The sequence below is a fragment of the Dromiciops gliroides genome, chromosome 3 (assembly GCF_019393635.1).
Source record: "Dromiciops gliroides isolate mDroGli1 chromosome 3, mDroGli1.pri, whole genome shotgun sequence".
NCBI lineage: Eukaryota > Metazoa > Chordata > Mammalia > Microbiotheria > Microbiotheriidae > Dromiciops > Dromiciops gliroides.
Window position 1 is genome coordinate 637,092,285 of NC_057863.1, and position 72,089 is coordinate 637,164,373.

Here is a 72,089-nt window from a genome sequence, read left to right on the forward strand (position 1 = left end):
TGAATGTGAATGGGATGAACTTTGCCATCAAATGGAAGTGGATAGCAGAGTGGATAAAAAACTAGAATCCTACAATATATTGTTTACAAGAAGCACATTTGAAGCAGAGAGATACACATAGAGTAAAAGTAAAAGGCTGGAGTAGAAAACTTTTGCTTCAGCTGAAGTTTAAAAAAAAAGCAGGGGTAGCAATTGACAAAGCAAAAGTAAAAATAGATCTAATTAAAAGAGATAAGGGGGCAGCTAGGTGGTGTAGTGAATAGAGGACCAGCCCTGGATTCAGGAGTACCTGAGTTCAAATCTGGCCTCAGACACTTGACACTTACTAGCTGTATGACCCTGGGCAAGTCATTTAACCCTCATTGCCCTACCAAAAAGAAAAAAAGAAAAAAAACAAACAAACAAACAAAAAGAGATAAGGAAGGGAATTACATTTTGCTAAAAAAGTACCATAGACAATGAAATAATATCAATACTAAACATATGCAACATGTGGTATAGTATCCAAATTCGTAGAAGAAAAGTTAAGTGAATTACAGGAAGAAAAAAACATCAGAACTATGCTGGTGGGGGACCTCAACCTCCCCATCTCAGGACTAGGTAAATCTTACCACAAAATAAATAAATAAGAAAGAAATTAAGGAGGTTAATAGAATTTTAGAAATACTGCATCTGAAAGATTAGAGAAAATTCTTCGGAGAAAACTGAAGGGGGATAGAAATAAATATACCTTTTTCTTTTTTTCTTTCTTTTGAAATATACCTTTTCCTCAACAGTACATGGCACCTACACAGAAACTGACCATGTATTAGGACATTAAAATCTCACAGCCAAGTGCAGAAAGGCAGAAATAGTAAATGCATACTTTTCAGATCATAATGCAGGAAAAATTATGTACAATAAAGGGCCATGGAAAGATAAACTAAAAATGAAGTGGAAACTAAATAAGCTCATCCTAAAGAATGAGTGGGTCAAACAACAAATCATAGAAAAAATCAATAACTTCAACAATGAGAAAGACAATGATGAGACAATATACCAAAACTTATGGGATGCAGTAAAAGCAGCTCTTAGGGGAATTTTTTTTTATTTCTAAATGCCTACATGAATAAAATAGAGATAGAGGAGATCAATGAATTGGGCATACAACTAAAAAAGCTAGAAAAAGAACAAATTTAAAATCCCCAATTAAAGAGAAAAATTAGAAATTCTGAAAATCAAAGATGAGATTAATAAAATTGAAAGTAGGAAAATTGTAGAATTAATAAATAAAACTAAGAGCTGGATTTATGAAAAACTCAGCAAAATAGATAAACATTTGGTTAGTTTGATTTAAAAAAAGAAGAAAGCCGAATTACTAGTATCTCCCAAAGAAAAAGATATACAAGGCCAGATGGATTTATAAGTGAATTCTACCAAACATTTAAAGAACGATTAATTCAAATACTATATAAATTATGTGGAAAATAGGCAAAGGAGTCCTACCAAATTCCTTTTATGATACAAATATAGAGCTAATACCTAAACCAGAAAGAGCCAAATCAGAGAAAGAAAATTATAAACCAATTTCCCTAATGAATACTGATGCAAAAATTCTAAATAAAATATTGGCAAAGAGATTACAGGAATTTATCACCTGTATAATACACTATAACCATGTGGGATTCATATCAGGAATGCAGGGCTGGTTCAATATTAGGAAAACTGTCATCATAATCTACCACATTAATAACAAACCTAACAGAAATCATATGATTATTTCAATAGATTCAGAGAAAGCTTTTTACAAAATACAGCATGTATTCCCATTAAAAACATTGGAAAGCATAGGAATAGAGATTTCCTTAAAATGATAAACAGTATATACCTAAAACCATAAACAATCATTATAATTAATGGGGATAAGTTAGAAGCATTCCCAATAAGATAATAGGCAAAACAAGGATGTCCCTTGTCACTATTACTCAATATTGTACAATAAATGTTAGATTTAACAATGAGAAGGAAAAAAATGAAGAAATTGAAGAGGCAAAGAGGAAATCCAACTATGACTCTTTGCAGATGATATGATGGCATACTTAGAGAATCCTAAAGAACTATGTGAAATAATAAACAACTTTAGCAAAGCTGCAGGATATAAAATAAACCCACATAAATATCAGCATTTCTATTTATGACCAACAAAGCATAGCAGCAAGAGATATAAAGAAAAGTTCCATTTAAAATAACAGTAGACTTTATAAAATATTTGAGAGTCTTCCTACCAAGGCAAACCCAGGAACTATATGAACACAATTAGAAAACACTTTTCACACAAATAAAATCAGATCTAAATAATTGGAAAAATATCAATTTCTCATGCAAAGACCATGCTAATGTAACACAAATGACAATTCTACCCAAAGTAATTTATTTGTTCACTGTCATACCAATCAAACCACCAAAAAATTATTTCATAGAGCTAGAAAAATAATTATAAAATTCATCTAGAAGAACAAAAGGTCAAGATTCTCAAGGGAATTAATGAAAAAATGCAAAGGAGGGTGGCCTAGCTATATCAGATCTATATTATAAAAACCATATTATAAAGCAGCAATCAGGAGCAGCTAGGTGGCGCAGTAGATAGAGCACCGGCCCTGGATTCAGGAGGACCTGAGTTCAAATCCAGCATCAGACACTTGACACTGTAATGATTGGAATGACGCCACCTGCTGAAGACTTACTGTAGGAAAGCTCTACCATGAGGAGAAGGCCTCTGAGGACAAGGCCATGCAGCTTTTCTTTGGTGTCAGGAAGTGACATTTGCTTGTGGGAGGAAGAGGAGCGAGGCTGGTGCTCTCACTCTCTTTCATTAGGACTCTGGTTGAGAGTGGAGCTAGGAATGCTCTCTCCCTTTAAAAGATGAATCTAGGCCTCTCTCTCTCTTTACCAAATTCTTATTCTCTTTAATAAATGATTAAAAGTCTAACTCTTACTAAAGCTCATAATTTATTGGCAACCACTCATTAGATATTTTAGACAAACTAGCTAGAATTTTAGCCCCTTACAACACTTACTAGCTGTGTGTCCCTGGGCAAGTCACTTAACCCTCATTGCCCTGCCAAAAAAAAAAAAGCAGCAATCATAAAAACTATTTGGAACTGGCTAAGCAAAAGAAAGAGTGGTGGATCAATGGACTAGGTTAGGCACTCAAGACACAGTAGTAAATAACTATAGCAATCTATTATTTGATAAACCCAAAGACTAGTTTCTGGGATAAGAACTCAGTATTTGACAAAAACTTCTTGGAAAACTGGAAAAAGTATGGCAGGAACTAGCCATAGACCAATATCTTATAACATATATCAAAGTAAAGTTAAAATGGGTACCTGAGGGGGCAGCTAGATGGCGCAGTGGTTAAAGCGCTGGCCCTGGATTCAGGAGTACCTGAGTTCAAATCCAGCCTCAGACACTTAACACTTACTAGCTGTGTGGCCCTGGGCAAGTCACTTAACCCCCATTGCCCCGCAAAAAAAAAAAAAAAATGGGTACCTGATTTAAACATAAAGGGTGATGCCATAGGAAAATTTGAGGAGGAAAGAATAATTTACCTGTCAGATCTATGGAGAGGGGAAGAATTTATGACCAAAGAAGAAATAGAGAACAATGTAAAATGCAAAATGGATCATTTTGACTATTTTACATTTAAATGGTTTTGCACAAAAAAACTCCAATGCAACCAAGATTATAAGGAAATCAGAAAGCTGGGGCAGGGGTGGGGAGCTTTGAAAATGGGTTCATGACTTACACATGAAGAATGATACCATAAGCAAATTAAGGGAGTATGGAATCGTTTATTTGTCAGATTTATGGGCAGGAGAAGAATTTAGGACCAAAGAAGATATAGAGAATAAAATTAAATGTAAAATCATTTTGATTATATAAAATTAAAAAGCTTTTGCCCAAACAAAACTAATGTAACCAAGATTACAAGGGAAGTAGAAAACTGGGAAAGAATTTTTGAAACAAATATCTCTGATAAAGGCACCTAATTGATAAATGGTCAAAGGATATGAACAGGTAGTTTTCAGACAAGGAAATCAAAGCTATCTATAATTATATAAAAAATGTTCTAAATCACTCTTGTTCAAAGAAATGCAAATTAAAACAAGTCTGAGGTATTACCTCACACCTATCAGAATGACAAATATAACAAAACTGGGAAATATTGGATGTTGGAGGGAATATGGGAAAGCTGGGACTCTAATCCACTGTTGGTGGAGTTGTGAAAAAATCCAACCATTCTGGAGAGCAATTTGGAACTATGCCCAAAGGGCTACAGAACTGTGTATACCCTTTGATCCAGCAATACCACTGCTAAGTTTATACCCCAAAGATATTCCCAAAAAAGAGAAAAAGACCTATTTGTACAAGAACATTCATAATAGCTCTTTTTGTGGTGGCTAAGAATTAGAAATCAAAGGAATGCCCATCATTTGGGGAATGGTTAAAAAAGCTGTGGTATATGATGGTGATGGAATATTATTTTGCTATAAGAAATGACAAGTAGGATGACTCTAGAAAGGCCTGGAAAGACATGTATGAACTGATGTATTGTGAAGTGAGTAGAACCAAGAGAACACAGAGACAGCAATATTGTTTGATGAGGAACTATGAATGACTTGACTATTCACAACAATACAGTGATCCAAGACAATCCCAAAGGACTATTGATGAAAGATACTATCTACCTCCAAAGAAAGAACTGATGCTGATGGAACAGACTGAAGCATGCTATTTTTCACTTTCTGTCATTTTTTTCTTTTAATCAAATTTTCTTATACAAAATGACAAATATGGTACTGTTTTACAGAATCATACATATTTAACCCATATCTGATTGGTTGCCGCCAGTGGGGTTGGGGGAGAGGGAAAGAAAGATAAAAATTGGAACCCAAAATTATAAATAAAAATGTTTATTATTTGGGGGTGGGGCAATGAGGGTTAAGTGACTTGTTCAGGGTCACACAGCTAGGAAGTGTTAAGTAACTGGGGCCAGATTTGAACTCAGTTCTTCCTGAATCCAGGGCTGGTGCTTTATCCACTGCATCACCTGGCTGCCCCCTATTATTTTTTTTAAAGAAATTATAATCGTATGTAAAATATAATTTCTAGGGCAGCTAGGTGGCACAGTGGATAGAGCACCGGCCCTGGAGTCAGGAGTACCTAAGTTCAAATCCGGCCTCAGACACTTAACACTTACTAGCTGTGTGACCCTGGGCAAGTCACTTAACCCCAATTGCCACACTAAAAAAAAAAAAATATATATATATATATATATATATGTATATATATATGTGTATATATATGTATATATGTGTGTATATATATATAGTATATATATAATCCAATGTAAACATGCAGTTAAAATTTGTGAAAATAAAATTTTAATCTATTTATTTAAAAAAAGAAAAAATATAATAAATGTAATGTTATTTTCCCAAAAAAACCTGAGGGGTGGGTGGGAATTACAGCCTGGGTTTCTGATAAAGACCCCATTTCTCAAATATATGAAGAATTGAGTCAAATTATAAGAATACAAGTCATTCCCCATTTGATATATGGTCAAAGGATATGAATAGGAAGTTTTTAGATGAAGAAATTAAAGCTTTCTATAACTTTATGTGGGAAAAAATGTTCTCAATCACCATTAATAAGAGAAAAGCAAATTAAAACTATTCTGATGTACCAGAATGGCTAATATGACAAAAAAGGAAAATGATAAATGTTGGAGAAGATGTGGGAAAATTGGAACACTAATGCATTGTTGGTGGAATTGTGAGCTGATCCAGCCATTCTGTAGATCAATTTGGAACTATGCCCATAAGGCTATAAAGCTGTTCATACCCTTTGACCCAGTAATACCATTGCTAGTTCTGTATCCCAAAGAGATCATAAAACTGTGATGAGTAAAACTAAATGTGGTCTCCTATTTCTGTCCCAAGTGTAGGGAAAATTAGCTGGGGTTTCTAATACAGTTGTAACTTATACATTGGAAGCTTTAGTATCAGTTTTAGGGCATCAAGCATTTATTAAAGTATATTATATATTAGTAAAGAGAACACACATGGCTCTGAAAGATAGGAAAGCCTAGCTAGGATGGAGAGAAGAGAGAGAGAAAGAGAAAGGTACCTTCACTTATGAGTCTTAGGCCAAAAAAAGCAAGATCCTATCCCTGTCAGGGCAGAAGCTACCTGTAGATCCAGAAGAGAGGCAGTCCCTATACACAGCTCCAAGTTAATTGGCCAGCATCACCCAAATCCATTGGTTTACTGGATTTGAGGGTGGTCCATGAGTAGAACGTGCTGAAGTCAGAGTTCAGATCCTCTGGTGGAAACAAGGCTTTCAACATAGGTGTGGTTTTGAATGAGGTAACTTCCTGACTCTGGGCTGGCTTTAAGAAAGGTCAGCCAGGATCTTTCAGTGTGTGTGTGTGTGTGGGGGGGGGGGGTAGGACAGCCTGGAAGTCCCAAAACCCCTATTATTAATAATTTTCTCACAAATGGAAAAGGATGCACATGTACAAATATATTTATAGCAGATCTTTTTGTGGTGGCAAAAAACTGGAAATTGAGGAGATACCCATCAATTGGAGAATGACCGAACAAGTTGTGATATATGAATGTAATGGAATATTACTGTGGTATAAGAAATGATGAGCAGGTGGATTTCAGAAAAGCCTGGAAAGACTTACATGAACTGATGCTGAATATAGTGAACAGAACCAGTAGAACATCATACATAGTAACAGCAACATTGTATGATGGTCAGCTGCGATAGACTTGACACTTCTGAGAAATACAAACAGGTCTTGGAAAAATGTTGATTCTCCCTATTATCAAGACAGATAATATGAAAATTGATGTCTCTTTAACCCAGATTTGAGTAAACTAAGTCACTGTGTTTTTATAATTAGTTGCTATTGCTCTACATACTAGTTTTGGGTAAGTATTTTATTAAGTTATTCAATATTATACCAGTAAAGTATTGACCACATGCCTAACTTCTTATGGTCTCAGGTCACATTGTAGAGAAAGCAGGGGAAGAGTTTCAGCATGCTAGTTAGCAAAAGCAGGAGACAAGCCCCAAATGACTAATGCTGTCTTCTAGAGAAGCAGCATGTAGTTTCAAGTAGACCCAAGAGAAGCCCAGAAGAAGCCCCAGAATACCCAGCATACCCAGAAGATCTAGAAGATCTTTCATGGCATCTTCCAAGGGCTTTTTTATCCTCTTTTGATAGAGGTGGGTCAGTATGCATTGATCAAAGCTAATTACTTAGCATCATTCAATTCCATTGCTTGACATGAATTGAAGGTCGTCTACATTAAAATGAACTCTAGGGATAATATCAGGGGAAAAGAATGCAAAAGTCCAGGAGCCAAGATGGCAGAGAGAAGCCAGGAAGTTACCTGAGCTCTCGCAAATTTCCCTCAGAAACAAAGTTAAATTAAGACTCTAGGGGTGGCTAGGTAGTGCAGTGGATAGAGCACCAGCCCTGGAGTCAGGAGTAACTGAGTTCAAATCTGGCCTCAGACACAACACTTACTAGCTGTGTGACCCTGGGCAAGTCACTTAACCCCAATTGCCTCACTAAAAAATAAATAAATAAATAAATAAATAAATAAATAAATAAATAAATAAATAAATAAATAAATAAATAAATAAATAAATGAATGAATGAATGAATGAATGAATGAATGAATGAATGAATGAATGAATGAATAAGTAAGTAAGTAAGTAAGTAAATCAATCAATCAATCAATCAATCATAGCTAAATTAAGACTCTAAAAAGGTTCTGGAGCTGCAGAACCTACAAAAAGGCATAATGACACAATATTCAGGCTTAAGATAGCCTAAAAGGTCTTCAGGAAAGGTCTGTCTCACCTGGGTGAAAGGGGAGAGTAGCTCAGAGCAGAAGGTAAGCCAGCAGAAGACTCTTTTCCACAGCACAGAAGAGCAGCTGAGGATCCTCAGTCCTAGCTCAGCAAGCTAGTTGCACAGCAGGCCAGTTGTGAGGCCCCTAGCTTCAACACAAAAGGCGATCTGCTAGCTAGGGTATATGTTATCCAACAAGCACAACGAGGCTGAGCCACTCCAGTGCAATGAGAAAGCTGCAAGCTGCTGAGACCTCAGCACAGAAAGCCAGTTACTGAGACTCTGGACACCCCCCCAAAAAAAAAAAAACTTGAGACAGTGCACACTGTACCACAGGAGCAAAGCTCAATTTGAAAAGGCATGAAGTAGGATAAAATATGAGGGCCATGGTTAAAAAAAAAAAAGAGCCTAGACAGCATATTTCATGATGTTGTCAAGGAAAACTGCCCCAATGTCTTAGAACCAGAGAAAAAAATAGTCATTGAAAGAATCCACTGATCAGTGAATTGGTGATGGGTGAAAGAGAACCCAAAAGGAAAACTCCAACGAATATCATATCCAAATTCAAAAATCATCAAATAAAGAAGAAAATACTGCAAGCAACCTAAAAGAAACAATTTAAATGTCAAAGAACAATAACCAGGATCATACAGGATTTGGCAGCTTCAACATTAGCAGATTTCTGAGGGTTTGGAATATAATATTCTGGAGGGCAGAACTTAGATTACAACCAAAACTGTACTACCATATAAAATTAATCATAATCTTTTAGGGGAAATGATGGGTATTCAATGGAATAGGGAACTCAAAAACCTTCCTATTTTAAGGCCCAGAACTGAACAGAAAGTTCAATCTACAAATACAAGACTCAAAAGAAGCATAAAAAGGTAAAACACGGGAAAAAAACAAAATATGTCATTCAATAAGGTTAAAATGTTTATACCCTGTGAGATTTAAAATTGGATACTAGAGCATTAATCTCCCCTCTTTAACCTTTCCCTTAATTTATCTCCCAGATCAGTAAGGTAAAGAAGCCTCTGGTCTCTAGTTAGAGCTTTTATTGTTTGGTAGTTACAAGGTGATGTTGATTAGAGGGATAGGAAAGTAGAAATATAAAACAAATAGTCTTAAGTCTAAGCTTAGTCTATATTCCATATAAAACTCACCAAAAGCCCAAGGCCACCTTTGGGGGGAGAGAGCCGAGTCAAGCACGTGCTGCTAACGGCGAGCCAGGCCGTGTCCAACTCCAGTCAGCATCTGTCTGTGTATCCCGCCAGTCCTCGGATCAGGAGAGCAGGAAAGAGATCTCACTTCCGTTCTCTCCTTGCCTTTTAAGCTCGCACCCTGGAAGTAGAGTGCTTAGCAGCCGGGCTGGCGTGTGTAGCCCATGCATGGCTGTCAGTCTCCTCCCCGAAAGGGTAGTCCTTCAAAAACTGGCGTACTTTTTATCACATTCACTAACCAATGGTTAAAAACTTTTTACCACATTCCCCCCCTTTGATTCCTCAAAAAACAAAGTGTTTCTTTGACGGAACAGTAAAAAATAACAGAATATAATAACTATTGCTAACTAATAATATGTGAACAACAATATAGAAAAGGAAGAGAGGAAAGCTTTGTCCAGAGGGGTGATTTTTTTTCCTCAGTTTCCTCCAATATGTTCGGTGGCATGGACATATATTCCATCCACCTATTTTAAACCTGGCATACTTCATGGGCAGTACATATTGCTCGTGTGGGAATGCTCATATCCCATAATTTCTCTGTTCTTTCATGTTAACTCCCATAATTATCTCAGGTGTCATGATAAATACAGTGTTGAATTTGGCCTTGACTTCTGTTACCAATTATATTAGATTTTAAAATTTCTCATAATGGCATGAGGATAATTAGGCAGATGATGCAAAAAGTGATGAAACAAAGATAAAAATTATTTTTAAAAATCAATATCGCAGCAATTGTCTTCTCAATTACCCTCCATAAGGGGGGACGATAGTAATATTATAATTTTAAAGAATGTTTCAATTTTTGTTTTATTATATGTTTCATGTGTAACAACTAAGATTCTGAATTCCCTTAGACATGTTTTTGAGAACTTTCATTGTTTGTTTTGATTATTGATAAAGCTATTTTAAAGTTGTGTTAAGCTCAATTTTGTAGGAAATTTTCCTGGCTGATTACCAGCATCCACACCTCAACCCCTGAAAAGACTTCCATTCCACGACTACACCTAGAGGACATCTAAGAAAAGACTTTCAGAGACTTTAAATGAACAGTTTTGATTTGTTGTTTTTGTTGTTTTTTTTTTCTTTTTCTCTTTCTGTTATTATACATACCATCTGTAACATGTGCTCTCTGCAGAGGCCCTCCCTTTGCAAGACCAATGTCAAAGCGTCGGTTCATGAGGACAAAAAATCACCCCTCTGGACAAAACTTTCCTCTCTCCCTTTTCTATATTGTTATTAACATATTGTTAGTTAGCATAGGTTATTATATTCTGTTATTTTTAACTGTTTCATCAAGGAAAAGTCCCATTTCTTGAGGAAAAAAAGTGGGGACTGTAACGATTGGAATGACACCACCTGCTGGAGACTTACTGTAGAAGAGTTCCGCCCATAAAGCGAAGGTCTTTGAGGGCAAAACCAGGAGTCTTTTCTTTGGCATCAGGAAGTGACATTGGCTAGTGAGAGGAAGAAGGAAGGGACTAGCGCTCTTTCTCGGGCTCTTTCCTGAGGACTCCGGCGGAGAAGGGAGCTAGAAATGCGCTCTCCCTTTAATAGATAGGAATCTAGGCCTTTTTCTTCTCTCTTTATCAAATTCTTATTCTCCTTAATAAATTCTTAAAAGTCTAACTCTTGCTAAGGCTTGTTATTTATTGGCGACCACTCATTAGATTTTAGACAGTTTAGGGGCAGCTAGGTGGCGCAGTGGATAAGCACCGGCCCTGGAGTCAGGAGGACCTGAGCTCAAATCCGGCCTCAGACACTTAACACTTACTAGCTGTGTGACCCTGGGCAAGTCACTTAACCCCAATTGCCTCACTAAAAAAAAAAAAAAAAAAAGATTTTAGACAGTTTAGCTAGAATTTTAGCCCTTAACAACCCCTACATAGGAAGGAGATATTTGTAACTTTTGAAAACTATATCTCTATTAAGGAAGATAGGAGGAGTACACATAGAAACAGGGTGTGGACATAAGTTGATTTTGATGAAACAATGAGGAGGCAGATTTCAGAGAAACCTAGAAGGACTTACATGAACTGATGCTGACCGAGAGGAGCAGAACCAGGAGAACATGGTACACAGTAACAGCAACATTGTGTGATGAACAATGGGGATAGACTTGGTTCTTCTCAGCAGTGCAATGATCCAAAACAATTTCAAAGAACTCAGGATAGAAAATGTTCTCCACATCCAGAAAAAAGAACTTTGCCTTATGAATGCAGATTGAAACATATTGTTTCTATTTTGAGGATGTTTTTTTTCCTTCTTTTTTGAGGTTTTTCCCTTTTTCTCTGATTCTTCTTTCACAATGAAGAAATATGTTTAATGTGATTGCACATATATAACCTATATCAGATTGCTTTATGTCTTGGGGAGGAGGGTCCTCACCTTTCTCTGTTGGCTCATCTTGCCTTTCTTTTACTAGACTTTTAGCTCCTTAAAGTGGGGCACTGTTTCCAGGCTGCAGTATCCCAAGCTTAAGAAGTCCCAGGTGGTATGATTTAAGGAGAATCAGGTTCCTCCCTCGCCCGGCCTGTTTCCTGGTCCTATATGACCCCAGACCAACTTGCTAATCAACCAACTTTGTGTGTTGTGGTTGTTAGCTCCGAGGAGCCTGTGACCCTCCCCAACCTGGGCCACTGCTACTCAAGCCTACCTCCTGTTTCTCAGCAGGGGTGTAAAATCCAAGTTCTGCCTCAGCACCAGCATAGACCCCTGTAGTCTCTCCCCTGCCCAGGGCTCAGCCCACTCACCAGACTGTGAGCTTAGTTCCAGATGACACTGGTGCTTCAGCTGATTCAGAGGCTCTAGGGGTCTCCTTCTCTGGTGAGGACTTCCTGAGACTGGATCTGTGTCAGGGTGATTGTGGGGTTGGGTTTGACTCCTGTATCAGCACAGCAGCTCCCTCTTTCTGACCTTCCAAGCCATTTTTGGTTAGAAGATGATTTCAGCACATTCTTCTGTGAGTTTTGCTGCTCTGGGCATTTTCCTATGGCCTTATTTGGATGTTTTTTGGAGCGATTGTGTCATGAGTTCCAATCTTAATACAACTTTAAATGACTTTGCCAACAACCAGGTAAGATAATGAAAGTTAGCTCAGAACCTTATGTCTAATGAAATTTGGAACCTTTTAAATTAAAGATTTTTATAATTATAAGTTCTCCAATTGTTACATATGAAACTCAGATACAAACAAAAAAATTAGAACTCATTTTTTTATACTTAGCATTATTCAATCCCTTATCTAGAGGATGAGATTTCACTAAATTTCAGACCCCTATTTACAAGATGTACTCTAATACAAAAACAAAAACATATAAAAGCTGCCAGATTAACTTTAGTTGTAATAAATAAGGATGATATGCAAAAATATATTAAGTAATTAATTTTACAACAGTGCATAATATTTTAAATTTCTAGCCATGTCTAAATTAATAAGCCCTAACTAAAGTAGATGTCTCTTTAAGGCAAGATAGACCATAAGCTATGCTGATATTCCTTTTACACAGAACTGAGACACTTGGGATATTAACTAAGAAACAGATTTATATCCCAGCTGTTCCCATGACAACTCTACCACCTACAATTTATTCATGTTAAACCCTATAGAATTGCTGGCACCTTGGCTCATTGGCTCAGTATTATTCCTCAGTGATCTTACCTCTAGTCAGGCTCAGAACACTATCAGTTAGCAGTCCCATAACATCTTAAATAGTAAGTTCCAAAAACCAAAGCCTCATATGGCTTCAACTATTGAGGATAACAATGATAACAAAGAATGTGAATTAGCTTCTTGACTCAGGATATAGTTGCAACATACAATAATTCCAAATATAATTTCATAAATATACAATTATAAATATACATAAATGTGTACAATTACAAATTAGACATAGATGAAATGACAATTGTGAATGATTACCAACATGATTCATATTTTTCATTTATAATGATGTTTTTGATTTCTCAATGATACATTTGTATATGGCAAAAAGATTGATGTAATTTAACATGTTCAATCTTAATGCATGTTTTCTCTTCTCTATCATTAGGATCAAGTAAATTAGGGAAGCAAAAGTAATGAAAGTTACCATAAATGTCATGTATTATTATGATTGATCTATCTGCCATCATTGAAATTTAGGAGAGAAAGGAAGGAAGTTGTGTTTAAAATGAACTTTTTTTTTTGTTATACTCAGAAATATGAAGAAATGCATTAAGACATTCAGTATTTTGGGGCAGCTAGGTGGCGCAGTGGATAAAGCACTGGCCCTGGATTCAGGAGGACCTGATTTCAAATCCATCCTCAGACACTTGATACTTACTAGCTGTGTGACCCTGAGCAAGTCACTTAATCCTAATTGCCCCCCCAAAAAAATTTTAATAAATAAATGCATGAATGAAGGAATGAAGGAATAAATAAATGAATGAAGGAATAAAAGAAATTCAATATTTTTAACTGTCACAACAAATATAGTGGATAAGAAAAACTAAGTAAAATAGACATCTCATTTTTAAGCAGTTAAAAATACAACAAAGGGGAAAAATAAAAACTTCTTACAAAAGTTTGCACTTAAAAGTTCACTCATGTGACATTCTGTGTAATTTAAAATTCTAAATGTGGGTTCTAATCTGTCCTCCCAGTTTTGGGGGAAAACTGACTAAAATCACTGATAAATGAGTTTAGGTTTTTTAAGGGTTTATTGAAAGATGGTAAAAGAAAGAGAAAGATTGAGAACAGATTTCCTATAACCTGGGAATCCTAACCTTCCTAAGCTCCCACTTCTGAAGCCCTCTGCCACCATGCCATTCTCTTGCACCAAAAAGGCCGAACTCTCTCCCCAGCATCTGCTTCCTGCTTCATATTCCCCTCCCAGAAATGGGAGGCTCTTCAAGCTGATTGGCTAGTGTCATTTAAATTCATTGGTTCACTGGACCTGAAGGTGGTCTTGATGTAAAGTTCAAAGTTTTTAGCTTCTGAGAACAATTGCTTTCTTAAGTACCAGCCAGATGTGCTTACAGTCTATCAGCAGTCAGTCCCAATTCAATCAGTTTAGATCAACCTGCAGGTGAACCTCTGAGTTCCATTATCTTGACACAATTCAAAATTTTATTCCCCATGAAAATGCTTATTGTTTGAAGATTTTTTACTTTAAAATTTTCCTCTTAATTTTTTTAATAACTGGTCCCTTGAAATGTTTTGAGGTTTTTAATCCAAGTATCATTTTTACAAAGTGTTCTTCATTCTGCATGTCCTTCTTTACATGTAAAAACTACTTGTACAAATCCAAATATTGTGTAATTTAATAATACAGATTTCTTTTATTTTAAAGAATTATGCTCAGACAAAAGCAAGAAAGTTCACAGTTGTATCTGAAATAGTTATTTAGCTCAATTCATTAACTTTCATCTAAGACTAGCAGAGAATATTGAAAAACCATCAAATATAATTTTAGATATATGAAATAACTGCACTGGCTTTGAAAGTTTCAAAGAAGGTGAATTCAAATTAAAGAAATTCGAGTTGACATGAGCTTTCAAAATGTTTGAGAACCCTAAAATGCAAAAACACAATGACCAATAGCAGAGAAAAAGTCCCATATAGATATTAAATAACTGAAACTATAATTTCACTTTTGGTTAAAATTTCCATATGTAAAACTGGGTCATGAACAAAAAGTCTTAATAAAAAGTACAGACTAACTCCCAAAACAGCCATAAAACAACTCCTGGAGCAGCAAAACCCACAAAAAAATAGGCTGAGATTATTTTCTAGACAAAGACAGATTAGAGGGGGCCATGACAGGCTGCAAGAAGAGTCCAAACCCACGATCATGCCAACACAGTCCCCAGGCAGGCTGCACCAGAGTGTAAGATTTAGAGTGCTACCAACCTGTTGAGAAAGATATTGCAAAGAAACTTTGCCATGAGGAGAAAGCATGACTTGGAAACCATGTGACTTTAGCATCCAGAAGTGACTTTTTCTGGGGTTTCAAAAGTCAGTTTGGTGTCAGGAAGTGATGTTTGCTTGTTTGGAGCTCTGTGTATGGATGGCCCTGTTTCTGGTTTCACAAGAGCTTCAGAAGAAGCTGAGGAGGGAGCAGTCTTTTGGGGTTCCTGACCTCAGATTTGACTGGTGAGATGCAGGGCACTCATAGAGATAGTTAGATTTTTACCTCTCTCTCCCTCCTCACCAACTTCTGATGCACTTTAATAAATACTTAGGGCAGCTAGGTGGCACAATGGATAGAGCACTGGCCCTGGATTCAGGAGGACCTGAGTTCAAATCTGGCCTCAGACACTTAACACACACTAGCTATGTGACCCTGGGCAAGTCATTTAACCCCAATTGCCCCACCAAAAAAAAAAAACAAATAAAAAAAATACTTAAAAGTCTAAACTCTTGCTAAAGCTTCTAATTTAAGGCAACCACTCATTAGATTTTAGACATCATAGCTAGAATCTTAGGCCCTTACAAGAGAAACTTGTGTCTTCTAGAATTAAGGTAACCATCAGGTAAGAGGGCTGAACAGCTCGGGGGGTTGGGGAAGTGGAAAATACAGAGGTGTCTGCAGGACCTAAGGAGGAATTCGGCTATCCCACCCCAGCAGGGAACCAGGAAGAAATCTTGAGCACCTGGGTGGGGGAAGGGCACAGACTCATCAGGGCTAAGAACCACAGCACACAAAGTTTTGCTGGCTGGTTAATTAGCAAGTTGGCTTGAGGTTATCTTCAGATCAGAGAACAGGCCAGGCAAGAGAAAAACCTGCCCTTCCTCAAACTGAAACACCTGGGATCCTCTAAAGCTTGGGACAGTGTAGCTTGGAAGTGGGGTCCCACTGAAAGAGGGAGTTAAAAGTCAAGTAAAAGATGGCAAGATGAGCAAGCAAAGAAAGTTGATAACTATAGAAAGGTTTTTTAGTGACAAGGAAGATCAAGGTGCACCCTCAGAAGAGGAGAGCAACTTCAGGGCCCCTATATCCAAAGCTTCCAAGAAAAATATGAATTGGTCTCAGGCCATGGAAGCTCTCAAAAGGGACTTTGAAGAGAAAGTAGGAGAGATAGAAGGAAGATTTAGGGATGGAAGAAAGAATGGAAAAAATTAAAAGTACAGACTAAAAGGTCCTCCTACTGCTGTCCTTTTCCAAAATTAGAGAACAGAAACAGCCATTCATTCAGCCTTCTTACTTCCTGAAAACATAGGTAATGTGGCAGCACAATACCAATTTTCAGTAATATAGGGCAGGATTTAATTCCATAACCATATTAGAATTTAAGTATATCATTAATAAATCATATGTAGTCAACTTAAATTCAATGCTCATATTTAAAGTATTTCACAGTTTTAACTCAATTCTAAAGTAGCATCTTCATCACATACAAAAATATTTTGAGGATGCTTCTAGAAAGCTGAAACAGTCCACATATGATTGACTCCTTCTTCTATTGTCTTGTATAGTGCGAATGCTTTATGTGCACCTGTTATGAGAATCATTACTTCTCTAGCATCCATCACCATCCCCATGCCAACGGCTGCACCATAGTTGGCACTTTAGATAAATCTTCATCAAAATATTAGCATTTGTCAAAATGGTATCCATTGCTAGAGTCTTTAATCTTGTCCTTGATACTTAACTGGATCCTGGTCCACTGAAAGCGATGTAACCATCTGGACCAATGCCTCCAACAAGACAATTTCTCCAGCTTCTTCTATTTTCTTTTCAAATGCATCACATTCTGTCTGCAGGTCTGAAGCATTTCCATCAAGGATGTGCACATTATTAGGATCTATGTCAATATGCTTAAAGGAGTTATTCCACATATATGAACGATTGCTCTCCAGATGATTTCTGGAAAGTCCTACATATTCATCCATGTTAAAGGTCTTTGTATATTTGAAGGAAAGGTCGACATTCTTGTGATATCCCATTAGTTTTTTTTATAGAATCCCAAAGGTGTGTTTCTTGTTGGCTATCCCAGGGTAAAATATCTGTCCTGTCCTGATTTGGACTGGATAATTTGATTATAGATGTATTTGGCTGCCCATTCACTAGCCAAGTCATAATTATCAAGAATTACAAGTCTCATTTTGGTGATACACAGCTTCTAGGACAAGTACTTGAAACCACTGGAATGGGCCCCAGGAACCCCTGGCAGAACTCAGCTGTCACTCAAGAACACAAGAAAGGTGATAGGCGAGCAATCCCAGTGAGAGCTGGGGCCAAAGCCCTGGAGACCAGGGAGTCCATCAATATATTAATAATAGAATTCACATTACCTTGGGAATCAATTTAATCTGTCCATAAATCTCTTACTTTTAAGCTAAGTCTATAACATTATCAACATATTCATTTTCTGTAATTTGTACCACTAAAAGTTTCTCCTTTGGCAAAAGGCCAGAGCATATCCTAATAGAAGAGCTAATGCACAATTTTTTTTTTCTTTTTTTAGTGAGGCAATTAGGGTTAAGTGACTTGCCCAGAGTCACACAGCTAGTAAGTGTCAAGTGTCTGGGGCTGGATTTGAACTCAGGTCCTTCTGAATCCAGGGCCAGTGTTCTATCCACTGTGCCACCTAGCTGCCCCAAACACACAATTTTAAAACAGGGCATAATATTTTCAACTTCTAGCCATATCTAAATGAATAACCCCTAATAAAAGCAGGTGTCTCTTTAAGGCAGATAGATCACAAGCTATGCTGATATTCCTTTTTTTTCTTTTTTTTTTTTTTGCAGGGCAATGAGGGTTAAGTGACTTGCCCAGGGTCGCACAGCTAATAAGTGTCTGAGGCAAGATTTGAACTCAGGTCCTCCTGAATCCAAGGCCAGTGCTTTATCCACTGCACCACCTAGCTGCCTTGCTGCTATTCCTTTAACACAGAACTGAGGGGCATTCTCTTAGGCGCTTCTCTTAGCCTGGTCTCACTCTCCCCAGCCCGCTTCCTGGGACTCCATGCTAGGTATATAACTAGTGGTGAAGTTATTCAGACATGTAGTCAAATAAATAATAAATGCCTGCTGCCAAAAACTGGTGCTATAGCCTCTAATTTATAAGTAGCAACATATATCTTAGAAACCCCAGCAGAGCTCCCCAATAATATAGGCAGAAAAAGGCTAGTCCCCAATATTTCAAATGACACACTACAAAATATGCCCTTGCTTATTGCAATAGAAACAAGTGTGTGAAGGCTGATGGTGGGTCTCTACCACTTGAATTAAATTTCTAGACATTTCCTGTAGGGAAGCTAAAATAGTTTAGATTCTGTTTGTTTGCTCAGAGGTCATGGTATTTAACTCCTGTTCTTTGTTTTGCACCTCTTTCTTCTGCTTAAGTTTCTCCTCTTCCTCTCCATAATCTGTCCTGTCTTTTCTTTCTCTTTTCCTTGGGTAAATCCCTCTTACACTTCATTCTCCATTTACACTCTCTTTTTTCTTTCTTTCTCTTCCATTTCATTCCTTTCATATACATATAATGCAATTTATTTTATCCGTTCTGTGCTCAAGGTACTTCATGCTGGACACTGACTCTCAAAATACCTCTTTATTTCTGGTAAAGATTGATTTACAAAATGACTAAAAATGAAATGTGTATCTCTAGGATTTGACAGATCTAATCCAGCATATTGTTTGGCACTCTTATATAAACTATCACAAAATCTATTAGGTCTTTCATTAACTTCCTGAGTTGTATCTAGAAATTTTTGCTAATTACGATCTGCTAGCACATAATTCCATTGCTTTTTTGTTTTGTTTTTTTTTAACGGGGCAATGGGGTTAAGTGACTTGCCCAGGGTCACACAGCTAGTAAGTGTCAAGTGTCTGAGGCCGGGTTTGAACTCAGGAACTCCTGAATCCAGGGTTGGTGCTTTATCCACTGTGCCACCTAGCCGCCCCATTCCATTGCTTTTAACAATATTTTTCTTGCCTCTTGTAATTTATTAAATTGCTCAGGGATACTAGGGTCCCAGATTAGGATCCTAGATGGCCAGCATGTAGCTGCCTTACCTGTAGTTACTAAGGAATTTGCAGTTTCTATAATATCTGCTCTTTCTCTAAGGAAAACAGTTTGTATGAGATCTATGACGTCACTCCAATTTGGCTGAAATCCCCTAAAAATTTCCTAAATTGGCTTATTACTGTTGCTGGATCTTCATCAAATTTAGGGATCTCTCTCTTCCATGTGCTTAAATATTTGGGGCCAAATGGCTTATGCTGTCTCAGGACTACTATTGCCCCTCTATGTTCATGAGTGACCATCTCTTGTAGAGGTAAAATGGCCTTAGGTTTTTCTTTCCTCTCGAAAGCTAGACTCTCAGTGGAGACAGATTTAGAAGATACAAGGAGAGACCAGGAGCAGGAAGTAAGTATTAAAAGATGGTCTCATGGCTGCCAAAGCCATGGAGGTGCAGCTGCCACAAAGGCAGAGGGAAGAGGCAGATATATTGCCTTCACCTAAATAGCAGCAGGGTGAGGAGGGGGCAGAGTTGGAGGTGGAAACATTGAAGGAGAGGAGGGGCCAATGAGAGATGAGAGGGTCCAGCCCCAGCCTCTGGGAGAGAAACTAATGTTGCAGGAAGGGGTGGGCCAGAGACCTAATCTGGCCTCCCCTGGGAGGGAGACAGAAAGAAGGCAAGGGGAGATACAGGGGATGGATGTGCGGGGCCAAACCAAAGAGTGGAGCCATGCTGCTGGAGAGGTGAAATGAGGGAGAAACTCAGAAGCAACATAAAATTCATAATAGGCAGTAGGGTAGGGTTAGAAGGAGCCAAAGTTATAGAGGGAAGGTAATACAGGGAGTAAGGGTTTGGAAAAGACAAGTGAAGAGGAACAACCAACCAACTCATTGGGATCTCTATTCCCTATTGTCATGGGTTGCAGAGCACCCCAGAAGTTCTCTGGGGCTGATCAAGGAATCTTCTCCTTGAGAAACTAAAGCAGAGGACAGATACGCCTAGAGAGATAAGCCGAACCAAATTGGACTGAGCTAGCTTTGGGATCCCCGGCCTTCATTCTGGTCTCCCTTATCCCTGGGGAGATAAATTTGAGTGTGGCTGCAGCCTTTATGTCCTGAAGAGAGATCCGTAGCCACCCCTCCCCCAATTCCTCTAGTCACCACCAGTGGAGGATGGTCCTCCCTCACTAAAGGAACTTTCCACAGGCAGATGGTCCACCCCCATCAACCCCCTATAAAAGTACCTGCCAGCCTCCTGCTCGAGGAGATTAGTAGTACCTCAGAGCCACGTGCTTTGTTCCTATCTCCCCATGAAAAGTCCAAGGATTTCCTTCATGGTTTCCCTCCCCTCCCCTCTTCCCTTCCCTTGCCCCTAAATAAACTACCACCTTATTCTAACTGCTTTTGTGTGCAAGAGGGTATAATTCTTTAAAGAGGAATTCCTAAGAACACCAACCCCTAACCCAAACCCCATACCCCATTTTCCTCCATTACACTATGATTAATTTTAAATCTCTCAGTATTTGATAATTAAAAGAACCATACTTAGGCCATAAAACTTCCCTTGCTAAATTAAAATAAGTATTATGCCAGGTGTAAAAGAGCTTAATAAGCTGCTTTTTTTTTTCATCCCTGGTTTAATTGGTAAAGTACCTTTATTCAGTTCTATAGGAATTTTTGGTTCCTTGAGGTACATTTTTCTTACTGTGTTGGGCTCCCCGTTATATGTACAAATTACCTTTTCTACACAGATAACCTAATAAAAATCCTCTTACTCTGGGGCAGCTAGGTGGCGCAGTGGATAAAGCACGGGTCCTGGATTCAGGAGTACCTGAGTTCAAATCCGGCCTCAGACACTTGACACTTACTAGCTGTGTGACCCTGGGCAAGTCACTTAACCCCCATTGCCCCGCAAAAAAAAAAAAATCCTCTTATTCTTACCCTATTCATCTAAAGACTCCCTCTTATGAACTCATTCAGTAAAAGGATTTGAACCTGGCTTCTTAAGACAAAAAGCATCAAATCTCTCAGAAGGCCTCAGAAGGCCCTTACCTCCATGTCTTTGCTTAGAAGGCTAAATCAGAAACTTTAAGAGTAAAGTTCCCCAACTATTGAAACAGAAACAGGCATAAAAACACACATGAAAACTTAGACAGAGACAAACATATAACAAAATGCCAAACATAGGGACAAAATACCAAAAATAGACACATAAATGCTTACCCAGAAGATGGATTGAAGATCAAAATCAGAAGTTTCATTCTCAAATACCCTTAAGATGGTTTGACAAAACTGTGTTTTTATAATTAATTGCTATTGTTATGGATAACAGTTTAGGGTAAGCATTTTATTAATTTATTCAACATTGTACCAGTACTGAAAGGATTGACCACATGACCTCAGGCTACATGGTAGATAAAGCAGGGAGAGAGCTTCAGCATGTGTTAGCACCTGCAGGAGAAAAGCCCAACGATGATCCATGCTGGAGCAGCTAGGTGGTGCAGTGGATAGAGCACTGACCCTGAAGTCAGGAGGACCTGAGTTCAAATCCAGCCTCAGACATTTAACACTTACTAGCTGTGTGACCCTGGGCAAGTCACTTAACCCTACAAAAACAAACAAACAAACAAAATGATCCATGCTGTCTCCTAGAAAGACAGTTATCAAAGTTATCCAAGAGACAGTTATCAAAGTTATCCAAGAGAAGCCCAGAAGAAGCCCCAGAATACTCAGCAGACCCAAAAGACCTAGAAGATCTTTTGTGGCATCTTCCAAGGGCTTTTTTTATCCTCTTTTGATACAGGCAGCTCAGTATGCATTGATCAAAACTAATTGGGGGCAGCAAGGTGGCACAGTAGAGAGAGCACCAGTCCTGGAGTCAGGAGTACCTGAGTTCAAGGCCAGCCTCAGAACATTGACACTTACTAGCTGTGTGACCCTGGGCAAGTCACTTAACCCCAATTGCCTCACCAAAAAAAAAAAACTAATCGGATAGCATCATTCAATTCCATTGGTTGACATGACTTGAAGGTTGTCTACATTAAAATGAACTCTAGAGATGACATCAAGGAAAAGAATGCAAAAGACCTCTGGGAGCCAAGATGGCAGAGAGAAGCCAGGAAGTTGCCTGAACTCTCCCAAATTTCCCTCAGAAACAGAGTTAAATTAAGACTTTAAATGGATTCTGGAGCTGCAGAACCTACAAAAAGATAGTGAAACAATCCTTAGGTTTAAGATAACCTAGAAATGCTTCAGAAAAGGTCTGTCTCACCTGGGTAAAAGGGGAGCACAGTTCAGTGCAGAAGATGTCTAGGCAAGCCAGCTGAAGGCACTTAGCCAAAGCACAGATCAGCCCCTAAGGACCCTCAGTCCTAGCTCAGCAAGCTAGTGACACCAGGTCAGTTGTGAGGCACCCAGCTTCAATACATAAGGCAAGCTAGGTGGCACAGTGGACAAAGCACTGGTCCTGGATTCAGGAGGACCTGAGTTCAAATCAGACCTCAGACACTTGACACTTACTAGCTGTGTGACCCTGGGCAAGTCACTTAACCCTCATTGCCCCCCCCCCCCAAAAAAAAATGGCAGTCTGCTAGCTGAGGTCCCAACAGGCACTACTAGACTGAATTACTCCGGTGCGGTAACCTTCTGAGACCTCAAAGTAGAAAGCCAGTTGCTGAGCCCCTGGGCCCCAGCAAAAGAAGCTTGGGACAGTGCAGAGCTCTTTTTTTTTCTTTTTTAGTGAGGCAATTGGGGTTAAGTGACTTGCCCAGGGTCACACAGCTCGTAAGTGTTAAGTGTCTGAGGCAGGATTTGAACTCAGGTACTCCTGACTCCAGGGCCGGTGCTCTATCCACTGTGCCATCCAGCTGCCCCCAGAGCTCAATTTTAAGAGGCATGAAATAGCTAAGGGCTGACAAAAAAGATTATACTGGGAGAAGAGGAAAGGGGAGACAGAATGGGGTAAATCACATTACATGAAGAGGTACAAAGGACCTATTACCTAGAGTTCATATTACATTGGTTCAACCTTACTCTCATCTGATTTGCCTCAAAAAGAGAAAAACATACACACTCAGGTGGGTATAGAATTTTATCTTATGCTGTAGGGAAATAAGAGGGGAAAGGGGAAAGAAAAGGGTGGGGTGCTGATAGAAGGGAAGATAAAACTAGGAGGCAAAAGGACAAAGGACAAAAGGGTAGTGGGGCTGATAGAAGGGCGGGTAGACTGAGGGAAGTGGTTGTGAGAAACAAAACACTTGAGAAGGAACAAGGGAAAAGGAGTGAGGAAAGTATTAACAAGGGAGAAAATAGGATGCAGGAAAATACACAGTAATCATAACTGTGAATGTGAATGGGATGAACTCTTCCATAAAAAGGAAGCAGATAGCAGAGTGGATTGTGAACCAGAATACGACAATATGTTGTTTACGAGAAATACATTTGAAACAAAGAGATACATACATAGTAAAGGTAAAAGGCTGGGGCAGAATATATTATGCTTCAACTGAAGTTAAAAAAAAAAAAACAGGTACCAATCCTTATCTCAGACAAAGCAAATGTAAAAATAGACCTAATTAAAAGACATAAAGAAGGAGAATACATCTAGCTAAAAGGTACCATAGAAAATGAAGTGATATCAATAATAAACATATGTACCAAGTGGTACAGCATCCAAATTCTTAGGGAAGAAATAAAGTGAGTTACAGGAAGAAATCAGGAAAAAAACACATATGAAAACTTAGACAGAGACAGGCACATTAAAAAAAAATGCCAAAAATAGGAACAAAACACCAAAAATTGACAAATAAATTTACCCGAAAGATTAATTAGAGATAAAAATCAGAAGTTTCTATCTCAAATACCCTTAATGTGGTTTGGCAAAAATATGGTTTTTTGGGGTTTTTTTGTGCGGGGCAATGGGGGTTAAGTATGCCCAGAGTCATATGGCTAGTAAGTGTCAAATGTCTGAGGCCGGATTTGAACTCAGGTCCTCCTGAATCCAGGGCTGGTACTTTATCCACTGTGCCACCTAGCCGCCCTAAAAATATGTTTTTATAACTAATTGTTATCACTATAGATAAAAGTTTTGGGTAAGCATTTATTTGTCAATTTTTGGTGTTTATTCAATATTATATCGGTAAAGGATTGACCATGTATCTCCCTAACTTCTCATGGCCTCAGGCTTCATGATAGAGAAAGCAGATAGAGCTTCAGCCTGCCACTTAGTACCAGCAGGAGAAAAGCCCCAAATGACCCATGCTGTCTTCCAGAGAGATAGCATATGGTTTCAAGGAGACCCAAGAGAAGCCCAGAAGCAGCTCCAGCCAACCCAGAAGACCTAGAAGACTTTTTGTGGTGTCTTCCAAGGGCTTTTTTTATTCATTTTTGATAGAGGTGAGTCATTGTACATTGATCAAAGTTAATTGGTTAGCATCATTCAATTTCATTGATTGACTTGATTTCAAGGTGGTCTACATTAAAATGAACTCTAGAAGGGGCAGCTAGGTGGCGCAGTGGATAAAGCACCGGCCCTGGATTCAGGAGGACATGAGTTCAAATTTGGCCTCAGACACTTGACACGTACTAGCTGTGTGTAGTCACTTAACCCCAATTGGCTCATCAAAAAAAGAAAAAAAAATGAACTCTAGAGATGACATCAGGGGAAAGAATGCAAAAGATCCTCACTCAAGTGACTTAAGGCAAAGTCCATTATCTAGATGTGGTTTGATCCCATCAGTCCTTCACTAATCTAGAAAAAATAATCTATCTCTGTTCCTTTTGTTCCCTTGGATTTGTCCCAGACAAGATTTGATGAAGTTTCTCAAGGAGAACTGGATTTTCTGGAGTGGGGAGAATAAAGGACTGAGAATGTGATCTCCGAGTCACCTAAGAAATCCATTATTAATAATTATTTTCTCACATCACGTACCCCAAGATAGCCCACTTCCCATTTAATTAAGCATTCAAAGGTGATTAGGTATCCCTCAGAAACAACTCCTTTTCCAAGGGCATATAAACTCTGACCCCACCTTCATTAGTGGTCTTTGCTCTGAGAGAGACATTCAAATGATCATCCTTTTTTTAGTAACTTACTGGCCTTATTAATAAAATGATTAAATTACCCCAAAATGGTTTCTCTAAAATCTTTTTAAATGTAATACAAATAATTTGACAAAGCTTATACATTTGTAATTAGAAAAAAATATTTCCTTATAGGAAAATATATTTTCTTATAAAACAAAAAAAATAAGTAAAAAAACTCCAGGTTTTGATGATAATTCAAACTCCAGTCCTAGATGGATATTCCCATCATAAGTCTTTTGGAATTTCCCTGGATCACTGTATTGCTGAAAATAGCAAAGTCAATTCATAATTCATCATTTTACAATATTGCTGTTACTGTGTACAATGTTCTTCTGGTTCTTCTCTCTTCACTTTGCATTAGTTCATGTAAGTCTTTCAAAGTTTTTCTGAAATCTGTCTGCTCATCATTTTTTATAGCAAAATAATAACCCCTCATCATTATATACCACAACTTGTTCAAGCACCCTCCCAGTTGATGGATATGCCCTCCTTTTCCAATTCTTCTCCAGCTCAGAAAGAGCTTCTGTAAATGTTTTGTACATATAGGTCCTTTTCTTGGTAGTGGCATTGCTGGGTCAAAGGGTATGTACAATTTTATTGCCCTTTGGGCATAGTTCCAAATTGCTCTCCAGAGTGGTAGGATCAGTTCACAACTCCACCAATAGTGTATCTCCCTGCAGCTACACACCCTAGTGGGACATCGCTTTCTTGTCCTAGGATTTCTTCCCAGAACCACATAGGCAATGCAACATAGTCCTGCTCTCAGTGCTAGCAAAAAGAACTCTGTAATCTCCTCCTGACCAGTTGTCCAAACCACTTACCATCTATGGGCTCAGGGCTCTGTTCTGGGACAGGACATCAGAAGTGTATGTTGGCGGTGAAACTTTTGCCTTCCCTTAAACATCATTTGCCATCTAGAATGCTTTTGGCTGCAAAATTTAGAGGAGGTGCAAGCAGGAGATGGCCGCCACTGCTGGGGATGAGTTTTGTTACAATGACAGGCCAATGTCTTGGCCTGGAGGTTCTACCATCATAATCAAGGTTCCCGACTATCTTGACTCTTGGGCATTCTTTCCTTTTGTGGAGCTGATTCTACTTGTTGCCTAGTCTCCTGAACAGGAATGTTGGTGACTGACCCATCAGCTTCAAGGGGGTGACAGATCTCTCCAGGTTCAAATGCTTTAGCCTGAAACATAGGGAAAAATGAGCCAGTTTGAGACTGTTCCAAAATTTTTAGGCCCTATTTGTGTGTGTGTGTGTGTGTGTGTGTGCGTGCATGTGTGTGTAACTACTGTTATCCCTTCCACATTGTGACTTTCCCCATTGTGGTTTTGATATATTGAGGGTCATCATAAGAAATTAAATGGGAATTTGGGGGAGGGGAGCTTTGTAGAAGCCAAAGACTATATTGGGAAGGCCAGCAGGTGACACAGAAAAAGTTTAGAAACCCCAAAATGCATAATATATATGTAAAGTATTTTATCTTTTAAGACCATAATAATTCACATTTCTTCCGTGATATGAAGGGTGAGGCAAAAAGTTTCACATCAATTTTCTATGATATAGAAGGGATGACTGTATAATCACTGATCCAGCCCTTATACATCACAGGAGGAATCTGAAACCCAGAAAAAGAAAGTGACTTATCCAAGATCAAACAACAACCTTACATACAACACCTCACTTCCAGGACTTCTCGTGGTTTTTCCTTGTCATAGGAGCATAGATTCAGAGCAGGAAGGGACCTCATAGACCAGCTACCTGAAGCCACACTTGAGCAAGAATCCCCTCTCTCAGCTCCCCAATCCTCTGTTCTCCACCTTCCATTTGAAGACATCCAGCCAAGAAGAGTCAGGTCCCTCCTGAGGTGACCGTTTCTACTTGAACATAGCTATAATAATGAGGAAACTCTTCCTGACTTTAAGCCTAATCACAGATGATCCTCTTTGTGACTTCTACCCTTTCATGCTGGTTCTACCCCCTGGGGCTGAACAGAACAAGATGAATCTTCCAAGGAACAAGCTGAAGTCCACTATCATGTGTTCCCTTTGCTCCCTCCTTTCTCCAGGTTAAACATGCCCAGAGCTTTCATTCAGTTCTCATATGGGGGGAATTTGAGGCCCATCACCATCCCAGCTACCTTCCTCTCTCCTTTTTTTGTGTTTTTTTTTTTTTTGCTGGGCAATGAGGGTTAAGTGACTTGCCCAGGGTCACACAGCTAGTAAGTGTCAAGTATCTGAGGCCGGATTTGAACTCAGGTCCTCCTGAATCCAGGGCCAGTGCTTTATCCACTGTGCCACCTACCTGCCCCTACCTTCCTCTCTTATCAACATCTTTCCTAAAATATGGTGTCTAGAATCCCTGTGTTTTTAATGGAAAGGTGTCTCCTATTGAATGGAAAGATAGATTCAGAGATCACTGGCCAAGTTGACACATTCAGGGCTTGTTGTCAGGGATCAAAGGTATATGGAAGTGATGTTCTCTCAGCTAGAAGAGCAAGGATCCCCCCAGGCAGTCACATTAGCAGAAAGATGTCAGCTCAGTCAACTAATTACTCCATAAGTTTGTCAAAAGCTACTTACCCTTCTTGCTACCTTGTAAGCTGAAATGCAAAGAAGAAGAGCGTCAGGAAGCAGGATAGAGAAATTTTTCAGATGAATAATGAATGGATAAAGAGAATTCCAGACACATCTATACACATGCAGTGAGGTCAGTCAAATAGACCTGGGTTCGTATGATGCCTTTGACATTCCCTGTGTGACTTTGGGAAATCAATCAATCAATCAACATGCACTTATTAAATGCCTATTGTGTGCCAGGCACTGTGTAATATTCTAGGGTTACAAGTAAAAAGAATAAAATAATCTCTCCCCTCAAGGATCTTATATTCCAACAGGGAGACACCAGGAGTGTCTCTTCACTAGTTGTTGCCAAGCCTGGAATACTCCCCCTGTTCCCCTCTGCCTTCAGTCAAGAGGGCAAACATTCCACCTTCTGCAAGAGGTCTTTCCCAGTCCCCCTTAATGCAAATACCTTCCCTCTGAGAGAGCCTCTCATTGACCTCTAAATACCTTGTGTATACATGGTGGTCTACCCTTGTCTCCCTCATTAGAATTGGAGTTCTTTGAGGGCAGGACTGAGGGTTCTTGTATCCCCACTATTCAGGGTGTTCTCTGAGAAATTTTCTTGATTTTTAGGGTTTTGTCAGTCCTGTCCAATTCTGTGTGACTCCATTTGGCTTTTTCTTGGCAAAGATACTGGAATTATTTGCCATTTCTTTCTCCAGCTCATTTTACAGATATGGAAACTGAGGCAAATAGGGTTAGATGACTTGCCCAGGGTCATGCAGCTACTAAGTCTGAGGCTAGATTTGAACTCAAGTCTTCTTCACTCCAGACCCAGCACTCTCTCAACTCCTCTACCTAGTTGCCTAAAATGCTAGGCCTCGAGTTCCTTCTCTATCAAACGAATAGACTAAGTGAATGACATCTCACCCCTTTCCAGCTTAAACCTTTGAGCCAACCACCACACTGTGATCCTATGAAGCTTAGAAAGGAAAGTGACTTGTTTGAGGTCCCACAGCCACTGACCCTCTGGAGTATGTGCTCCCTTCTTGGGTTTTCCATCACTTATATCTATCTCCCCACCCTGAGCAGTGCTCTAAGGCCTAGGCTAGGAAGACTCTCCGGTTATTTACCAATCATTTGCTGAGCCCTTTTCTAAAGATCTGGCCAGAGCCCCTCTGCCTCAGTCCATCCCCCCCCCCTCCCTGTTCCTCAATACTTGTGCCAACGCCCCAGGGCAGGATTTCCAGGGTTCTGTTCTATCTGGACTCAGCCTAGGCAGAGGGCCTGGGTGTTACATAACTTACTTGTATAATCTACACCTGGAAGACCCACACTGATCAGGGGTATCTATATTTCTGAACTTGAAATCACCAAAGTGCTGACTTTTGAAAACTAGACAGAACTTTTCAAGTTTCTGTGGGTTCCATGAAGACAAATACTGAATCAATGAAAAAAAAAAGGTATTTATTAAGCACCTACTATATACCAGGAACCATGATAGATGCTAGAGATACAAAGACAAAAGCCCTTACCTTTGAGGAACTCTCATTCTGATGTGTTCTCCTTCTTCCCTCCTGCCAAATAACTTTGCCTTTATCTTGTACATACAATGTACTTTTCTATGTCCATGCTAAATTCTATCAGTCCCAACAGCCAATGGGCTCTTTGAAAATGCGAGCTGTTTCACCATTGTGCAGTGTCTGTACAGAGGAGGAGCTTAATAAATGTTTATTGAATTGAATTGAACTCGGCACTCATCTTGGCTCCTGTGCACAATGCTCTGCATATAGTAAGTGATTGATAAGTGGTTCTTGAGATAAATTCAGTAGCCTGAATTGACTTGCTTTGTGTGTGCATATGTGTGTGTGTGTGTGTATGACTAGCACAGTACCAGGAACATAGTAGGTGCTTAATAAATGCTACTTCAGTTGATTTGATATGTGTAGCATATATATAATTGTATAGTGTCTGGTATATGCTTAATAAATGCTTCATTTATCACCTATCATCTATCTATCCATTTAGATTTCCTTCTATCATCTAGCTATCCATCTATCTATGCATATATCCACCCTTCCTTTCATTCAAGCATCCATCATTTCATATATCATCTCTCTTTCCATCCATCTTTCAATCTATCTTTTTAAATTTATTTTGTGGGCTACATTCTAAATTCCAAACTGAATCCCTCTGTTCTCTCCCCACTGAACTGGAGGAGGCCACCATCTGACATAGATTTATAATTATATAAATATAAGTAAAACCATACTATGTGTGCTTCTATTTATCAGTTCTTTCTCTGGAGGCAGATATCATCTTCCTTCATAGGCCCCTTATTTGAGTATTTATAGTACTTAGAATAACTTGATTTCTCACAATTATTTCTTGAACAATATTGCTATTATTGTATACAATGTTCCCTTGGTTCTGCTCATTTCACTCTTCATTATTTCATGCAAGTCTTTCTATGTTTTCCTAAAATTAACCAGCTTATCATTACTTACAGGACGGTAATATTACATCAAAATCATATACCACATGGGGCAGCAAGGTGGCGCAGTGGATAAAGCACCAACCCTGAATGCAGGAGGACCTGAGTTCAAATCCGACCTCAGATGCTTGACATTTACTTACTAGCTGTGTGACCCTGGGCAAGTCACTTAACCCTCATTGCCCCATAAAAATAAATAAATAAATGAATGAATGAATGAATAAATAAATAGATAGATAGATAAATAGATAAATGAATGAATGAATGAATAAATAAATAAATAGATAAATCATCACATACCACAACTTGTTCAACCATTGCCCAATTGGTGGGCATCCCCTCAATTTCCAATTCTTTGCCACCACAAAGAGAGCTGCTATAAATATTTAGGACATATAGATTCTTTTCCTTTTCCCCTGATCACCTTGGGAAACAGACTTAATAGTGGTATTGCTGGGTCACATTCTTCCATCTACCCAGCATCTATCAATCTTTCAGTCCATTCATCCATCCTTCTATCCAGCCAACTATCTATCTACCATATTTTTATCTCTGCTAAAAATCATTACCTCCCTTTGGAGAAAGGAATATGTTTTCCCAATTAGTTTTACAAAGTTGTGATAATAAGGGATCCCATTTAGATTGTCTTTGTGTGAATTTAACAAGCTAGTGATTAGCAGCAGAAATATAATTAGGAATTTCTGTGCTTGGGGGCAAGAACCACAAACTGAACTCGGGTCAAGCTCACCCTCATTTAAGTGTGGAAGGAGGGAGTAAGGAGAAAGACGGGGACAGGGGGAAGCCCTCCTCTGCCTTCCAGCTGCCATTTCCTGAGATTCATTGAATGAATGTAAGATTGAAATACTAAGATTCTACTGTTCTGAAGGACTCCAATTTTGGTCAGAGCCCTCTAAATGCAATGCCCCGAGGCAAAGTCCCCACCCCTCCACTCTCATTATATCTCTGTTTACCTGATGGCTTCTTTTTCTTTATAAAATAACACAGCATCACAGCAATAATAATGACAATGATGGTAGAGATTACACTGATGACAGTAGTGATATATGTATGTGGAGAGTGGGATGAGCACACTGCATCCGTGGTGTAGGTGCCTGGATTTTCTTCAGATAAACCCTGGGCACTACAGCTAGGAAGACAGATGAGGACACATGTCATTGGACCTGAATTCATTCCCATCAGTCCAGCAAACCTGACTTGATCCCACTCCTCCACCAGGTGCAGTCAGTCATGCCATTCAGCAGCAAAGAAGCTCACAACAAGAGGGTCAGAGTATCCCAAGCAGAGGGAGAGAAGCAGGGCCAGATGTGCCTTCATTAACAGTCTGGACAAAGGCAGAGGTGCTCACCTCCCAAATTCAGAGATAACACAATAAACTGGGAGGAAGAGCGTCCATGTGCAATTGGCTAGAAAGCCAGTGTGTCCAGAGTCAGGATCCAAAAAGATTTAGACAGATTAGAACCAAGAGACAATGTTGTGTTGTTTTGTTTTTGAGGGGCCCAGAACTGCAATTCCATCAGTGTGGGGAATTCCCTGGTGTAGAAATGCCTTCCCCTGATGCAGGAATTGTCAGGAATGGAGAGCCTTGGATTGTTGTCTAGGGCATGGAGAGTGTATGTGTGTGACTTGCCTTTGAGACAGAGCTTACAATGTCTAAGAGACAGAACTAGAGGCTTCCCAACCCCAAGGCAAGCCCTGGATCCCCCACTGCCTAACCTAATGGTAAGATGGAAATTAATAGGACTAAATGGAAACATCTTAAAATTGGGCTCAAGAAAAAAATACAAAAACAAAAACACCAATTCTAAAAGATCATAGAAAAAAAATTTAAATTTAAATTTAAATTAAAAAAAAAGATAATAGAGTCAGAGGTAGCTAGGTGGTGCACAAATGGACACAACGGGACAGACTGCCAGACCTAGAGTCTGGAACATGGGAATTCAAATCTGGCTTCAGACATTTCCCAGCTGTTTGACCTTGAGCAAGTCATTTAACCCCTGTTTGCCTCAGTTTTCTCATCTGTAAAATGAGGACAAGAACAGCACCCACTTCCTAGTCTTATTATGAGGATCAAATGAGATAATACCTACAAAATGCTATTACTGTTGTTATTGCAGCTTCTGTCCCAGTGCCCATTGGTAGGAGACTCTCTCCTTTGGGTGAAGAGGAATGCCCTGCCCTGCAGGAGTTGGCCAAGCAGAGTTGGTGGGAGAATTCCATCTCAATCAGTCCTCTTTAGGACTCTTCAAACTTCAAGTCTTCTTGGGGGACTCTTCAAGTATCAAATTGCTGGGGGCAGCTAGGTGGATAGAGCACAGACCCTGGATTCAGGAGGACCTGAGTTCAAATCCAGCCTCATACACTTGACACTTAATAGCTGTGTGACCCGGGGCAAGTTGCTTAACCCTCATTGCCCCGCAAAAAAAAAGTATCGAATTGCTTCCAGCTTCCAGTTTCAAGAAGGAAGATGGAAGAGGCCAACCCCAATTTAGGTTGCTGATGGAAAAGACTCTGGGAATACCTGAGAGGAGCCAGAAGCCTCCACCATGTCCTCATGCCCAGCTCTCTACATTAGAGACTTGGGGGAGTTTCCCTTTAGGTGAGATCTAGACCTCTGCTCTTGGTTGAGCTGAGTTATCAGGGGCCTAATGAAAAAGCGCCTTCCTCTGTATAATTTTGGTATATATTATCCTACGTATATCTCATCTGAGCTCTCTTTTGCTACAATTTAGATCAGTGGGCTTCTTTTCTTTTTGTCGTGTGTTCATTGTGGAATTGGTATTAGGTGGGAAGGGAGTCAAGCTTTGGATAGAGAGCTTGGGATTTCCCTTCCTCATCCAAAAACAGACAAAGCAATCAGAAATGAGACTGAACCCAGTCATATGCTCTAGACCAATAATACTTAAAGAAATGGATAGTTGTCATTCTAGCCTTGTGCCCCTTCTCTCTGAGAAGGACAAAGTGATCCCTGTCTCCAACTTCCTGCAGCTGCTACTGACAAAAAACAAAGTCTTCCTTGGAAAACGGTAGATAGGAGAAAAGTCTAGAGATGATAGTTCTTCCCTCATCTGAGCCATATGACAGCCCACGCAAAAGGTGGGCCTTAACTACATATAGAGATTTTTTCTTTCCTTCTTTTTTTTTTTTTTTGTGGGGCAATTGGGGTTAAGTGACTTGCACAGGGTCACACAGCTAGTAAGTGTTAAGTGTCTGAGGCCGGATTTGAACTCAGGTGCTCCTGAATCCAGGGCCACTGCTCTATCCACTGCGCCACCTAGCTGTCCTGTATATAGAGATTTTTAATCTCTGTCTCTGCCTCTCTCTCCACTTCGGGTCTTTAGGACTACATTATTACAGGGGTTCCCCTTCTGACTGAAAAATGACAAAGTGATCAAAAGTTAGTTTGAACCTAATTATATCCCTAAACTAAGAATATTTAAGGAAGCAGATAAATATAATTCTAGCCTGATACATCTCTTTCCAATGTCTCTTTTAATAATAAATTTTACTTAATCATTAGTTTATTAATTGTTATATATATATATATTATATATAATTATTATTTTTGTTTTTGTTTACTCATTTCAGTTGTATCCAACTTTTTGTGACCAGATTTAGGGTTGGGTTTTTTTTTTGGCAAAGATACTTGCATGGTTTGCCATTTCCTTCTCAAGCTCATTTTACAGATGAAAAAACTGAGGCAAATAGGGTAAAGTGACTTCTCTAGAGTCACACAGTTAGGAAGTGTCTCAGACTGAATTCAAACTCAGGAAGATAAGTCTTCCTAATTCCATACCCAGAACTCTATCCACCACACCACTTAGCTGCCTATTTTTCATGTTTATCATCATAAGCATCATTATTGAAAGGCACATTAGAGCCAACTATTTGAATCCTCTAATTATAAAGATGAGGAGGCAGCTAGGTGGCGCAGTGGATAGAGCACTGGCCCTGGATTCAGAAGGACCTGAGTTCAAATCCGGTCTCAGACACTTAACACTTACTAGCTGTGTGACCCTGGAGAAGTCACTTAACCCCAATTGCCTCACTAAAAAAAATAAATAAATAAAGATGAGGAAACTGAGGTACAAAGAATCAAAGTTATTTATCCATGGTCTCAAAGGAAGCAAATATCAGAGGCAGGATCTGGACCCAGGTCCTTTGGCTCCAGAGCCAACATCCCTTCCATTCTACCATGCCACTGTCCTGGGAGTGAGATGGGATTAGATAACAATCCATCTGAAAATGTCTTGGAGTATGAGCACCCTAAACATTCTGTATGAGTCAGCAGTGCAATTGGAAAACCAGTCATGGTGGTTCGGCCTTAGACTACATTAGAGAAATTAGAATAAGGAAGTGCTGTAATACCTGTCCATGGACACTGTCCTGATTCAGTGCCCCTTTTTAGAAAGTTCCTTGGTTATCTGGAGAGCTTCCACAAGAGCAAATTTTAGGACCATAGATTCCAAGTTGAATGGTACTTAAGTTCTTTGGCTAGGTCCCTCATTTATAGAGGATGAAATCAAGTACAGAGACTTCAATTGACTGATTATAACAGTTAGAATTTACATAGTCTCTCCAATGGACCAGCATTTTTTCAATATTATTTCACTGACCCAAAGACAGGTGGGTAGCCCCCATGGCACCTGAACCCAGATTCTCTTGATTCCAAATCCCTATCTATGTTTCTGGGGCAACTAGGGTTCTAAGCCATGCATGTTAGGAGCTATTGAAGGATGAGTTGGAGAGGTCAGAAGGTTATCTCAAATAGTGAAAGGGATATTAAGTAGAAGAAAAGTAAACTCGCTCAGCTTGGACCCAGAGGGTAGAATCTGGAGTGATGGAGAGAAGTCACAGAAAGGCAGATTTTAGCTCAGTTTAAAGGTAAAAACTTAACAATGGGAAGTATCCAAAAGAAGGAAGACTAGAAGAAAACACAGACAAGCAGAACACGAAAGCTTTGAAAGTTACATGTTGAATTCCTTAAAATTAGAATTGAGCATATGAAAGGTAATGACTTTATGAGAAATCAAGAAACAATAAAACAAAACCAAAAGAATAAAAAATAGAAGATAATGTGAAATATTTCATTGGAAAAACAACTGACCTAGAAAATAGATCCAGAAGAGACGATTTAAGAATTATTGGACTATGGAAGGACTTAAGTGGACTGATGCTGAGTGAAATGAGCAGAACCAGGAGACAGTGACAGAAACACTGTGTGATGATCAACTGTGATAGACTTGGCCCTTCTCAGCAGTGCAATGATCCAAGACAACTCCAAAGAACTCATGATGGAGAATGTTCTCCACATCCAGGAAAAAGAACTGTGGATTCTGAATGCAGATTGAACCATGCTGTTTCTACTTTTTGGCATTTTTTTTCTTTGGGGGGTTTTTTCCTTTGTGTTCTGATTCTTCTTTCATAATGTGACTAATGCAGAAATATGTTTAAAGCAAATGTACATATATAACCTATATCAGATTGCTTTCGGTCTTAGGGAGAGGGGAGGGAAGGAATGGAGGGAGAAAATTTTGGAGCTAAAAATCTTATGAAAACCAATGTTGAAAACTATCTTTATATGTAACTGGAAAATAATAAAAATAATTTTATGATAATAAAAAATAATTATTGGACTACCTGAAATTCATGATAAAAAACAAAAAGTCTAGAAATCAACTTTCAAGAAATTATCAAGGAAAACTGCCCTGATATTCTAGAACCAGAGGATAAAATAGAAATGGAAAGAAAAGTGTATCCTATGTATTTCCCCCCCAGAGATCCAATTGTTAAATACTTACCTGCATACCCCTGTGGATATCTTTTTTTCTGTTTTGCTTTGTATATGTAAACACTTGTTTTATTTGGTATTTGTTTAGGTCAAATTTTTGTTTAAAATGCTACAAGTGAACAAGCAAAAAGAATGAACCACCAAATCCCAGAGTGTGTTGTACTTACTTAGTCCATGGCAGACACTGGTGAAGGGTTCCATTGAGGGAAAATGTCCCTGCTGGGCATTTTTCACAGATGGTGTTGTTTCTCTCCGTGCCTAAAAGACAATGAGACATGGGAGATTTCGTGCTCAGCATAGCAATAGGATCAGAGTAAAACATAGCCGCTAGAAGTGTAACTCTGAATTGATTGGTCCCTTCCCTGAAAGCAGTGTCAGAGCAAAAAGCATTGGGAAAACTCCCCAGGCCTTTGGGAAGAAAGTGTCTGGCACATGGTAGTGCTATGTAAATGCTTCTTTCCTTATTATTATCTTACTTATCTGAAACCATCCAAATGATTTTGCCCATTTACAGAATCATGGCTTTAGAGGTTAGAAGGGACCTTAGCACTGAGTCCTACTGTCTCATTTTACAGGAGAGGAAATAGGTCCAGAGAGGTCAAGTAGGTGACTTACTAGACCACACAGGTTACTTCTTCGATATTTGAAGGTTCTTTGACTTGGGCAGCTTGGGTCCTTGAGTTCAGGTTGTGATTTCCCTCTTTTAGCAGAGGGCCCTTCAGAATTGTATATGAAACATTCATCCTCTGGGGCCTGTATTGAGCTAAGTACCCCTGTACTTAACTAGACAGGTTCTCAGGAAACAGTCCTCCAGAAAATCAGACCCCTGATCCTATTTTAGAAGCCTCCAACTCAGCAGAATTTGAACTCTTGGGGATCACCTTCAATAACCATGGGGCACACCAAAAACCAGTAAGAGGAGCAGTGAAGAAATTACCAATTAGATCAATGAAGTTCATGACCAACCAAGGGATAGGGATGCTCACAGAAGATAAAATGGATAGCTTTGAGTATATAAAATTTAAAAGATTTTGCACAAAGCTAACACAACTAAAATTAGAATGGAAGCAGCTAAGTGGAGGTGTGGTGGGTCAGAAATCTTTGCAGCAAGTTTCTCTGATAAAAGTCTAATTTCCAAGATATATACAGAACTGATTCAAATAAATAAGAATAAGAGCCATTCTCCAAATGATAAATGACCAAAGGATAGGAATAAGCAGTTTTCAAAAGAAGAAATACAAGCTATCAATAGTTATATATTTTTTAAAATGCTCTAAATCTCGAACAATTAGAGAAATACAAATTAAAGAAACTCTGAGGTTCTGGTTCATATACATCAGATTGCCAAGTCTGATTTTAAAAAGGAAAATGGCAAATGCTGGAGGGACTATGGGATAGCAGGCATATTGATGTACTGTTGGAGCTGTGACTTTGGTCCAAACTTTCTGAAAAGGAATTTGTAACAGCGTCTCAAAAGTTCTGTGCATCCCTTTTGGCCCACTGCTACTACTTCTGATCCTATACCAACAACAAGATCAAAAAAAGGGGGGAATGACCCATATTTACAAAAATATTTATAGCCTATCTTTTTCTGAAGAAAAAGAATTGGAAATGAAGGATGTGTCCACTAACTGGGGAATGGCTGACAAATTATGGTTCGTGAATGTGAGGGAATATTATTTCACCATAAGAAATGATGAAATGGATGATTTCAGCGAAACATGGGAAAACTTGCATGAACTGATGTAGAGTTAAGTGAGCACAACAAAGAGAACAATTTATATAGTAACAACAACATTGTAAAGACAAACAACTTAAAAAGACTTAAGAACTCAGATTGGGCAGCTAGGTGGTGAAGTGGATAAAACACCAGCCCTGGATTCAGGAGTACCTGAGTTCCAATCTGGCCTCAGACACTTGACACTTACTAGCTGTGTGACCCTGGGCAAGTCACTTAACCTTCATTGCCCCACAACAACAACAACAAAATAAGAACTCAGATCAATGGAATAACCAACTACAATTCCAGAGGACTCATGTTTAAGCATGCTACCCACCTCCTGATGTAGAGGTGATGAACTCAAGGTGCCAATGGAGGCAATAATATATTCTCTTTCTTTTCTGGTGAAGAAGAGAAGGTAAGAAGGAGAAAAAAATGGGTTTTTGTAAATTGAAAAATATTTCCTTTAAAAAGACAAAACAGGGGCAGCTAGGTGGCGCAGTAGATAGAGCACCAGCCCTGGATTCAGGAGGACCTGAGTTCAAATTCGGCCTCAGACACTTAACACTTACTAGCTCTGTGACCCTGGGCAAGTCACTTAACCCCAATTGCCTCACACACACACACACACACACACACACACACACACACACACACACACACACACACAAAAAGACAAAACAGACAAAGATTCAGACTGCCACCAAAGCATATTGGAGAAGGACACCAGTAGGGAGGCCTTGGTTAACTTTTCCCAGCTCTGCCTAATTCCTGATTTGCCCCAAGCTGTCTGAGATCCATGAAGATAAGACAAGGGACCTGAAATCAGACTTCATTATCATGGAATCATAAATTTCCACTGGGAAGAAACCTCAAAGTTCATATAGTCAAACCCCCTCATTTTACAGATGAGGAAACTGAGGGCCAGAGAGGTCATGTAACCTCAGTATCACATGGACAGTAAGGGCAAAGCTGAGTTTTGAACCCAAGTCCTCTCACACCAGATCAAAGCATCTTCCCTCTATACCATTACTGCCTCCAAAGAGGCAGCCAGGGGGGCAGCTAGGTGGCACAGTGGATAAAGCGCCAGCCCTGGATTCAGGAGTACCTGAGTTCAAATCTGGCCTCAGATACTTTACACTTACTAGCTGTGTGACCCTGGGCAAGTCACTTAACCCCCATGGCCCCGAAACACCCCCCCCCAAAAAAAAAAAAACAACAACAACAAAACAAAACAAACAAAGAGGCAGCCAGAACTGAGGGAGGCCTGGGAATTTCTCAGGTTTCCAGTACAGCAGTCTGAAGCAACAATACTTCTGGGTCCCTGGGTGGGTGGTGAAGGAGCAGGCTCACCTCTAGACTTTATGTATTGACCAGGGCTGCAGACTCTGTGAGCCACACACATCTCACAGTGATCATTTTTCACATCAGCACAGAAATAGCCTGGAGAACAGCTACACACAGTGTTTGATGTAGATGAACATTCCCTTCTGGTCACCAAGCCAAATTCTGAAAGAAAGAACAAGAGGAAGGAAACATGAGGTTAGTCAGTCAATCGACATTTAATGAGGAGCTACTATGTTCCTGGCACACATTACAAAGAAAAGCAAAAGTCAGTCCAAGCTTTCAAGGAACTCATAGTCTAATGGGAATGAGTATGTACAAACGAGATACTTGCAAGATGAATTGGAGATGATCAATAGAGGAAAGGCAAAAGACTTAAGGGGGAATGGGATTGACTCCTTGTAGAAGGTGGGATTTTAGCTAGGATTTGAAGGAAATCAGGGAAGCACGAGTTGGAGGTGAGAACAGAGAGAATTCCAGGCAGGAGGAATGGCCCAGGAAAATGCCCAGCTGGGAAGAACAAGGAGACCAGTGTCACTGGGTCACAGAGTATGGGGGAATGAGGAGGGAAGAGAGAGTGTAGGGTGTAATAAGACTGGAAAGGTAGGAGGGGGCTAGGTTATGAAAGGCTTTGAAAATTTTAGTTTTGATCCTGGAGGTGATAGGGAGCCATTGAAGTTGATTGAGAGGGATGGTGATATTGTTGGATCCGTGCTTTAGGAAAATCTCTTTGGTGGCAGGCCTGTCTCTGAGTCGGACCAAGCTGAGTTCTGAACCCAGAAGTAGGAGTAGTAAATGATTCCCCAAGACTGTTCTCAAGATGTGGGGAAGCTGTTATTCCTGCTCTAACAAAGCCAACAGAAGAAGTGGACAGTGTGGTGAGAGGGAACAGAGGAAGTGTTCCTGGTGCATCCAAGGTCATTATAAGGGACATTAAGGCAAGCTTTGCCCCCTCCTATTCTCTAATGACTTGCCCTAGGCAAGAGGAGAACCACTGCAGAGATTGGAGGCTTCCTGGGAGATGCAGCTGAGCCTGAATATAGTCCTGGGTATCTCTACCCCCACACCCAATCTACCCCCGAACTACCTGCAGAACCTAGGGGGAGTTTCTGATTTCCTCTCCAAAATCTGAACCACTAAGAGCTTCCAGAGGCTCAAAGGCAACATAAGAGTTAGGAGGAGCAGTTCAGGAAGAATGGAGATTCAAATAAACTGCTATCATAGTTCAAGAAGGAAGGAACTACTATGGTTAGCTATGCAGGCTGAGAAAATTGGGGGCCAGTCATTTCCCCTTCTGTGAGCAGGAGGGGAACACATCGACAGACTCAAATTTCTGAGATGGATGCTCACAACTTATGTCAAACCAGGTTTTTTTCCCCTAGCCCTGGGTTCATCACAATCTGAGGCAATTCTAACAACCCCTCCAGGAGGGCAAGGGTTGTTATTATTTGTGCCTACTGTATTGATACAGCCACTGAGGACCAGGTTGGGGAAAGGACTTTCTCAAGGTCACACAGAGTCAGTAACAAGAAAGGGGAAGGGGGAAGGGAATAAGTATTCATTTGGTGCCTACCCACCATGGGCCAGATCCAGTGGTAAGTGCTTTACAAATATTATCTCATTTGATCTTTACAACAACCCAGGAAGGTAGAGATTATTATTGTCCCCATTTTACAGTTGAGGTAACTGAGGCAGACCAAGGGTAAGTGATGCCCAAGGTCACACAGCTAGAAGCATCTGAGGTCAGATTTGGACTCAGGTCTTCCTGACTGCAGACCCAGCACTCTATCCACTGTACCACTTATCTACCAGAGCCCAAATCTCCTAGCCAAGTGCATAGAGAATAGATTTGAAGCTGGAAGGGACCTGATTTGTTATTGCATCTAAGCCTCCCATTTTAATGATAAGCAGATGGAAACCCAGAAAAGTTAGTCACCTTCTCCTGATTTCCCTTAATGCTGGTGCCTCCCCCTGAGATCATCTCCAGTTTATCCTGTCTATATCACTTTTGTACAGAGTTGTTTCATGTTCTCTCCCCCATTAGATTGTGAGCTTCTCAAAGGCCTCTCTTGGTGTCCCCAGCACTTAGCACAGTGTCTGACACATAGTAGGTGCTTTACGAATATCAATTGACTGGCTTGCCCAACATCATACAGATAGTAAATGACAGAGCTAGGATTTGTACCCAGGTTCTCTGACTTCTCATCTATCACTCTAACCACTGCATCACCTGGTGTCACTACTTGGGGTGAAAACCTTTTCAGACCCTAAAAAGGTTTGTGTCTGAGACTAGAGGAGGGGAAGATGAAAAGCTGTAAGCAAGTGCTTAACTTGCAGTCATGGGACCCAAGTTCAAATTCTAGCACCACTATTGACTGCCTGTGTGACCTTGGACAGGTCAGAACTTCTCTGGGGTCAGTTTCATCAGTAAAATGAAGGTCCGGGATGAGATGGCCTCCAACTCTGGATCTGTTGTCTTGTGATCCCTTCCATAGGGTATAGGGAGGGGAGAGACCCTGAGGAAAATAGGTGGACTGTCCCTGGGGAGAAGAAAAGGGGAAATGTGGGAGCAAGAAAAACAAGGACAGTCCCCAGTACTTTATGCTGTCAAGAGATCAGACTTGGGGGCGGCTAGGTGGCGCAGTGGATAAAGCACGGGCCCTGAAGTCAGGAGTACCTGAGTTCAAATCCGGCCTCAGACACTTAACACTTGCTAGCTGTGTGACCTTGGGCAAGTCACTTAACCCCAATTGCCTCACTAAAAAAAAAAAAAAAAAAAAGAGAGAGATCAGACTTAAGAAGATTTCCCAGTTATGCAAAACAGCCCATTCCAATAGAGAAGCCCAAGTTCCAGAATACTAAGAGCCAAAGTGGATGAGGTGGGCAGCAGGACCAGTTCCATCATCCAGCACTCACCTGCCTTCCCTATGCCCCATCCTAACACCAACAGGGAGACATACCTCCTTCCCCAGCTTGATGTAGCCCTGAGCCACCTGTGCTTCAGGGGAAAAGAGGGGTAGGGTCATGGGCAGGGGATGTCATTTGTTTTTGAAAAGCATTCTCCTATCATTATGGGTGAAAATTCATCTTTAGAAATTAATTGCAAAAAAAGAAAAAGAAATTAATTGCAAATTGGAACACTAATGTGTTGTTGGTGGAATTGTGAACTGATCCAACCATTCTGGAGAGCAATTTGGAACTATGTCCAAAGGGCTATGGGACTGTTCATACCCTTTGACCCAGTAATACCACTACTAGGCTTGTATCCCAAAGAGATCATCAAAAAGGGAAAAGGGCCCATATGTACAAAAATATTTATAGCAGTTCTCTTTGTTGTGGCAAAGAACTGGAAATTAAGGGAATGCTCATCAATTGGGGAAAGGCTGAACAAGTTGTGGTATATGATACTACTGTGCTGTAAGAAATGATGAGCAGAAAAACCTGGAAAGACTTAGGTGGATTGATGCTGAATGAAGTGAGCATAACCAGGAGAACACTGTACACAGTAACAGCAACATTATTGAATGATCAACTGTGATAGACTTGACTCTTCTCAGCAATGCAATGATCCAAGACAATTCCAAAGAACTCATGATGGCAAATGTTCTCTACATCCAGAAAAAAGAACTGTGGATTCTGAATGCAAATTGAACCATACAGTTTCTACTTTTGTTTTTATTTTTGTTTTTTGAGATTTTTCCCTTGTTTTCTGATTCCTCTTTCACAACATGACTAATGCAGAAATATGTTTGATGTGCTTGTACACATATAACCTATATCGGATTGCTTTCTGTCTTGGGGAGGGAGAAAACTTTGGAACTGATAATCTTATGAAAACAAATGTTGAAAATGATCTTTACATGTAACTGGAAAATAATAAAGTACTTTTATAATTAAAAAAAGACAAAAGAAAGATCCAGAAAGCCAAAAGGCTACATTAAAAATGAATATTCTTTTTTTTTTTTTTTAGTGAGGCAATTGGGGTTAAGTGACTTGCCCAGGGTCACACAGCTAGTTAAGTGTTAAGTGTCTGAGGCCGGATTTGAACTCAGGTACTCCTGACTCCAGGGCCGGTGCTCTATCCACTGCGCCACCTAGCTGCCCCAAAAAATGAACATTCTTGGGGCAGCTAGGTGGTGCTGTGGATGGTGCAGTGGATAGAGCACCGGCCCTGGAGTCAGGAGTACCTGAGTTCAAATCCGGCCTCAGACACTTAACACTTAACTAGCTGTGTGACCCTGGGCAAGTCACTTAACCCCAATTGCCTCACTAAAAAAAAAAAAAGCGTTTAAAAATGAACATTCTTAATTAATTTTAAATTTTATTTTTAAAAAAATATAAGAATAGCAAATTAACTACAAAGGACATATGAAAGAAGACACCATCTGCATCCAGAGAAAGAACTGATAAATAGATGTATATATAGAATGATTTTATATCTACATATATATATGTATGTGACACACATATATTTGTGTTTAATGGTAGTCATGTCTAGGGCAGGGTAAGAGAAGACATTTACATAATAACTTTATTATATATTTAAAAGGAGTAGCAAGATTTACAAAATAGATTTGCTGTTTCACATACAATCATCTTTTTTTAATTATACTGTTATGGAAATGCTCGTTTTGTTTCATAAATTAAAAGTAAAATTAATAAAACTTTTTTTAAAGGAACAAAAATGTTCTCCACATCCAGAAAAAAAGAACTGTGGATTCTGAATGCAGATTAAACCATACTGTTTCTACTTTTGGTTTAGCTTTTTTGTTTTTTGAGGTTATTCCCTTTTGTTCTGATTCTTCTTTTACAACATGACTAATGCAGAAATATGTTTGATGTGATTATACATGTATGACCTATATCAGATTGCTTTCTGTCCTGGAGAGGGGGGAGAGAAGAGAGAGAGGGAGGAAAATTTGGAACTGAACATCTTATGAAAACACATGTTGAAAATGATCTTTAGGGGCAGCTAGGTGGCGCAGTGGATAGAGCACCAGCCCTGGAGTCAGGAGGACCCGAGTTCAAATTCAGCCTCAGACACTTGACACTTACTAGCTGTGTGACCCTGGGCAAGTCACTTAACCCTCATTGCCCTGCAAAAAAACCAAAACAAAACAACCAAAAAACCACAACTGATTCTGAAGGTAGTTATTAGCAGAGCTGGTCCTCAGGAACTTGTGAAAGAGATTGACTTAGTTCCTAACAGCTCTTTTTTTTTTTCTTCTTTTTTTTTTTTTGTAGGGCAATGAGGGTTAAGTGACTTGCCCAGGGTCACACAGTTAGTATGTGTTAAGTGTCTGAGGTCGGATTTGAACTCAGGTCCTCCTGAATCCAGGGCTGGTGCTTTATCCACTGTGCCACCTAGCTACCCCCCAGAATCAGACATTTTAAATACTGTGCTCTAAGATCCCTTCCAGCTTGAATAGTCTATGTTCTAGCATTGAGTAAAAGTGTGAATAAACTATCCTGAGTTCTCTAAGTAAAATGGAAAATACCATGCCCCAGAACCTTAGGAACTAGCCTAAGCCCCTCGTGTTTATAGATAGACAAACTGAGGTCCAAAAAATGAACATGACTTGTCCAAGGTCATACAAGGAAAAGCCTGGAATGGAACCCAGGTCTCCCGACTCCCAGTACAGCACTCTCACTGCCTCTCTTCCTAACCTAGTCCAGCTCCTGCTCTCTGGGTTGTTGGCTTCCCCCTACCCCATCTTATCTGGGTAGGTCCAACACTGCTGACTTTCTCTGAACCAACTCCCTCTCTCCCAGGGAAACTAGAAGACTCAGGTTAGAGCCCAGTGGAGTGTGGGCTTTGGATTAGATCCAGGATCCTGGCTGACCCCAAAGACTCTGAAGAGCTTCTTACCAAGGTCACAGACTTTACATGGGAGACACTTCTTCAGGACACTGGGGTGTGCTGTGTAGGTCCTGGGATCACAAGGAACGCACATGGTGCCTCTCATTGTATGGCATATCTCATCCACCCTGTAACCTAATGATATCAAAGACTCAGTATCAAATACAAGGCACTGGACACCTCCCCTAAAGAAGCCCCTCCATTCCAGCTCCCCTCTCCCCGAGTACCACCCTGAAACCACCATATACATCCCTTATGCCAGGCCCAGGAATCCCCCAAAGTCACCTAATAAACAGAATGTTTCCCTGTGAGAATTAGGATGGTACACATCCATACCCCAACCCACAGAGCTACAGAACCCAGATTGTCAAAAAACTGAAAGGGACCTCAGAACAAGAACTTAGAATACCAGAATTAAAAAGAACCCTAGACTAGCTGTGTGACCCCGGGCAAGTCACTTAACCCCAATTGCCTCACTAAAATAAAAAAGAAGAACCCTAGAACATGGAATGTCAAAGGGATCTCAGAAAATAGGATTCAAAGGGCAATCTTAGAACCCAGAATGTTAGTGGTGGGAGGGCTCTTAGAACAGAGGATGTCAGATTTGGGAAGAAACTCAGAACCTAGAATGTCAGAGGTAGGAGGAATCTCAGAGCTAGGAGGGACCTCAGAATATAGGATTCAGAGCTAGGAAGACAACTTCAGAACACAGAACATTAGAGGTCACCTAGTCCTTCCTTATGTCTTTTAATTAGATCTATTTTTGCTTTTGCTTTGTCTGAGATCATGCTTGCTACCCCTGCTTTTACTTCAGCTGAAACATAATATATTCTGCTCCAAATATTTACCTTTACTCTGTGTGTATCTCTCTGCTTCAAATATGTTTCTTGTAAATATATTGTAGCATTCTAGTTTTTAATCCACTCTGCTATTCACTTCCATTTTATTGGAGAGGTCATCCCATTCACATTCACAATTATGATTACTAACTGTGTATTTCCTTCCATACTATTTTCCCCCTTGTTTATACTTTTCTCTCTCCTGTTTCCCTGTTCCTCTTCACCAGAATTTTGCTTCTGACCACTGCCTCCCTCAATTTGCCCTCCCTTTTATCAGCCTCCTCCCTCTTCTTTCCCCTTTCCTCTCCTACTTCCGCCTTCCCTTCTATCAGCACTCCCCGACTTTTTCCCTTTACCCTGTTACTTCCCTATAGGGTAAGATAAATTTCTTTATCCAAATGAGTGTGTATGTTATTCCTTCTCTGAGCCAGTTCTGATGAGATTAAGATTGAAACAATGCTCACCCCTTCCTTTTTTCCTTCTATTTTTTTTAGGTGAGGCAATTGGGATTAAGTGACTTGCCCAGGGTCACACAGCTAGTAAGTGTCAAGTGTCTAAGGCTGGATTTGAACTCAGGTCCTCCTGACTCCAGGGCCAGTACTCTATCCACTGTGCCACCTAGCTGCCCCTTTCCTTCTATTTTAATAGGTCTTTTGTGCCTCTTCATGTGATGTAGTTTGACCCATTCCACCTCCCCTTTCCTTTTCTCTACATATAATCCTTTTTTCCTACCCTTTAATTTTTTTACATATAATCACATCAAAGTCAATTTATACCTATACCCTCTATGTATACTCCTTCTATCTGCCCAAATAAAGATACAGTTCTCACGAGTTACAAGTATTATCTTCCAATGTAGGGATATTAACAGTTTAACCTTATTTTTTCCTGTTTACCTTTTTATACTTCTCTTGAGTCTTGTATTTGAAGATTGAATTTTCTGTTCAGTTCTTGTCTTTTCATCAGGAAAACCTTAAAGACCCCATTTCATTGAATGTCCATCCACTAATGCTCAGTTTTGCTGGGTAGTTGATTATTGGTTGCAATCCAAGTTCCTTTGCCTTCTGGAATATTATATTCCAAGCCCTCTGATCCTTTAATGTTGAAGCTGCTAGGTCCTGTGTCATTCTGACTGTAGCTCCATGACATTTAAATTGTTTCTTTCTTGTTGCTTGCAATATTTTCTCCTTCACCTGATCATTCTGAAATTTGGCTACAATATTCCTTTGAGTTTTCACTTTGGGAACTTTCAGGATGTGATTGGCGGATTCTTTCAATGGCTTTTTATCCTAGGATATTCTAGGTTCTAGGATATCAGGGCAGTTCTCCTTGATAATGTGGGTTTTTTAAAAAATTATTGCTATTACTGTACTTTGTAAATTAATTGATTGCTATTTATATGTTAATGGATATTGCACCAATTTTGGCAGTAAGCATTTATTATTAATTAATATTGGATATCAGTAAAGTATTGACTGCATGTCTCCCTACCTTCTTATAGTCTCGGGCCTTCATACCTACATAGTCCTAAGAGGAAGAGCATGCACCAAGAGTAAGCATTCTGAGCCAAGGGAGTAGGTCAAGAGAGGGCAACTCTGGCATGGCCAAGGGTTTTATCCTCTTTAGAAAGAGGCAGGACATTATACATTGATCTAAGTTAATTGGATATAACATCACTCAGTTCCATTGATTGACATGACTTGAGGGTAGTCTAAATTAAAAATGAACTCAAGAAATAGTACGAAAAAGAAGGGCAAATTCCAGTATCTTGGTGTGGTTCTTCACTTAGCTAAACAGAAGAATCAATCTCCATTTCTTTTGTTTCCTTTGGTTTGTCCCAGACAAGATTGACTGAAATTCCTCAAGAACTGGACTTTTTGGAGTGAGGGGGAGAAAAAAGGACTGAAACTGATGTTTAGGTCCCCCCAAGAAATCCATTATTATTTTCTCACAATAATTTCCTGGAATTTGGTGTCTAGATTCTTTTTTGGATCATGGCTGTCAGTCCAATAATTCTTATATTATCTCTCCTGGATCTATTTTTCAGGTCAGTTGTCTTTCCGATGAGGTATTTCACATTTTCTTCTATTTTTTTCATTCTTCTGATTCTGTTTGACTGATTCCTAGTGTTGCAAAGAATCATTAGCTTCTCCTACCTACCTACCTAATTCTAATTTTTAAGACATTATTTTCTCCAGTAAGTTTTTGCACCTCCTTTCCCATTTGACCAATTATATTTTTTAAAGAATTGTTTTCTTCAGTCATTTTTTGTGTTTCCTTTTCTAAGCTGTTGACTCTTTTTTTCATAATTTTCTTGCATAACACTCATTTCTTTCATTTCTTTTCTGAAGATAACCCAGGAAAGCTCAGGCAACTTCCTGGCTTCTCTCTACTATCTTTGAGGTCACCTAATCTTATCTCCTTATTTTACACGTGAAGAAACTAAATGACTGGGCCAAGGTCACACAGGTTGGTAGGGGAAGAAAGTGGAGGTACATGAGGTAGAATCAAAGTTTGTGTGCCTGAGAGTTTATCTAGAATGGCATTCCTAAGGACACAGCAGGCAATAAAATAAAATAGAAACTTAGTAAGCACTTAGTAAGCACTCTGTCTGCAAGGCTTAATCTGAGCAGGCAGGTAACACAGGGAATAAAGCATTGGACCTGGAGTCAGGAGGACCTGAGTTCAAATGCAGCCTCAGGACACTTACTAGCTGAGTAACCCTGGGAAAGTCACTTCACTCTACTTGTCTCAGTTTCTTCATCTGCAAAATGAGCTGGAAAAGGGAAAGGCAAACTGCTACAGTATCTTTGCCAAGAAAACACCAAAAGGGGTCACAGAGAGTCAGACATGACTGAATAACAAATCTTCAAGGCACCAGATTGACCTTGGAAATAATAAGACAAAAAAACCAACAAGAAATAGTCCCTGCCTCAAGGAGATTACATTTCAGCAGGGGAATATAATATGCACAGAGATAAATAAAGAGAGATATATTACTAAATATATAGAGAGTGATTTGGGGTGGAGGGAAGAGACAAGTGGAGAGAGACAGAGAGAAGAGGGAGGAGAGACACAGAAAGAAACAGAAAGAGAAAATCAGATCAATTTTGGGTGCAAAATGAAGTATATATTTTTTTTTGCTTTCTTTTTCTTGCTTTTTTTTTTTACAACATGACAAATATGGAAATAAGTTTTCTGTGAATTAATATGTATAAAAGATATCATATCATTTCTCTCCTCTTTTTTTTTCTTTCTTTCTTTTTTTTTTGGCAGGGCAATTGGGGTTAAGTGACTTGCCCAAGGTCACACAGCTAGTAAGTGTTAAGTGTCTGAGGCCGGATTTGAACTCAGGTCCTCCTGACTCCAGGGCCGGTGCTTTATCCACTGCGCCACCTAGCTGCCCCTCGTGTCTCTTCTCAATGGGTGGAAAAGAATTTGGAACTCAAAAAAAAAAATTTAATGAATGTTAAAAATAAATAAAGAGGGGCAGCTAGATGGCACAGTGGATAAAGCACTGGCCCTGGATTCAGGAGTACCTGAGTACTTACCACTTACTAGCTGTATGACCCTGGGCAAGTCACTTAACCCCAATTGCCTCACTAAAAAAAAAATTAATAAATAAATAAATGAATGAATGAATGAATAAATAAATAAATGGATGAATGAATGAATAAATGGATAAATAAATAAATAAATGGATGAATGACTAAATAAATAAATAGATAAATGAATGAATGAATAAATAAATAAACAAATAAATGATGATTAAAGAGAAACAAAAAAGAAAGAAGGAAAAAGAGAGAGATGGAGTGAGAATCAGACAAGATCTTAAGGAGAAGTGGTATCTGAGTTGTACAAAGAATGAAGTGAGGAATTCCATAAGGCAGAGGTCAGAAGGGTATCCCGAACGTAAGGGGGCCCTCGTAATGCAGATAAGCACCAGGCAAGAGAATGGCATGCAGGGGACAGGGGACAGGAATGGGGGACTATGATGAGTTGAATGGAATCAGTGCTCTGGACAAAGCTGACAAGTCTCTCCAGCGATCAGCACTTGCTGAATAAGTGTTCTGTGTTGCAGCTGGCTCTGAAGCCCATGGGGAAAGCAGAGGATATCAGAGATGTGCCCTGGGGCATTTCTCCCCTTCCCTCTCTTACCTCAGTACCCACCCAGTTGTCCTCCTTCCAACCCAGGCAGTCCAGCATTAAACCCCTATAGCCTTAGTAGCCTGTTTGCAAGAGACATTCCATAAAAGTCTGCTGCCTGAGTAAATTTATCCTGTCCAACAAGAATAACTGTCCTATTAGGTAGTGAGCATTCCGTTCCCTAAAGTATTCAAGAAGAGATTCCTATATTGGAAAAGAGGTTGGGCCAGATGCCCTCTATTGAGCCTGGCCCTCAGGGGGTATGTTCTCTGAACTCTAACCTCAGCACATTGTGCTCATGAACCATCCTCCAGTCTAGTAAACCAATAGACTTGAAGGATGCCAGCCAATTAGCTCTGAGCAGTGTGGAAGGGCCACCTCTCCTCCAGACCCAGAGGAAGCTTCCGCTCTCAGGCTCTTGGAAGCACTTGTGGAGAACTTGGAGGAAGAAGCAGGCCAGGCTGAGCTCTAGGCCTTTTCTTAACTTTCTGACCCAGGGATTCTCTCTTTACTAATACTTGGTGTGCTTTAATAAATGCTTAATGCGGGGCAGCTAGGTGGCGCAGTAGATAGAGCACCGGCCCTGGAATCAGGAGTACCTGAGTTCAAATCCAAACTCAGACACTTAACACTTACTAGCTGTGTGACCTTGGGCAAGTCACTTAACCCCAATTGCCTCACCAAAAAAAAAGAAAAGAAAACAAATAAATAAATAAATGCTTAATGCCCAAAACAGGTGCTAAAGCTTCTAATTTATAAGTAACAAATATATTAGAAATCCCAGCTAATTTCCCCTCTACTTGGGATGGAAATAAGGTGACCACATATAATTTTACTCACCACACCTCTAAGCTCTGAGATTCGAGGGTTCTGGAATTCAAATGATAAATGAAGAAAGAAAGAGAGCCTGGGATAGCAAGCATTTACCAGAGTAAGACAGTGATTTGTCCCAGAGAAAGAAACTCTCTGACATACCTGGTGGGCAGGTGGGGCAGCACTGCCCATCCAACTCATACTCCCCAGTCCTACACTCCAGCGCCTCTGTGCAGGGGATGAGCTGAGTAATCATGATCATGCTGAACATCTTGGGCAAAGAAAGAAGGAGGTAATGAGGGCAAGGGAGACAGTATGTTCCAGGGTATCAGGAAGACTGGGCTTTCATCTTGACCCTGTCACTCACTGGCTGGATGACCTTGGGCTGGCCACTTACCCTCCTGGGGCCTCAGTTTCCCCATCTGTAAAATGAGGGGGTTGAGAGATAGCACAAAGTAATGGAGAAAGCACAGGAGTAGGAGCCAGAAGGGTTGAGTTAGAATCCTGCCTCAGGCACTGACTAACTGTGCCGCCTTGGACAAGTCATTTAACCTTTCTTTCTCTCAGTTTCCTCATCTGTCAAATGAGCAGATTGGACTTGAAGGCCTCCAAGAGCCCTTCCAGCTCAAAACCCGGGATCCTGTGGTTTAATATCTAAGAGAGAGAGCTAGTTGGCGCAGTGGATAAAGCATCGGCCCTGGATTCAGGAGGACCTGAGTTCAAATCTGGCCTCAGACACTTGACACTTACTAACTGTGTGACCCTGAGCAAGTCACTTAACCCTCATTGCCCTGCAAAAACAAAACAAAACAAAACAAAATTAAAAAAAATATTTGAGAGAGAGAATCTAACCAGTCTGTGACTTTAAGAAGCACAAACCTGGGAAGGCTGGGGGGAGGGAAAGAAGGAGGCAGTGTAGGAGAGAGGGGCATGGATATAAATAGCAGATATGATAGAATTTTAACCAAGCTTAATTCACACCTAATGAAACACTTTAAAGGTTTCCAGAGAGCTCTGCACACTTTCCATTTGAGTCTTACCCCAACTCTGTGAAGGAGGTGCTATCATTATACCCATTCGACAGATAGGGAAAACAAGGCTGGAAAGTTCACTTAGTAAATGTGTGATTCAAATTCAGGTCTTCCTGACTCCATCCTCTCTTCCCCTCTCCAAGTGATATTGCAGGATTGTCTCCCAGGAGCTTGATCAGAACCCTAGGCCATGGAGAGACATGTGAAAACCCTGCCAGATGGGAAAATGATTGTCTCCTCTGGCCAAGCTGCTTTTCAAATGTGCTCCACCTAAAAGGGCAACACGTGTTTATCTCCAAAGAGGGAGAAAAAGGAGGGGCCGAATGGCAGCAAATATAACATGAGATAAACTGCACAGCACAGGCCCTACAAAATAAGCATTGAATAAACACTTGTTTCCTTCTTATTTTTATTTTATACATTTCAAAACATGATTCTCCAAGGAGTCACAGACCCAAGTGAATTGCTAAAAGCATATCCGTGCCCACCCCCAAAAACAATAATTAAGAACTTTTAATTTATCATCTGCCCCTTTTACTTTCAGGATAAGGAAGCTTGTCCTCAGAGTTAAGGAAAAGTCAAATCAACATTTATTAAGCACCTACTGTGTGTCAAGCAAGCAGCTAGGTGGTGCAGAGAATAGAGCACCAGGCTCGGACCTGACTTCAAATACAGCCTCTGACACTTGCTAGCTCTATGACCCTGGGCAAGTCACTTAACCACATCTGTGTGGGCAACAGCAAAAGTGGAAACAGTAGAAGCAGAACAGCAACAAAATGAAGCGATTGGATCCCTTCCTCCTCTCATCAGGGATTTCTAACTGCCATAGTCTCCCCCTGCCACCCAATATCTAACTCTCCTTGGAAGTCTTTCTAATTTCCTGCATCCCCTCTGGTCTTGACTCCTCCACCCAGCCCTAAATTCCAGAAGAAGGAATCTGGACTTTGGATTCCTTTTGTGTCCAGTCTAGGGGCATGGAGAGTGTGGGAAGGAACTGGGGAGGGAGGAATGAGGGAACGGGGTGGCAGGAGTCAGGGAATTAGGAAGAAGGGAATGGAGGGGAAAGGCTGGGGAAGGGGAAGAGGAGGAGGGAAAGGGAAGATAGTCCAAATAGGAATTAGGGAGGCTCCACAGCTGGCTCGGTATATGCCTCTGAATCCTCCTCCCTGACAGGGGCAGGACTGAATCAGTCCCTTCTCCCTCTCCTAGAATATGAGCCTCTTTTTTTGGCAGGTGGGGGAGTTGGAGGGGACTGGGCGGAGGACAGGCGGTCCCTGTCCAGCTGCCCTCGGACCCAGATTCATACCATCACACAGCCTCGTTTTACCATCTCTGTGGGACTCAGTCTTGTCAAGTTCCCAGCTCCAGAGTACACATCCTATCTTTTTTTGTTCTTTGACAAAGATCTTCCAGGAAACTGCAAGGGAAATTTTAAAAATGTTCATTAACAATGTAAATATGCAGGCAGGCAAAAAGAAGTCTTCTTGAAAATGAACAATCTTCTCAGCCCAGGACATGGTCACGAGGGATAAGTATGCAAATGATAAGAATGAATGTGCAAATAAGGAAGGAAGCTGTTGATCTTTGGAAACTTGAAACTAAAGAGCTTCTTTAGCCCAGGGAAAGGAGGGGCATAAGGGTAGCTGGGTAGTACAGTGAATGGAGCACTAGCCCTAGAGTCAGGAGGACCTGAGTTCAAATTTGACCTCAAACACAAGCTGTGTGACCCTGGACAAGTCACTTCACCCTGTTTGCCTCAGTTCCTCATCTGTAACATAAGCTGGAGAAGGAAATGGCAAACTGTTCCAGTATCTCTGCCAAGAGAACCCCAAATGGGCTCAAGGATGGTCAGACAGCACTGAAAATGACCGAACAACAAAAACAAAATTGTGCATTGGGAGAAGGGCTGGAGACAGAAAGAAAAGCAAAAGAGGCCCCTGCTCTCAAAGGACTCACACTCTAAGGGAGTCTAGGGGGAGGCAGCTAAGGTGACTTGCCCAAGCACCTACAGAGAAAAAGACACAGACAGACTTTTCATCTGGGCCCTCTGCCAGCCAAACTACTCCTCTTCCTGCTGCCCTGGTTCCATTTCTGAGAACCTTAGTGCTGTCAGACAAGGCCCAGGAAGCATCACTGGCTGCCTCTTGGTTCCATCTCACTGACATGCAAAGGACAGTATGGAGGGGAAGCCCACCCAGACCAAGCCCAGCAGAGGCAGGTCCAACAAGCTGGGGCCTGAATCAGAGTCATCCCCTCTTCAGAAGATAATACATGGGGCAGCTAGGTGGCACAGTGGATAGAGCACCAGCCCTGGAGTCAGGAATACCTGTGTTCAACTCTGGCCTCAGACACTTAACCCCAATTTCCTCAACAAAAAAGAACAAGAACAAGAACAAGAACAAGAAGATAATACACATATTCTATATTTGAAAATATGAAAATGAGATGTTGGATGAAACAACCCACAACCCTCCACAACCCACTACTATCCAAAGGGAGCAGCCACCAAAGGAGGCTTTCCCTAGCGGATGGTAGTCTACAGGGGTGGTAGCCTCGCAGCCCTAGAATTATCAGGACCCTCTGAGATCACCTAGTCCAACTCTCCTATTTCACAGATGAGGACATTGAGGCCCAGACAGTTAAATGACTGGTCCACTGTCACACAGACGGTAAGGGCTAGAAGGGGAATCTGAACCCAGGGATTTCTTCCTTTCAAAGCCAGGGCTCTGACTACTGTGTCTCCTTCATCAGACCAGAGCTCAGCAGAGCCTGGGGTCTGCTCCTTGATACCACTATGAGAAGGAACAGGAGACCACTTCCAAATTAGCCTCTAAATACACATTACAAAAACAAAGCAAAAAACCACATTTCTCAGTTTGCATATTTTAAAAAACTAAACAGTTGCCTGCAGCACACATGCACATATCTGGCTTTATTATATAATTTTTAATTGATCTTTCTCATAGAAAAATACTCGTTTTTCTTTTTGTTTGTTGTTTGTTTTGGGGTTTTTTTGTGAGACAATTGGGGTTAAGTGACTTGCCCAGGGTCACACAGCTAGTAAGTGTTAAGTGTCTGAGGCCGGATTTGAACTCAGGTCCTCCTGACTCCAGGGCCAGTACTCTATCCACTGCGCCACCTAGCTGCCCCCTCATTTTTCTGATATGACTCAGGGGCCTCCCAAACTGGACAGGGCTCAGGGCCACAAAATGAGGGAGACAAAGAGTAGAGCTGACCAGGGGGCCAGAATCTAGCTTGTAAAGCAGAAAACACAGACAAGGGGTGATCTCCTGGTGGCCCAAGAATCTGTTTAATCCAACATCTAATTTTCATATTTTCAAATATAGAATATATATATTATTTTTGAAAGTCACTTATTTATGATGTACTTTTTAAAAATAAACATATTTATTTTAAGTTTTGAGTTCCAAATTCTATCCCTCCCTCCTTCCCTCCCTCTCTCCCCTCCCCACTTCCTGAGGCAGTAAGCAGATATAGGTTATACATGTGCAATTATGTAAAATATTTCCACATTAGTCATTTTGTATAAGAAAGACGCAAAAAAAAAAAAGAAAAAATTAAAGAAAGAAAATGAAAACTAGCATGATTAGTCTGTGTTCAATTAATATCAGTTCTTTGGAAGTGGATAGTATGCATCATCATTAGTCCTTTGGGATTGTCTTAGATCATTGTATTTTTGAAAATAGCTAAGTCATTCACAGTTCTTCATAGAAAAATATTACTACTACTATGTACAACATTCTCCTGGTCCTGTTTTACTCTACATAAGTTCATGTCTTTCCAGGTTTTTCTGAAATCATCCTATTTGTCATTTCTTATAGCACAATAATATTTCATTACAATTATATACCACAGCTGTGTGAACCTGGAGAAGTCACTTAACCCTCATTGCCATGCAAAAAAAAAAAAAAAAATTTAAGTCAATTATATACCACAGCTTGATTAGCCATTCTGCAATTGATGGGCATTCCTTTGATTTCTTAGCCACCACAAAAAGAACCACTATAAATATTTTTGTATAAATAGGTCTTTTTCTCTTTTGGGGGACATAAGCCTAATAATGGTATTGCTGGTTCAAAGGTTATGCACAGTTTTAAAACCCTTTGGGGCATAGTTCCAAATTGCTCTCCAGAATGGTTGGATCAGTTCACAACTCCACCAACAGTGGATTAGCATCCCAGTTTTTCCATAACCCTTCCAACATCCAACATTTTCCTTTTTTGTCATATTAGTCACTCTGATAGGTGTGACATGGTACCTCATAACTGTTTTAATTTGCATTTCTCTGAACAATACTGATTTCAAGCATTTTTTCATATGATTATAGACAGCTTTGATTTCTTTGTCTGAAAACTGCCTGTTCATATCCTTTGACCATTTATCAATTAGGGAATGATTTGTATTTTTATAAATTTGACTCAGTTCTCTATATATTTGAAAAATGAGGCCTTTATCAAAGATACTTTTTTCAAAAATTCTTTCCCAGTTTTCTGCTTTCCTTATAATTTTAGTTGCATTGGTTTTGCTTGTGCAAAAGTTTAATTTTACGTAATTGACATTCTCTATTTTACATTTTATAATGCTCTATCTTCTTTGGTCCTAAATTCTTCCTCTACCCATAAATCTGACAGGTAAACTTTTCCATGCTCTTCTACTTTGCTTATCGTATCACTCTTTATATGTAAATCATGTACCCATTTTGACCTAATTTTAGTATATGGCATAAGATATTGGTCTCTACCTAGTTTCTGCAATACTGTTTTCCAGTTTTCTCAGGATTTTTTGTCAAAAAATGAGTTTTTGTCCCAAAAGCTTGGATCTTTGCATTTATCATATACTAGATTGCTATAGTCATTTACTATAGTGTAATTTATACCTATTCTATTCCACTGATCCACCTCTCCATTTCTTAGCCAGTACCAGATTGTTTTGATAATTACTGCTTTTTGTAATACAGTCTGAGATCTGGTGTGGCTAGACCACTTCTTTTGCATTTTTTTCATTGATTCCCATTGATATCCTTGAACTTTTCTTCTTCCAAATAAATGTTGTTATTATTTCTAGATCTATAAAATGATTTTTTGATCATCTGATTGGTATGGCACTAAATAAATAGATTTAGGTAGGATAGTCATTTTTATTATATTGGCCTAGCCTAGCCATGAGCATGTTTAGATCTGACTTTATTTGTGTGAGAAGTATTTTATAGTTGTGTTCCTATAGTTCCTGGGTTTGTCTTGGCAGGTAGGCTCCCAAGTATTGTCTATTGTCTATTGTCTATAGTTATTTTAAATGCTTGAATTCTAGTGGGTAGGGAGTGGAAATGGAGGAGGAAGAGAAGTTGGAACACAAAGTTTTTTAAAAATTGATGTTGGGGCAGCTAGGTGGTGCAGTGAATAGAGCACCAGCCCTGGAGTCAGGAGGACCTGAGTTCAAATCCGACCTCAGACACTTAACACTTACTAGCCGTGTGGCCCTGGACAAGTCACTTAACCCCAATTGCCTCACTAAAAAAAATTTTTTTTGATGTTAAAATCTGTTTTTACATATATTTTGAAAAATAAAATTCTATCCAATTTTTAAAAATGGAATTTCTCTTTCTATCTCTTGCTGCTAGACTTTGTTGGTAAAATATAGAAATGCTGATGATTTATATGGGTTTATTTTGCATCCTGCCAACTTTGATAAAGCTGTTAATTTCAAGTAATTTTATAGTTGATTCCCTAGGATTGTCTAAATATAACACCATATCATCTGCATAGAGTGATAGTTTTGTTTCTTCATTGCCTATTCTAATTCCTTTCATTTATTTTCTTCTTTTATTGCTATAGCTAACATTCCTAATACAATATTACATAATAGAAATGATGATGTACATACTTGCTTTACCCATTACAAATAATGCTTGCTGATGGCTTTAGATAAATATTACTTATCATGAGGGGTAGCTAGGTGGCACAGTGGATAAAGCACTGGCCCTGGATTCAGGGGGACTTGAGTTCAAATCCAGCCTCAGACACTTGTCACTTCCTAGTTGTGTGGCCTTGGGCAAGTCACTTAACCCTTATTGCCCTGCGGGAAAAAAAAGTCTGATTCTGAAGGTAGTTATTAGCAGAGCTGGTCCTCAGGAACTTGTGGGGGAAAAAAAAATATATATATATATGTAATATATATGTAATATATATATATAATCTTAAGGTAAGCTCCATTTATTCCCATGCTCTCTAGTGTTTTTAATACAAATGGGTTACAATATATATTACTGACCTCATTTATTTTTACATCACCTTTATTTCCCATAATATTTCTCTTTTTTATTTCTTTCTTTCTTTCTTTTTTTTTGCAGGGCAAGGAGAATTAAGTAACTTGCCCAGGGTCACACAGCTAGTAAATGTCAAGTGTCTGAGGCCGGATTTGAACTCAGGTCGTCCTGAATCCAGGGCCAGTGCTTTATCCACTACGCCACCTAGCTGCCCCCTCACATTATATTTCTCTCTCCCTCTCTGTCTCTCTCACTTTCTGTGTATACACACACATACGTACATACATACATACACACACATGGTTGTGTTCTATCAGTCAAGTCCCCATATTTGAACTGGAAATCTTCCTGATTTTGAGACTGGTTCTCTACTTCGCCCTCGCTTCTTTGGGGGACATTGAATGCCAAATAAAAAAGGCCTCCTCACAGTGTGACCCTGGACAAGTCTCCCAACCTCTAAATTCTTCTGATAGCTCTCTGAGATTATAGATTGAAGAGAAGTTGCTGACCTACATCAGCAGAGGGATTTCCCTTCTCTGGGAGAGTGCCTGCATCTGTGAAATCTCAAGGGTAGGCCCGTATCCAGGTCCAGTTTTTCATTGATCTTCACTTAAATATTAACCCCTCTCCATTTCTGTCCCTAATGACCCAGACCTTAGAACAGACTGTAAAAAGGAAAGGGGCGGGGGCAGCTAGGTGGCGCTGTGGATAAAGCACCGGCCCTGGATTCAGGAGGACCTGAGTTCAAATCTGGCCATAGACACTTGACAGTTACTAGCTGTGTGACCCTGGGCAAGTCACTTAACCCCCATTGCCCTGCCCCCTCTCCAAAAAAAAAGGAAAGGGCCAGGAGGAAGAGAGAGCAATACTGCAGAAGGGTGAAGAAGATGGCTGTGGGGTTGTAAGAGAGAACCACGGCTTGGGTCCATATTCTACCTCTTCTGCTTTTTCTTTCTGAGTGACCTCAATTTACTTAACCTTTCTGGGCCTCAGTTTCCTCATCTGTAAAATGCTAAGTGGGTCAGTGGATGGAGTCAGGAAAACCTGAGTTCAAATTCAGCCTCAAATACTAGCTGTTTGACCCTGGGCAAGTCATCTAACCCCGTTTGTCTCATTTTCCTCATCTGTCAAATGAATTGAAGAAGGAAATGGCAAACCACTCTGGTATCTCTGACAAGAAAACCTCCTAATGAGGTCCTGGAGAGCTGGACAGGACTTAAAAATGACTCAACAACAACTGAAGGGAGTGGTCAGCCTCGTTAGCCTCCTCTTCCTGGGAGATTTCTAAGGGCCGTAGTCTCTCACAGACACACAGCATCTGACTCCTCTAGCATACATTGCTAATTTCCTCCACTCCCCTCTAGTCTTGGCCCCTCCACCCACCGCTAAATTCGAGAGGAGGGAATCTGGACTTTGGATTCCTCTTGGGTTCCGTCTAGGGGCCTGGAGAGGGTGAGAGAAGCAACTGGGGAGGGAGGAGTGAGGGAAGGGGGTACTGGGTGTCAGGGAACTGGGAAGGGGGGAATGGAAAGGCTGGGTAAGGAGAAGAGGAGGAGGGAACTGGGAAGATTATAGAAATGGGAATTAGGGAAGAAAACAGAGCGAGGTTCCCCAGCTGGTTCGGTATGTTCCTTCCTCTGAGTTCTGGAGTCGAGGCTACAACCGTCCCTCCTCCCTCTCCTAGAACTGTGACCCTTTGGAGTGGGGGTGGGGAGTAAGGGGAAGGCGGAGGGGAAGGGAGCAGAACCGAAGGCAGGCGGACCCTGTTCAGCTGCCCACAGATCCAGATTCATACCTTCAAGCAGCCTCGTTTTCCCATCTCTCTGGCTCTCAGCCTAGCCACGTCCCTCTCAGCGGAGAAGACTGCCCGCGGGCCAGGCGTACCCTGTTTGTTCTCTATGGCGTAGATTACAGAAAGTGAAAGTAAAAACTTAGACGTTTAGTTAAAGGCAATTGCGTGGGCCTGGCAAGTGAACAACCCAGGGGGCCCCGCTAGGTCGTGCAGAGGATAGAGCACCAGCCCTGGAGTCAGAAGGACCTGATCTGTGTGACCTGGGGCAAGTCACTCTACCCTGTTTGTAAAATGAGCTTGAGAAGAAAATGACAAATCAGCCCAGTATCTGTCAAGAAAACCCCATATGGAGTAATGAACCAGACCTGACTGAACAACAACTAGAAGGTATACAGACAAGAAGAGATCTTGCCCAAACATCGGAAATTGAGAGGATGCCCATCATTTGAGGAAATGCTGAAGCTTGGTATATGAATATGATGGAATACTATTGTGCGATAAAAAATGATGAACAAATTTCAGAAAAACCTGGAAAGACTTGTACATATTGCTATCCACGTCCAGATAAAGAACTGAGGGACTCTGAATGCCCACCAAAACATACTTTTTTTTTCACTTTACTTTATTCTTTTTCCTGTTTTTTTTTTCTTTTTATCTGTTTCTTCTTTCACAGCTGTGACTAATTTGGAAATATGTTTTATACGATAACACACGTATAACCTTTATCAAATGGCCTAACATTTTAGGAAGGGGGAGGTGAGGGAAGAAGAAAAATTCAGAACTCAAAATCTTGTAAAAATGAATGCTAGGGGCAGCTATATGGCACAGTGGATAGAGCACTGGCCCTGGAGTCAGGAGTACCTGAGTTCAAATCCGACCTCAGACACTTAATACTTACTAGCTGTGTGACCCTGGGCAAGTCACTTAACCCCAATTGCCTCACTAAAAAAAAAAAAAAAAAAAAAAAAGTTATTGGGGCAGCTAGGTAGCGTAGTGGATAGAGCACCGGCCTTGGAGTCAGGAATACCTGAGTTCGATTCCGGCCTGAGACACTTAACACTTACTGGCTGTGTGACCCTAGGCAAGTCACTTAACCCCAATTGCCTCACCAAAAAAAACAAACAAACAAACAAAAAAATGAATGCTAAAAATTGTCTTGATATATAATGGGGGGAGGGGGGGATAAAATACTATTTAAAAAATCCTCACCAAAAAAAAAAGGTCCTGTCAGTTCCAGTATGGGGGGGGGATGCTGTGGTGTAGAGGAGTTGGAGAAGGGGAATGGGGAAAGAGCCTAACCAGATAGAAACTCTGAAGATGGGAACTCTTCATTTTTTATCAGTGGCTTTGCTGGGCTTCCACTCCAAAAAACACATTGCTCCTTGAAGGCAGGGACTTTCATATATGCATACATATGAATATATATACATATATAAAATGTATGTGTGTATATATATGTATTTATGTATGTGTGTATGTATATTTGTATAGAAAGATTATATCATAGATGCATTCATATCTATATATAAATATATATACTTACATATATACATCCATATATACATACACACATATGTGTATACCTCAAGGAATCATTAAAAAACTATGGCTAATTAACAAAGCAGAGCTAGCCAGCTGCAATAATATCAATAGGCCCATATCTAAAACACAACTTAACTATAAGCACTAGCATATACAACAATTAACAAACATTGCTATAGTATGAATGTAAGAGAAAACAGTTAAACGAACATAACAGCAAATAAAAAACATTCTCGACATGTAGTAATTCACATGAAACATATGTAATTACTTGCAAGGCACTGTTCACATGAGAATACCTCCCATTATCACCTAGAGACATATGTAAGTACATCTTAATCTAGTGATTGGTCTAATTGATCCCTCTGTTCCTACACCAGTGGTAGTAGCTGGTTGGGCTGACCATTAGAATCATTATAGACTTGTGTCTACACCTGGACTGGCAACCACCCTAGATTGGCTATCAGTATATTCAAGCTCTGTGAATTGAATCTATACCCAATGAGTTTCTGTGGAAGTTTGGGGCACAAAGAGAGTTGACTCCAAGTTTAATTCTCCTGTTCTGTAATAATGCATATTGTTTCTTTCACCGGATTCATCACTTTCAGTGCCCAAAGCTGGGTCAGAAAGTTTTTGTACAGTTTGTGGTCTCTTGTTTCTCAGCCTTTTCTCAGGTGAGTGTCTGCCAGCTCTCTCCACCTGCTCAGTGGAAAGTCCAACTAACTCTCCTATGAGCAATATATGATTGTGATAAATAATCCTGGTAGGGCCCCCTTCATTCTCTGGGGCTATTTTGTAAACTAGCAATTCACCCAGTCTCTTAATAACCTGATATGGGTTGGCTTTTCCAACATGTAAATCCCTGAGCTATGAAAGAGTATTTTCCTTGTCTCCTTCAGACATAGGAATCTGATAGTGCCTGGGACATAGTAGGTGTTTAATAAATATTGATTGATTGATTGATTGATTGATTGATTCCCAGTATCTACTGGGCAAGTCCTATACTGAAAATCACTTGTTTCCTAGAAACAAAGAAGGGTGTATTGTACTTGTGCTTTGATGTCCTGGGGCACATGAATCTTTTGTTCAAAGTTCAGTAACCAACACACATCAATATCTTTCCATTTTTCTTAGTCACTGCCACTATGAGTGATGCATAAGGGTTGCTGGCTTCTGCCATGACACCAGTGACCAGCATTTCTTTAAGATGGTCCCTGAGATCTTCCTTTGTCATACTTGGGGCTCTGTATAAGTTGGGGCTCTGTCCTTAAGAATGTAATTTCTTGAGAGCAGCTAGGTGGTGCAGTAGATAAAGCACCAGCCCTGAATTCAGGAGGACCTGAGTTCAAATCCAGCTTCAGACACTTGACACTTACTAGCTGTGTGACCCTGGGCAAGTCACTTAACCCTCACTGCCCCACAAAAAAAAAAATAATTTAATCTCTCATCCTTTATTTTGCTAGGAATTGTGGAGTACTGGGGGCCAGTTCTCTTTAGAGATGGATTTTTTTTTTATCTACTCTGCCACCTGGCTGCCCTGGTGGGCAGCCCCTAGTCTTCTGAGATAAATGTCTTTTCCCTCAGGTAAAACTGACAATAGATACTAGAAACCTTATCACCTTTCATTGGAAAATGGCCCAACCCTCATCTCAATATCATTACATTTCTTTTATGTACTTGGCACATCCCGTGTTTTCTCTGTCTATCTTATCACTCCTGGATTATAAACTCCAAGAAGGCAGGAATCCCATCTTAATTACTAGTGGTTAGCTAGCCCTTGTGTCAGAGGGTTGTACTACAAAGAGTACTCAGTTTCCCTTTGGGATACTTCTCACTTCTCTGGCTCAAAGCTACCACCCAAAAACTCTGAGAAAATCTACCCAACAAAAAAAAAAAAAAAAAAGAAAAGAAAAGAGTCAAGCCAAGAAGCAAACTGATCTGAAAGGGCATAACAGGAACTTCAATGGGGGGAAAAAAGTAAAGTTGTGTATTGGAGGGTGCAAAATAAACTATAAAAATTCAAAAAACAAACAAAAACAAAAAAAAGAAAATCTCCTCAACGCCACCCACAACACTAATTTCCCACAGTTCACAAAATGGAAGAAAGAAAGACTTAATGAAAGATTTATTTTAATAAGCATTCAAGTGTCCACTACATGTGAGAAAAACTAAACAGGTCCTGCTTTCAAAGAGCTTACACTTTTGCTAATAATACACAAAACCTACACTCCAGAAATGCAAAACCTTGGGAAGCAGCTGGGTTTACTGTCTCAATGTCCAGTGAATTAAATTAAAATTCTCTTCCAGAAAAAAAAATCACCCTTACCTCCAAATAAGCTTCTTTGCAGCATTTCAGACCCACAGAATTGAGGTGTTTCAGAACTTGGAAGGAAGCTCAGTGGCCATCCCATAATGGAAAAGAATAAATCTCCTATATGCCATACTCCATAAATAGCCCTGGTTTACAGTCTTTGCTCGAAGACCTCCAAAGAGGGGGAGCCTGCCTCTTCCCTAGGCAGTCCATTCTGTTTGGGGACAGCTCCCATTGTTAGCAAGTTTTCCTTGAAGACGTGTCTGTATCTGCCCCTTTGCAATGTCCACCCCTTATTCCTGGTCCTGCCCTTTTGGGGTCAAAAAATTCTAACTCCCCTTCACCTGAATGTACTTTTCACATCTCTATTGAGAATTCTCTTCTCCAGCTTAAACATCTACAGTTCCTTCCACTCTTTCTTTTTGTTTGTTTTTGTTTTTGTTTTTTGTAGGGCAATGAGGGTTAAGCGACTTGCCCAGGATCACACAGCTAGTGTCAAGTGTCTGAGGCTGGATTTGAACTCAGATCAGGGTCAGTGCTTTATCCACTGCGCTACCTAACTGCCCCCACCTTCCACTCATTCTTACAGGGCATGGGCTCAGTGGACTTCACCTCTCTGGTTTTCCTGGATATTCTCCAGTTTTCCTCCACCTAAACTGTGAAGCCTAGAACTGAACCTAATAATGCAGATATGCCCTGGCCAGAGCAGAGGAGTATCAGACCTGTGGCTCTAGGAATAGAGCCCATGATCTTTCAAAGCAAACGCCCATACCTTTGGGATTTAAAATCCAATCTCTAATTGGCACTTCCAAGTTTCCCAAGGGCAATGCTCCTGGATCTTCCAAGAGAGCGTCTCATTGGCACATTCCATCAATTCTTTTTCAAAACTCCTCATATTGGTGGGGGGAGGAACAAGTATCGAGGAAGAAATGAATATCAGGTCAGATGTCAGATGTGAGCAAGTAGACTTTACTCTGAGCCATATTTCCTGACTTAATGGTAGTTTCTTGTACATTCTGGTGGGCCACCAATGCTTGAAACTAAAGCTTCATTATTATGATACATATTAACTTATGGAAGGGAGAACAAGATGTAAAATGAAGCACCAAGGGGGTGGTACATGGAGGAACAGAGCAAAGGAAGAAGGGTTTAGGGCAAAGTTTACTACTGGGCACGGGTCACTGCAGTAGGAAGGATGCAACCCAGTCTCAGTAGACAAAGGAGGAGGGTAGACCTCAGTGTGATGTTTTTATGTCATAGACTTGAAACACCCAAGGCCATTTAGTCCAACCCTCTCGTTTTACAGATGAGGAAACTGAGGCAAAGGGCAAGTAAGTGACTCACCCAAGGTCACATAGGTCATGATCATCAGCAGTAGGATTTCTATCCAGTTTCTATGACTTTGGAGCCGGTGTTCTTTCCTATTTTACCAAGTAGGTCACAGCAAGAGGAGAAAAAAAGTCCCCATTTGGGGAGCTCTCTTGTGATCACCATTTATCTTTTCAATGTCCTTCCTGAACCACGAGGACCAGAACTGACCACAGTCTTCCAAGGGTGTTTTGGTCCAACATTGAGGAAGGGGATCATGTGCAGCCAGAGTGGAGCCTTTGCATCCTTTCTTACGGTGGACCTAAGGCCAAGAGGGATGTAAGGACAGAGGCCACCTTATCAGCCCGTCTAGCCCCAAGCGACCTCTTGTGTCTCCTCTCCCTGACTGCTTTCCCAGGAGGAGCAGCCTCAGTAAGAATGGGCAACTGGCCACCTAAGAGTGATCCCAGATGCTTCTTTACAAATCCCTTTTCTCTGCAAACTTGTCTGAGACATTGAGGGAAAAGAGAAGCTGCTCTTGACTTTTTCTTCCTGTTTAAAAAGGGGGGGGAAGAATTTAGCTCTCAGTGTGGGCTGTGACAAATCTGTGACCAGCGGCTTCCACATTAGCCTCTGGGCTTCCTGGAGCAAATGTGATCATCCAAATCCTGGTCCCAGGCCAGCTCTGTCTGACTCTTTGTCATCCCATTTGGATTTTGTTTGGTTGTGTGGGGATTTTGGGCAAAGATACTAGAGTGATTTGCCATGCCCTTCTCCAGCTCATTGAGGCAAACAAGGTGAAGTGACTTGGCCAGGGTCATCCAGCTAGTCAGTGCCTGAGGCCAGATTTGAACTCAGGTCTTCCTGATTGCAGGCAAGGCACTCTATCTACTGTGCCAGCTAGCTGCCCATATCATATTGTGCCCATATTATTATCTCCATATCACTTGTAATAATTCCCAGCAGTAGGCAGGGAACAAGGGACCTGGGGTCTCATCTAACCCCAGCTCTAATACTTATTGGGGAGGCCATCTAGGGCAGGTGACTTGTCCTTGTCCTCTCACTCACTGGGGAGTTATGACGATCAACTGAGATAATGTGTATGAAAATGCTTTGTAGACTCCAGAGCGTACATCAGGGTGAAGGACTCACTATTGTTCCTGGCCCAGATCCCAGGATCTACCTTTCTCTCACTCTTGTCTCCTTTCTCATCAATACCCCTGAGTCCATGTTGGGCTGATTCAGCCTCAGCTAAAAAAGAAGGAAAGAGGGGCAGCTGGGTGGTGCAGTGGATAGAGCACCAGCCCTGGAGTCAGGAGTACCTGAGTTCAAATCTGGCCTCAGACACTTAACACTTGCTGGCTGTGTGACCCTGGGCAAGTCATTTAACCCCAATTGCCTCACTAAAAAAAAAAAAAGAAGGAAAGAAAGCCCTAAATTGGATCCCATCCAGACACTCCCAATGTCCACACTGAACATGTGTTTCTCACCTGGGCTCCTGCCCCATGGTCTGAACACCTGGGCAGAGATGCAGGCTACCCCCCCAGGAGGGTAGATTGAGGCTGCGGGTCTTAGCCCAGCTAAGGCTCTTGGGCCCCATCCTTCTCCTGGCATCCTCAACCAGTGTCAGGGTCAAAGCTGGGGTCTGGAAGTTGGAAGGATTCACAAAGTACCCAGAACTGGCCTTAGGGTCTGTGTGCTGGATGCTACCTGAGGCTAGACAACAAAGGACAATGCAGCCAGCCAGACTCGTGGCTGACTGGACTCTAAACTCAATGTCTATTGCCTCTCCCTCCCTCCCTGCATTATCGTATTTACTCATGGAACAGTTGGTGGGGATGGGGGAGGGAAAGAGGGAAGATAAATTTGACCCCAAGGGACCTTCCTCAACTCTTGTTGTGTAACTGGAAGTCACCAGGGCCTCTGGTCACAGGACAAGTGTGGGCTTTCCTTCCTCCATAGGGCCTGACCCAGCTGTGTTCACTTCTCTTATTAGATGAACAAGCTAGCTTAAGTCACTAGTAAGGGCAGATAAGACCCCCAGTAGCAGGAGCTCACATCCTAGTCTGGATGTGGTGAGCCTAGGCTGGCCTAACCACACAACTGAGAGAAATTATTTTTTCTCTCATATTAATAGCAAATTATTCAAATTGGGGAGACCCCAGCTTTTTTCCCCACCCCATTTCCTTGTCCAATTTCTGTCAAAGACAGAGCTGATAGAAGGCAGGATTAAAATTCTCTTTTGGGGTATTCCTCCTTCCCCCCACCCCCAACTAGATCAGACTTCTAATCTAAGGTGAAACCCCTTTCTGCTGGCTTGGGTGGGGTATAAATTCATTGAATAGATTGCCTAATTTGGGGGGTGGAGGTAACTTAGAAGTAAATGGCATGGGGGCAGCTAGGTGACAAAGTAGATAGAGCACCGGCCCTGGATTCAGGAGGTCCTGAGTTCAAATCCGGCCTCAGACACTTGACACTTACTAGCTGTGTGATCCTGGGTAAGTCACTTAACCCTCATTGCCCCACAGAAAAAAGAAGAAGAAGAAGAAGTAAATGACATAATCAAAGTTTAGGTCCAACTCCTCATTGTAATATTTATTCTCTCACTAATTATTAACCAATCAGAGTTGATTGCTGCCCTCTGGAACACCCCTCTTCCAATGGGCATATATGCCATGAGCTAAGAGAGAGACTGCCAAATGACCATCCTCTTATTGAAATGCTGGCATTATTAGGAAAATGATTATTTCTTACGAACCTTTTTAAACACCAATTACTGGTCAGGCACGGGACAGCTTATCAGGCATATCCTACAAGAAGCCTTTCCCCATATCCTCAGAGTTTGTGCTAGGTCTCTCTACTTAAATGATCATATGGAAGCTTATCTAATTAGAAGTGTTATCCCTTATTAAGATGTAAGCTCCCTGAGGGCAGGAACTGTTTTAAAATTTTCTCTTTATACTCTTAGCCCCTAGCACAGTATTAAGTAGACATTTAATAAATGCTTATTGGATTCAATTAGAGCTAATAAATGAGTGGATGAGTAAAGTAATTTGTGAAATCTAAAAGGTCAGAGAGATGGGAGTGAGTGAGTGAAAGGTAGAGAAAGGAATGATGGGAAGACCTTTATTCCCAAGGGTTTTATCCCCCCAAAAGGCCTTGGCTTGCTCTTTTGTTGTTGTTGTTGTTGTTGTTTTGTTTTGTTTTTTTTGCAGGGCAATGAGGGTTAAGTGACTTGCCCAAGGTCACACAGCTAGTAAGTGTCAAGTGTCTAAGGCCGGATTTGAACTCAGGTCCTCCTGAATCCAGGGCCGGTGCTCTATCTCCTGTGCCACCTAGCTGGCCTCTTGGCTTGCTCTTTTGTTATTTCTGGATGTCCTCAGCCCTCAACCATCTTCCTTGGGCTTCTAAAGAATCTACAAGTAAAAATTCTCAAGAATCTTAACTCTGTTCTGCTATTCTACCAGGAAACTCCCACACAGTCTTCAACTGAGTGAGCAAGTAAGGGGGAAATCAATGAGCGTGTCAAGTTGTGTCTGGGCACATACACACATATGCGTACATGTCCAACTTGTTTGGCCAGCCACAATCAATTCCTCTGACAACCAAGTGAGGACAATAAAAGGAAAGCTTTAAGGTTGGCAGTTCAATCTGTCTGGAGGAGAAAAAACCGAATAGAAACTTGACTCTAAGCTAACCATCCCCATTTCACAAGATGGCTGAGGATTGGCTGACCGGGGAGGAGAAACAAGGGGAAACTCCCATCAGGGCATGCCCCCTGTTCTAGGGGATCCCTGGCAGCCCATTATCACTGGGAGGGACAGTCCCATTTTCAGATGTCCCATCACCTCAAATTATAAACAAGGTTTTAGTGTCTCTGAAATAGGAAGACCTGGGAAGATAGAAAATGATGTCTCTCAAACATGCCATCATCACCACAATTACAAGTCATTCTGCCTGATTCCCTTTGGCCAGCTGGGTGCCTAAGACCCCAGCTCAAAGCTCAACACCTTCCCTGTGTACAATCTCACAGAAGAGGCCACTCAGATTCCTGGACAAGAAAGCAAGATGCAGCCCTGCCATCCAAAGGTCTCTCTCAGCTGGTCTATCTCCTTACCAAATCCACCAGCCACAGGAGAGGAGAGAAACCTCCAATCAGCCAAAGTCCATGCCTGCTCCTACCCTTCTCTCCTACTGGTTTAGCAGGCTAGAGTGGGAAAGAGGTCAGTGACTTCCTCAGTAAGGCTTTTAACAGGTGCTGCCTGTCTTCTTCCCCTTCCCCCACCCAGATCAACTCACTGGGAAGAGCCATAACTTCCCTCTGCTGTTTCTGGGAAGACCCTGTAGTCAAATCAGTCAAGACTAGGAACTTGTCAGGGAAGGCACTGATAAATGTCAAGAATCTCTGACAAATGTCCTTGGCTGGGAATGAGTGGTTGAAACGGTTTAATTCAGTGAGTATTTCTTGGGTTATCTGCTATATCCAAAGCACCGTGCTGGATTCCAGAGTGAGACACAGACAAAGGTAAGCTGGTGCCCATCCTTGAGGAACCTACATTGCATGGGAGGGATGCAACCTGAGCCTAGATTAAATACATTCAAAATAATAGAAGGTCATCTCAAAAGGAAGAGAAGACTAACACCTGGGAGCATCAGAGAAGGGCACTGCAACCACAAAGGGAGATGGGGCTCTGAGAGGCAGAAGTGAGTAGGGAGGGTATACCATGCCCATGGGCCAAGGCACATAGTCAGAGGATGGAATGCCATGCACGGGGAATAGAAAGTTGGCCAGTTTGGCTGAAATGGAAGTGGATCAAGAGGGCTGATGGGAGGTAGGAATGGCCTTTAAGCACCAGGCTAAGGAGTTTTCAATTTTCTTTTAGAGGCAATGAGTGCCACCCAAATGGTATTTTACAAATGTCACTTTGTCAGCTGAATAGAGGACAGGGTTCAAAAGCAGAGAAACTAGGGGCGGCTAGGTGGCGAAGTGGATAAAGCACCGGCCCTGGATTCAGGAGTACCTGAGTTCAAATCCGGCCTCAGACATTTGACACTTACTAGCTGTGTGACCCTGGGCAAGTCACTTAACCCTCATTGCCCCGCAAAAAAAAAAAAAAAAAAAGCAGAGAAACTAAAAGCAAAGTGGTCAGAATCAGTTCAGCTTAAAAGAGACCCAGGGGAAGCCAGTAACAGTAAATGAATTTTGAAAGTCATGAGATCTGATTTTCATTTCTCCACAGATGCATTACAGAGTACCCAACCCAGTGGATAGAGCACCGGCCCTGGAGTCAGGAGTACCTGAGTTCAAATCCGGCCTCAGACACTTAACACTTACTAGCTGTGTGGCCCTGGGCAAGTCACTTAACCCCAATTGCCTCACCAAAAAAGAAAAAAAAAGAATATTATGTGAGGGAAATTAATTTCATTTCTATATCATTCAATTATTAAATTAATTTGTAATATTCACTTATCTGTCAAAAGGCTCTTACACCAGCTTAAAGCCAATTCTAGCTAAGAACTATGCAACTTCTTGAAACTAGGTTAGGCCTCATCCACCTGGGAATTTGAATTCCATTTATTCTATAAAACAACACCCAGCTTTAGTTAGATTCCTGCCCAGGGCAGATGAGCTTTTCTTCTCGTTCCCATCATTAGAGTTCAAGGTAGCCTAGATCATGAAAGGGAAATAAAAGCAGAAGTATGCTTTTAGTAATAGATAAAACTCGATTGCTAGTGGGCAGCTCAAAATTCATGACCAAGACTCATTCCTCAGCTGACCTCCCCTTGATAATAAAGTAATGGGGAGGGGCTGGGGGTTCTTAGCTCATTTCCTCATTAATTGATTTTTTCCTTGTCAGGTAAGTTCCTTGTCAGAAGGAAAACACCTGATTTCAGAGACTCCCTTTTCCTTTTTGGTTACCAAGAAAGGCCACTGAACATCAAATCATTCATTATTGGCTAGCCTAAGTTTTAGCCATGTGTGATTCCAGATGGTAGTGCTGGAACCTTATTCTCATTGGGAATGGGTTAAAGAGGAAATAAGGTATATCTCTAGAAGGGTAAAAAAGTCTTTGAATTTAGAATGAAATAAGAGTGACAGGGGATAGGGAGAGGGAGACGACAAGGGAAGTACACTTGGTAGCAGGTGAGTAGCAGGTAGAAGTAAAGTAGATTAAGGAGGGATAGGGTAAATAGACAAAATGGATAGTGAGGAAAAATAAGAAGGAGGAAAATATACAATAAGCAATTATAGCTTTGAATGTGAATGGGATGATTTTGCCCATGAAATAGAAATGGATAGCAGATTAGAAATTTGAATAAAGAAATGTTGCTTTCAGGAAACACAATAAAAATGAGAGATGCACACAAAGATAAAATAAAGGGAAGGAGTAGAATTCATTATGTAAAAACAAAACAAAAAAACCCAGGAGTAATCATCGTGATCTCAAAGTTAAAGCTAAAATAAACTTAATCAAAAGAGAAAGAGAAACTACACTATTTGTCAATAACATTATTCAAAATTGTTTTAGACCATTAAAAATAACTAGACAATATAAAATACCTGAGAGTATACCTGTCAAAACACAGGAACTATATGAACATAAATAAACATAAGACGCTTTTTATACAAATAAAGTCAGATGGACCTTGGGCAAGTCATTTAACCCTCATTGCCCCACCAAAAAAGAGAAAAAAGAACTATGGAGTCTGAATGCAGATTGAAGCAAATAAAGTCAGATCTAAATAATAGGAGTAATATTGATTGTTCATGCGTAGATAAATACAATAAAAAATGACGATCTTACCCCACTAATCTATTTTCTCAATGCCATCCCAATTAAATTACTAAAAAATTATATAAATTATAAATGAGTTGGAAACAATAATAGTAAAGATCATTTGAAACAATAAAAGGTCAGGAATTTCAAAGAAACCAGGGAGGAAAAAAAAAAAAAGATGGAAAGGAAGGTGATTTAGCAGTATCAGACCTTAAACTATATTATAAGGTGAGAGCATTTTTGAAGTGTAAAATGGATCATTTAGATTATTTTAAATTAAAA

At 40.5% G+C, this 72,089-nt stretch overlaps 1 protein-coding gene and 1 pseudogene across 4 annotated transcripts; both read right to left on the reverse strand.

The window, feature by feature from the left end:
- Positions 1-16,207: 16,207 nt before the first annotated feature.
- Positions 16,208-17,238, reverse strand: LOC122749530 (annotated as a pseudogene).
- Positions 17,239-24,660: 7,422 nt separating this feature from the next.
- Positions 24,661-60,071, reverse strand: LOC122751909 (tumor necrosis factor receptor superfamily member 14-like). 4 transcript variants are annotated; one of them, XM_043999145.1, is made up of 9 exons: positions 59,871-60,070; positions 53,120-53,209; positions 50,924-51,032; positions 44,973-45,098; positions 39,113-39,268; positions 36,207-36,297; positions 31,202-31,377; positions 27,755-27,774; positions 24,661-26,358 (listed from the first exon to the last, which is right to left on the reverse strand). In XM_043999145.1, the coding sequence occupies exons 2-9, from the start codon at positions 53,120-53,122 to the stop codon at positions 26,209-26,211; spliced, it is 831 nt and encodes a 276-aa protein (XP_043855080.1). In that variant the 5' UTR covers positions 53,123-53,209; positions 59,871-60,070; the 3' UTR covers positions 24,661-26,208. The 4 variants fall into 4 exon arrangements, with proteins under 4 accessions (XP_043855080.1, XP_043855079.1, XP_043855081.1 ...); XM_043999144.1 differs by having other exon boundaries at positions 53,099-53,209; positions 59,871-60,069; XM_043999147.1 differs by lacking the exon at positions 31,202-31,377 and having other exon boundaries at positions 26,220-26,358; positions 53,099-53,209; positions 59,871-60,071.
- Positions 60,072-72,089: the final 12,018 nt, after the last annotated feature.

Coding starts and splice junctions, on each gene's coding strand:
- LOC122751909 (XM_043999144.1), bottom strand. CDS start 53,122: ATGGTAAAACGAGGCTGTGTGATG. Junction 31,378..36,206: donor CAGTGTCTGCCATGGACTAA/GTAAGTACAACA, acceptor CTGTCTTCCTAG/CTGTAGTGCCCAGGGTTTAT. Junction 26,359..27,754: donor CTTACAAGGTAGCAAGAAGG/GTAAGTAGCTTT, acceptor CCTATGTTTCAG/GCTAAAGCATTTGAACCTGG.